This window comes from Cetorhinus maximus, chromosome 16 (assembly GCF_964194155.1).
Source record: "Cetorhinus maximus chromosome 16, sCetMax3.hap1.1, whole genome shotgun sequence".
Taxonomy (NCBI): Eukaryota; Metazoa; Chordata; class Chondrichthyes; order Lamniformes; family Cetorhinidae; genus Cetorhinus; species Cetorhinus maximus.
In genome coordinates this window covers 22,807,347-22,879,435 of record NC_135894.1, presented here as the reverse complement: position 1 = coordinate 22,879,435, position 72,089 = coordinate 22,807,347, and the positions used below count along the sequence as shown (strand labels likewise).

Below are 72,089 nucleotides of genomic sequence, written 5' to 3'. Positions count from 1 at the left end.
ATCAAATTCAAAGAAGGAGAATAGTCACAAACCAAAACTTTGAAGGGAAATAAATTGACCACAGCAAACTAGGGTGAGCTGTTGATGGGTAAACCTGTGAACAAACTGTGGGAAGCCTTCAAAGATTTGGTACAATACAAAATTAGTATATTACTTCAAAGGCAAAAGCTCCTCATGTTTGTGGACCATAATTGCTTAACTGCATAAGGCTAAGACAGTATTAAACTAAAAGGAAAGACTGGGGCAACATAAGAAAAAAACATGGGATACAAGAAAATTAGATGCAAAAAGGGGGGTATGATCAGAAAAATGCAAGAGATATCAAAGCTAAGAGTAAAAGTTTTAATAAACATATGGAGGAAGAGCACCGAGGGAAAATGCAGACAAAGGCAAATGCAGGCAAGGCTATAGCTGGCTTTTCAGAAAATGGCACACTTGTTAGATGAATTTGCTTTCATGGTGGAGGAAGAGGACAGTAAAAAGGAACCTAAAAATAAGTCAAGGAGATTAACTTATTGGATTTAATGTTTAAAGAATGGTAATGGAGAAAATAATGGGTCTTATGGTAGACAAATCTCCTGAACCTGATAGTTTTCACTTTATGGTATAAAAAGAAACAGATGGGGAAATTGCAGGTTTGTTAATCATCATCTTTCATAACTAAAGTGGACATTTGTGCCTTGGATTGGAAATTTGCAAATGTCACTGTATTAAAAAAGAGGAAGAGGGGGTGGGGGGAAGAGAGTGAAAACAAGAAACTACAGACCTGTCAGATTAACGCTTGTTTTGGGGAAGTTGCTAAAATCTAGTCAAGACAGAGCACCAGAGCATTTTAACAAATATGAGCTGTTCAGGGGTAGTCATCGATGTAGTAAGGAGGTCATGCCTGACTATATTTTTTTAAATGCTCACTTCTAAGGTGGACAGAAAAGTTTCTATGGACGCTGTCTGTATAGATTTCCAGAAGGTATTTATTTGATAAGGCTCTGCACAAGAGATTAGCAAAAATACTAGTGTGAGGAATTGGAGGTAGCCTTGGGACATAATTAGATGGGAGGTAGGAGAAAGACTCGAGGGGTAAAGGAAATATATTCTGATTGGTGAAATTGGGCTAGTGATGTTCCTCCAGAATCTGTGCTGGCACCTCAGCTTTCCAACATATAATTCAATACATGTAAGAAGGAATAGAGAGTTGTATATGCAAGTTTACAAAACACACCAAGGGGAATAATAAATTGTGCAGATGCAAGTAGGACATCGACAGATTCAACGAATGGGCAAAACCGTAGCAGGTGGAGCTCAATGTCAGAAAGTGAGATATATTCACTTTGGATCTGAGAAAGATAAATCAAAATATTTTCTTTCAGAATTCCAGTGATTTTCAACAAGAGTTTGGACTATTTGATGTTTATTAAACACTTGAAAAAATCAATGAGATTCATTTTATTTTTGCAGGTGCAATACTTGATATTCACCGTCACCCACACTGAAATCACAGCTTGCTCTCGGACATCAGCTTCTTTTGTCCTACAAATTTCCTGCCTTTAAACTACAATAGTCAGAACAATACTGTCCTTGATTGCACATTGCTGAATATATTATGTAGATGCTACCAGATTACACTTAGCAAAAACAAATTGTAATCCAAAAGGAAAGCAATAATGCATGTTGTACAAGCTGCTATTTTAGTCTATTATAAAGTGTCCCCCACTCTCACAATGATGTGATGTTTTATAATGACAGGAACATGATGCTACGCAATACAAAATACATTATATTGCTGCTAGGATGCTGCAAGACCAAAGTCTTAATTATTGTAAATGCACAGGTCAATTAAATGCTAAATTACTGTTTGTAGAGCAGCATATGCTTGTAAATTTCTGGATCCTGGTCAGTAAAAACCAAGCACCAAATTATATAGAACGTACAGCAAAGGAAAATGCCATTCAGCCCAACTAGCCCATGCTGACATTTATGCACCACTCAAGCCTCCCCTCAGTCTTCCTCATCTAATGCGATCAGTATAACCCTCTCTTCTCTTCCCCTTCAAGTGCTTATCCAGCTTCCCCTTAAATACATATATCTTATTTTCCTCAACTACTCTTTTGTAGGGAGTTCCACATCCTCACTACCATCTGGATACAGCAGTTTCTTCCGAATTCCCTATTTGATTTCTTAGTGACCATCTGATATTGGTGGCATCTAATTTTGCTCTTCCTCAAGTGGAAACATGCTGGGTCTACACTTAATAAAGATCTAAATCATGAAAAGTTTTGATAAGTAATTTCTCAGTCTTCTCTTTTCAAGTGAAAAGCAACCCAGCCTGCTCATCCTTGCCTGCAAATATGATCCTGCAGTCCTTGAGATCCTTCCAGTAGATCTTTTTTGCACCCTCTAGTGCCTTTATAGCCTTTTTTTTTGATATAGTGACCAGAGCCCCACACACTACCTCCAAAGGTGGTCTAACCAAGGTTTGAAACCAACTTTAGCATAATTTTCCTTTACAATTATATCTCTCGAGAAATAAATCCTTGTGTCTGCTTTTGTTTTTCTTTTCTTTAACTGCCTTTCTAAAATAGAACGTCTCACTGATCATCTCAAGTGTGATGCATACACACTGCTCTGTCCGCCTGTTCTTGGGAAATTTCAAAGATCCCATGACACTATTCTCAGAACAGGAATTTTCCCAGCATTCTGGTCTACATTCCACCAAAATCAAATAAACTTGCCAATCACTGTTGGCCTACAATAGCTGCTGCATTTGACTGTGAGATGTTAGCCATTGGACTTCAAATTTCATTGTGTATGGAACAGGCTTTTTAAAAAATTATTTTATAGGATGAGGGTGCCGATGGCAAGGCCAGCATTTGTTGTCCATCCCTAATTACCCTTGAACTGAATGGTTTGTGGCGCCATTTCAGAGGGCACATTGCTGTGGGTCTGGGGTCAGGTGTAGACCAGGCCAGGTAAGGATGGCAGATTCCCTTCCCTAAAGGACATTAGCGAACCAGGTGGGTTTTTACAACAATCGATGATAGTTTCATGGTCACCATGACTGAGGCTACCTTTATATTCCAGATTTATAAAGAGATGAGTTACAAGCTGCAGAGTATCCAGTCTGACCTACTCTTGTAGCTACAGTTTACATATGGCTGGTTCAGTGAAGCTTCTGGTCAATGGTCACACGCAAGATGTTGATGGTGGTTGAGCCATGATAATGCCATAGAGTATCAAGGGGAGATGGTTCGATTCACTCTTGTTGGAGATGTTCATTGCCTAGGAATGGTTCCAGCAAGGAGCTTCTCTGATTCCCTATGACTTCAAATTTACCAGGGCCACACTTAATCAAATGCTGCCTCAAGAGCAGTCACTCTTACCTCGCCTCTGGAATTCAGCTCCTTTGTCCATGTTTGGACCAAGACTGTAATGAGGTCTGGAGTACAGTGAACCAGGCAGCACCTAAACTGAGCATTGGAGAGAAAGGTATTCGTGAGGAAGTGCCACTTAATAGCGACCTTCCATCACTTTGTTGATGATTGGGAGTCAACTGAAGGGGCAGTATTGGCTGAATTTCATTTGAGGGCAGGGTGTACTTGACAATTTTTCACTTTGACAGGTAGATACCAGTGTTGTAACTGTGTTGGAACAGCTTGGTTAGGAACATGGGTAGTTCTGCAGCACAAGCACAACATTGGCAGGGCCCAAAGACTTCACTATATCCAGTGCACTTGGACATTTCTTGATATCAGGTGGAGTGAATCAGTTGGGTTGAAGAATAGCATCTGTCATGGTAGGGATCTCGTGGCAGGGGGGGTGTGGGGAGGCAGAGATGGATCATTTACTCAGCCCTTCAGCCTTTTCTTTTGCATTAGTGTGCTAGGGTCATCATTGAAGATAGGGATGATCGTGGTGCCTCCTCCGCCCACTAGTTCTCCAATTGTCCACCACCATTCACAACTGGATTTGGCACAACTGCAGATCTTTGATATGACCTCTTGGTTGTGGAATCACTTTGCTTTGTCCAAAGAATGTAGCTTCAGCTGTTTAACATGCATTAGTCCTGTGCTGTAGCTTATGATTGTGCCTCATTTTTAAGTATGCCCGGTACTGCTCCTGGCATGCTCTCCTACATTCTTCATTGAGCCAGGATTGATCCCTGGCTTGATGATAATGGTAGAATGAGGGATATGCCAGGCCAACAGGTTACAGAATGCTGATTCAGCTGCTGCCAATGGCCCAGCTTTGAGCTGCTAGTGCCACACAACATGATGGAGTGTCCTCAGTGTGAAGATGTGATTTCATCTCCACAAGGACTGGGCGGCGGTCACTCCTACCATTAGACATGTACAGGACAATCTGGATAGATTGGCGAGAACGAGGTCATGTAGATTTTTTCCCTCCTGTTGGTTCCATCACCACCTGTCACAGGCCCAATCTGGCAGTTATGTCCTTATACGTCTTGGTGATGGACATTGAGATCTTTCACTGAGAGTACATTTTGTGCACTTGCTACCCTCAGTATTTTTTCCCAAGGTAGTGTTCAACATGGAATATTGATTTATCAGCTAAGGGAACACATTAAGCGGCGATGAGCAGAAGGTTTCCTTGCCCGTGTATGGCATGGCACTTCATGGGATCTCGAGTCAATGTTGAGGACTCCCAGGACTACTCCCACTGCTTATCAATATACTGGGTGGGAGCAGGTGGAGGAGGGGGGTGCTTGGAGGCTCCAGCAAGCACCATTCTGGGAAGAGAGACAGGAAATATACCTAGGGATGGCCTGGTAAAACCCAAAGACTGGGAATCAAGGGAAATTCCCACTTCATGCTCCAGAAATGGGCAAGCTTATGCGCAGGAAAATTATTACAGGAATTTCAAATGGTGGAAGCTTCATGAGGTTTTGCTTTCTCTGGAAATTATAGCAAACAAAATATAATTTCTAATGTGCAAAAATACAACTTCAGTTTTTATAAAATGCTCAAAAGGCAACTTAAAAAGTTGGAACAAGCTGTTTTCATTGATTTGACTGGTAATTCTTATGGTTCTTGCTTGTTGGTGAATTGCCTCTTTTTCGACAAACGAACTGGATTTAGGTTAGTTTATATTTAGTCACTGGATGTCTGAGCAAATCAACATAGTTAACTTAAAAACAGTGGTTATTTTAGCCAACCATAATTCTTTACCCTATGGGCATATGACATCTTTGAAGCGCCACACCTTTGAGAGGTGCCACAATAGAAGAATGCAAATGAAAAAACACAAAGCAATATACACGTTCACATCCCTGCTACTCCGACCTCAGTTGCCCTTTACACACACATTGCCTGCACTGCCTGCAGCAGCACTCCAACATAACCCAGTTTAATTTTCAGTCATCTCCAATGCCAATTTATTCAAAGCTTTTACTTTTAATTAAATTGCTGCATACAAGAACAGATGAACCAAAGTGTCAGACCACCCTCTCAAAAGAAGTTTTTTTCTTTCTCTGCACCTGAATATATGCCGATATGACTGAATTAAATTTCTATTTTCCTTTCACAAATGACATTAAATGAATTGAAATAAAGTACAAGACCAAAAGCACATGCAGATATAGGGAATCCCCATAGGTGTTTCTGCCCCCATTATCCAGAAGTCTATTCCAATTCATTGTGGAACAGGCCTTCCTAATATTGGTTTCAAATTTGACAAATTAAAATCTAGGCCCCATTTACTCCGTTACCAATCACCTTGAACAGTGCTTCCAATTTACATTTTCCCACTGATTTTACTATATACTCAGATGAGTTCCCCAGTTTGATCATATTAAGACTGAATAGCCTCAGTTTCTACAATGTTTGCCTCCAGTGCTATAAATCAACCTCATGGCTCAGCACTCTCTTTTAAGAGCACTGTGATAAACATATGAACTGCTATACAAAAATATCTATGTACTTTCTGGTTTTCAATATGTACAACAACATACATGATCCTGACACACATTTGGTTATCTGTCTATTAAGCACATTAGATATTCTATGCCACAAATATTGAGGCGAAGCAATGAACTAAGCCAGATAAGGTACATTCTGAATTATGGTTTAACATTACATACACTGTGTACTGCTACAGGATTTTTCTTTCATGTTTAATTTCTGACAGCTAAATAAAGTGAGAACAGAAACTAAAAATCACTTCCCGATTAAAGCCATTGCCTGTGGCTGGGACTGTTGCTAAATCCTGGTGCGAATGATAGTCACTCTGCACAAGGAAGCAGGCGCTCTGGCCGGGAAAGGAAGAAGCAGGACTCAGGGTCAGGCTGGGCCAAGAACTCAGTTTGGCTTGTTAGCTCAAGAGCGGCTACTGCTTCTATTTAGACAGCCACTACCCAACTCTCTCAGCCAGAGGACACCGTCAGCATGGGGCTCTTCAAAAAAATATCTATTTGGTACTATTTCCAAGTACATTAACAAATGGAATTTTCTAATGAGCAATACAACTAGAGATTGCTAGTTTATTCATGCCCTCCTTTCTTACAGTTATTGAAATAACACTTCCATCAGTGGCTTCCCTCACTAACAGCTGGACTAAAAGTCAGATATGGGACAAAACACTGACCATTTGTCCCAATCATAAAATGTAAATTATAACACCAATGGTGGTCTAAAAGATCCACTATGCCAATTAGCTCCACAATGCTTCATATTCTCATGAAAATGAGCATATTGGCTTGTTCCACACTGAATTGCACAGTACTTGAAGCACATGGTTTATGTACCCAATAGATCTCCGATCATTAACATTTTTTTGTTTATTCATTCACGGGATGTGGGCTTCACTGGCTGGGTCAGCATTTATTGCCCATCCCTAGCAACCTTGAGAAAGCAGTGGTGAGCTGCTGCCCTGAACTACTGCAGTCCATGTGGTGTAGGTACACCCACAGTGCTATTAGGAAGGCAGCTCCAGGATTTTGATCCAGCAAGTGAAGGAACAGTGATATATAATGACTTGGAGGGGAACTTCCAGGTGGTGGTGGTCCCCTCTGTTTGCTACCCTTGTCCTTCTAGATGGTAGTGATCGTGGGTTTGGAAGATGCTGTCAAAGAAGCCTTGAAGAATTCCTGCAGTGCATCTTGTAGATGGTACAACACTGCTGCCGCTGTACGTCAGTGGTGAAGGGGGTGAATGTTTGTGGATGTGGTGCCAATCAAGTGGGCTGCTTTATCCTGGAGGAGTCGAGCTTCTTGAGTGTTGTGGGAGCTGTTCTCATCCAGGCAAGTGGGGAAAACTCCATCATACTTCCGGCTTGTGCCTTGCAGATGGTGGACAGGCTTTGGGGAGTCAGGAGGTGAGTTACTTGTCGTAGGATTACTAGCCTCTGACCTGCTCATGGCCACAGTATTTATAGGGCTAGTCCAGTTCAGTTTCTAGTCAATGATAAGCCCCAAGATGTTGATAGTGGGGGATTCCGTGATGGTAATGCCTTTGAAAATCATGGGGCAATGGTTGGATTCTCTCTTGTTGGAGGCTTGTGTGGCACTAATGTTACTTGCCACTTCTCAGCCCAAGCCTGGATATTGTCCAGGTCTTGCTGCATTTGGACATCGACTGCTTCAGTATCTGAGTCGTCATGAATGGTGCTGAACATTGTGCAATCATCAGCGAACATCCCCGCTTCTGACCTTATGATGGAAGCAAGGTCATTGATGAAGCAGCTGAAGATGGTTGGGCTGAAGACACTACCCTGAGGAACTCCTGTAGTGATGTCCTGGAGCTGAGATGACTGATCTCCAATGACCATAACCATCTTCCTTTGTGCTAGGTATGACTCCAACCAGGGGAGAGTTTTCCCCGATTCCCATTGACTCCAGTTTTGCTCAGGCTCCTTGATGCCACACACGGTCAAATGCAGCCTTGATGTCAAGGGCAGTCACTCTCACCTCACCTCGGGGGTTGAGCTCTTTTGCCTATGTTTGAAACAAAGCTGTAATGAGGTCAGGAGCCGAGTGGACCTGGCGGAACCCAAACTGGGCGTCAGTGAGCAGGTTATTGCTAAGCAAGTGCCACTCGATAGTACTGTTGATGATCCCTTCCATTACTTTACTGATGATCAAGAGTAGACTGATGGGGCGGCAATTGGCTGGGTCGGATTTGTCCTGCTGTGTGTACACAGGACGTACCTGGGCAATTTTCCACATAGTCGGGCAGATGTCAGTTTTGTAGCTGTACTGGAACAGCTTGGCTAGGGGTGCAGCAAGTTCTGGAGCACATGCCTTCAGTACTATTGCCAGAATATTGTCAGGGCCCATAGCCTTTGCAGTATCCAATGACTTCAGCCGTTTCTTGATATCATGTGGAGGGAATCAAATTGGCTGAAGACTTGCATCCGAGATGCTGGGGATCTCTGGAGGAGGCCGAGATGGATCATTGGAAGAACATAACAAGGTGATATTTTCCCTGACATTTAAACTCTGCATATCCAAAAGGTTTTAATTCAGAGAAAACCACCCCCCATTCCAGAATTATGTATATAATTAAAAGCCTTGCATCTACCAGATTACAATGTGCATTGCACTTTGAAGGCCAATTCCTTTTGATGGCTTGGTTCCTCTGCATTGGTTACAATTCATGTTAAGCGCTGCCTCAACCATTTCCATTCTGGCATGCCTCAGGATGATCAGTGAAAGTCTATTTTAGCAGACCCTCATTGCATTGCCAGATCCCAAGCAGAATCTATTTTCCCTGAACAGCTGTGTCACCAAGACCCAGTTTAAACTGATAACATCATCCACCTCCACTCATGCCTAGAGCTTCAGTTTTACCAATGGTCGCCATGCTTCTACCTGTCATAAACTGCACTTCATTCAGATTGCTGCTGCACCATCCTTGCTGCCTTAAAGCAGAAAACTCCATCAGTTTGATTCTCATTTTAGGCATCATTCATTCACTCTCTGCACCCCTGGTAAACCAATTTAATAATCCCTGCCCTCAACTTAACATGACTCCAATAATCTTGCACTGCCCAACCTCTGTTATAAACCTCCAACTCCCACACCCCGGGTTGGTCTCCTTATTTCCTGGCTTCCTCGCTCTTCAGCCAGCAGAGCCCTGAAAAGTTCCCATCACCTTCCCTCACCCTTTCCCACTTTCAAAAGTCTACTGAAGATTTTTCTATGCAGCCACTCCATCAACCATCCCAAACTCCATTCTACTTCTTTCCAACAGATTCCTTATCCATTCTCTGTTCTTTCCCTTACACAAGATGCCCATTGCCTTCTCCCCTGTTGCCAGCCAGCATTTATTGCCCATCCCTAATTGCCCTTTAGAAAATGGCGGTGAGCCACCTTCATGAACCACTGTAGTGCATGTTGTGTGGGTAATATACATACAAAGAGCTGTTAGGGAGTTCCAAAATTTTGACCCAGCAACAGTGAAGGAATGACAATATAGTTCTAAGTCTGGATATTGTGACATGGAGGAGAATTTGCAAGTGGTGGTGTTCCAATGTGTCTGCAGTCCTTGTCCCTCTAGTCGGTAGAGGTCATAGGTTTGAGCCCTTATCTTGCGTCTCAAGCATGGGTTAGCACCTTATTAAATACCTTTTGGAAATGCAGGTACACAACATCTCCTGGTTCCCCTTTGTTTACCCTACTAGTTACATCCTTTAAAAAGTGATAAATTTGTCAAACACTAACCAATTTCATTTAACCATATTGACTATCTGATCATACTATGATTTTTCAAGTGAATTTTTAAGGCTTCCTTAATAATATATTCCAGCATTCATTTTCTTGATGACTGATGTCAGGAAACCTGACCAACTGGCCTGGCATTCCAGTTTTCTTTCTTCCCTCCTTTCTTGTATTGTGATGTTACATTTCTTAACTGCCAATCCACTGGGACTATGCAAAATTTCCCACATTCTAGACAAGTTATAACTGCCGCATCTACTATCTCTACAGCTAACTCTTTTGGAGTTTGATCACAGATCAGCCATATCATCACTGAATGGATGAACTAGTGCAAGCGGCTAGTTGGCCCAATCCCATTCCCGTGCACCTTCATTTATACCTACCCTGAATGCTCACCAATCTGCCTTTTTATTCATCTAGCCTGGAGGCATCCTGGCCTTTGTGCTCATTTCCCCAGTTATTTTTAGGCAAAATAAGAAAGCAAAACCAAGAGAGAAAGAACACATGGAGACAACAGTCAAAGAAACTGGGCATGGAGCAAGTGTGAAGAACCAGTTTTTGAAAAATTTGAAGGACGTTGAACGTTGGACATTCCCCACTGGAGTCATTTTTTAAAAAATTTGCAATATTAATTCAGGCTGTGAACATGCCATTCTTCAAAAAATCACAGGTCAAAATAGATGTCAACAGGGAACACCTGGAAGGGCAAGAGATACTTTATATATCTAAGTTAACAAAGAACTGCTGTTGCCAGGCCAAAGGCTGTTGCTGATTGGTTAAAAACACCTGACCTAAGTATTCTTTAAACATCTGTCTTTAAAATTCTCAGCGAGAGTGTGTGCATGCGCCTTTGAAGCAGGCTGCAAGAAAAGGCTCTTTCACTCTCTCTCCTACCTGTGTCCTCAGAAACATCTCACCAGGATAACTCATCGTTTTTTTTGAGAGTTCGCAAAGTTGTGCTAAGTAAGAGACATCAAGGAGAGTTTTACCAAAGAAGGAACTTCCAGACCTGTTGTGACTAGAATTCCGTTAGATCAACAGCCTCAATTCTGATCTTTGTAAAAGAAACGCTCCCATACTCCAGCCTCTGCAGGGGACTATGTTTGTTTTGTCCTGTTTGTCTTTGTCTGAGAGTGTATGGGGTTCGAATATCTTTTTTTCAAGAGGGGAAAATTGTTCACTTCTAAACTACAACTTGTATGTTAACCAGTTTATTAACTTGTTTTAAAAAGTTTATTTTATAATAAATCAATATATCTTTATGTTTACTGAAATAAGGCTGGTTAGAGTCTTTTTATGCTGGAAATAACTGTATCAAAGTTAAACAATCAGCCAGTTGTTTGGGTGAATTAGGCATTTAAACTATTGTTACGACCTGTGGAGAAGCGGGGCTAGAATTAACTGCGCACTCCTCCCATCAATGTCTGTAACACAGGGGAGAGAGAGAGAAAGCACATGTAAAGAAAAGAGCAGGGTCAAGGATGGCACAGAATAAGATCAAAGTGTTCTTCAATTTCCTATAAATTATATACAATTTGAACTTCAGTTCAAGTTCTGCAGTATTACGGTAATTGACTATGCCTTACATATTATCATCATGCAGCATGTAAATGAATGGTATCTAACACTGATCATGCTTTAATTTTTTTCTCATTACTGGCAAGGTATTTGAATTAAGTGCAGTTTCAGCCATGTTATTTTCAAGCCAACTTGTGAAGGCAGGCTTCAAATTTTACATGTGCAAAATGTTTTTGCATGGCCAAAAAAAATGGATTTACTCAAAGGAAATAATCAGCAACAGCGCTTCAGCAAGCTACTTAATTCACAAATAGTCAATGTTAATGCTTTGTCTTAAGTTCAACTGACAAACACAGAAGTGTCAATAAGCAATTCATTTTATTATTTGACTAGAATTTCATTTCAACAGATAAGATAATAAAGCTTGCCATTCTACAGCAGATCAGGTGGTATGATTTTGCACATCAATGAAACTTTATGTTTTTGTTGAAAAAAGCTGGGTTGAAAACCCTAACTAAAGGTTCAATTGTTCTATTGAACAAGCAATTTCATTTACTATAGACAGAAAAGTAGCTTTCACGTTGATTATCAACAAGGTGCAAGTAAAGTTTTTGCATACTGTGCAGCTCAAAGTCTCAGTTTTTAGAAATAAATCTTGTTCCTATTCAGCTTGCGGTCACACATATCCCTGCTCCAAGAAAGCTGGCCATGTACAAAGTAACCCTGCAATTCTACTTGATGATGGCTTCTTTTTATTAAAATTACATGGCAACAATTTTGAAAAAATAATTGGTTGGCTAATTAGTGTCCAAACATTTACCTTTGTGGGCCATAGTTGTGCACCAATGGAGCAACACATAAAAACACTGAATTTGTGCTACTGTTCGTTTGTACACATATAGGTTTGCTGATACAAATGGAATCCCTGTGCTGTGATTTAGAATTATTCACCCAGAGTGAACAGTGGTAATACAACCCTTTTCAAAGATCCAGTTAAGGCTCCAAATCAAAAAACCTGTGTGAGATGCTAATTGGGAAGGCCCAGGACAGAATAAGGTATTATTCTAGAGAGGCTTCTTTCTCTCACTGCGACTGACCCAAGCTTTTTGAATCATAAGTAATTAAAACAAGATTGGCGTGGACCATTTATTTTATCATCAGATTGAAGGCAATTACGATCTGGTTTTATCTGCCCTAGAGATGCATTCTTTACACAGAATCCATCTAAATCTATGTGCACCAACTATTTTTTAATCCAATGCATCCCCAATTTTCATTGCTCCATCACTGGCAGCCACAACTGCAGCTGCCTCAGGCCTGCACTCTGGAGTTCACCACCTAACTTCTCTTATCTCCCTCCTCCATCAAGAAGCTCATTAAAAATCATTTGAACAATCTTTAAGTTAAATGACCCGATAGCCCCTTACGTGGCAATGGTGACAAATTTTGTCTGGTAACTCTCCTCTGAAGCAGCTTGGAAACATTTTACTATGTTAACTGCCTTATATAAATGCAAGTTGCTGGAACTGCATGGGTTGTGTGTGCTTCCTGTAATTAGAAAGCCTTGCAATCTTTTTTAAAAATACAATCAAAAGGAAAATACTGCTCTAAAATTAGCAGCAACACACTATTACAAAAAAAAAAATCACTGAATTCAGAGTCAAGAATTTTGTTAAACGCCCACCTCTGCTGTCAGTGTACACCTTATGGCAATATGAGAACCCTAATCATCAGGTGGGACACTACATTTCTGAAAGATAACATTGTCGTTTATACTTTATGTTTGCGTGTGTGTATGTACAGGTATGTTTAAATAATGTCTCATTTCTACAGAGCTTACGGCATACTGCATTTTTCATATACTTCTGAAATAAGCTGAATTACTGCAGTCACTACTACATCAATAATACCAAACAAATGCAATCATCAAAATTCCAGGAAAAATATTTCAGGTCATCAAAATAAAATCACATGGGTTAACAAGAATAAAGCCCTTCACCCTGACCAAACCAGTCTGTTCTTGCAAACCTTCTGCTCAAAACTAATAAGTGTAACAGATTTGCAATTGTCAAAACCCAAGTCCAGGCCCAAAGATGTAGGTGCAGTGAGTCTAAAATTAAAGCAGAAAATATTACAAATGCAGCCATGGTTGTTCTTGATTCAAATAATCTGAACACTTTCTCAGCACTAAATTCCTACTATTCTTATTTACATTACTTCATTTGAATTACTCGATATCCTTTCAGCACAAAACTTTTTTGAAATATGAGACAACTGTGTACAGCAGCTCCATCAGCATCTGAACAGAATTGTTAAACAATGCTTTGAAAGCATTTTCTTCCTTATTTAAGACACAAATACGAGACAACTTTGAGGACCGAAAAGAGTTTAAGCTTGGCTACAACAGAATCTATACAAGAACTTGGAATTGCAATTGACTTTCAGGCTTGTGAAGAGGACCCGGAAAACCTGACCACCCAGCGTAACCATGTGACCTAAACCAAGTAGCATCCAAACCCAAAAACACTATTTAAGCTCACCTTCAAGTATAGCGTCTGTTCTGTAAGAGTTTTATCCACATCCAAAACTGCTGCTTAAAATTGCATCAGTTTTCCATACTCATTGTAGTCAATGCCGTACAAGTACAGACTATATATAAACAGTTAATTCAAGTCCTACCAACTTCATATAAGACCATCTCAGCTGCTAATACCCTTTGGGGCCAAATCCTGCATCACTGGCTCATCCACTGAGCCACTCTCTTTTGCTGCTACGAATTTACAAGCCAAAAACTGTTCTCAGAGGAACTGCTTTTACCCAGTCTAATTTCACACATGCAATTAATCTTCATTGTGCTCAATCCTGTAATACGCAGATGGGTCTCCTTATGTAAAGTACACTAGAAAAATGTGGATTAACATTCATTTGAAAATAATTTCTGCAGTGAGTTATGTCTACAAGTCCCTTCCTGCTGACATATTACTGAAGGGTTCTTGGTAGTGCAGATTATTTAGCATTCAGATTTATGAATTCCCTGATTTCTATGAGATACTAAATATAGTTTACTTATTCTATCATTTACCTTCCACATTACTGAAAGCATTTTAAAAGCTTTAAAAAGAGTGCAGACGAATACTGAAAATTAATTCCAAGTTAAAAAACAGGGATTCTCCCTTGTCCTATAGATCATGAGAGAAGTGGTCACAGTGGCCTCCTCATAGACCAACATCCAAGAATGCCCCTTCTAGTCAACAAAAAACAGAAGATACAGCAAACAAAAATTTACATGCATTTGACATGTATGGGGAGATGGTGGCATACTGGTAATATCCTTTAGGGAACAGTGACCATAACATGATAGAATTCTTCCTTAGATTGGAAAGTGAAGTAGTCCAATCCGAAACTAGGGTCCTAAATCTAAACAAAGGGAACTACGAAGGTATGAGGCATGAGTTGGCGAAGATAGATTGAGGAACTTCATTAAATCCATTACGGTGAATAGGCAATGGCTAATACCTAAGGAACGAATGTATGCATTGCAACAGTTATATATTCCTTTCTGGCGTGAAAACAGAACAGGAAAAGCAGCTCAACCATGGCTAACAAAATAAATTAAGGATAGTATTAGATACAAAAGAGAGTCATATAAAGTTGCTAGAAAAAGTAGCAAGCCTGAGGGTTGGGAAATTTAGTTTAGAATTCAGCAAAGGAAAACCAAAAGATTGGTTAAGAGGGGAAAAATACAGTATGAGAGTAAACGTGCAAGGAACTTAAATGAGGACTGTAAAAGCTTCTACAAGTATGTAAGAAGAAAAACATTAGTGAAAACAACTATAGGTCCCCTACAGTCCGAAACAGGAGAATTTATAATAGAGAACAAGGATATGGCAGAGCAATTAAACAACTACTTTAGTTCTGTCTTCAGAGAGGAAGACACAAATAACTTCCCAGAAATACTAGGGAACTGAATGTCTAGTGAGAAGGAGAAATTGAAGGAAATTAATATTACTAAGAGTGCTGGAGAAATTAATGGAATTGAAAGCCGATAAATTCCCAGGGCCTAATAATCTACATCCCAGGGTACTAAAGGCGGAGGCCATGGAAATAGTGGATGCGCTGATTGTCATCTTCCAAAATTCTGTAGATTCTGGAACAGATTGGAGGTGGCAAATGTGACCCCACTATTTAAAAAAAGGAGGAAAAATGGAATTACAGACTAGTTAACTTAACATCAGTGGCAGGGAAAATGCTAGAGTCTATTTTAAAGGATGTGATAACAGGACAAAAAATATCAACACGATTAGACAAAGTCAGTGTGGATTTATGAAAGGGAAATCATGTTTGACAAACCTACTGGAGTTTTTTGAGGACATAACTAGCAGGATAAATAAAGGAGAGCCAGTAGACGTGGTGTATTTGGATTTTCAGAAAGCTCTTGATAAAGTCCCACATAAGGGGTTAGTGTGCAAAATTAATGCACATGGGATTGTGGATAATATATTGGCATGGGTTGAGAATTGGTTGGCAGACAGGAAACAGAGTAGGAATAAATGGGTCTTTTTCAGAATGGCAGTGGGGTACCGCAGTGATCAGTGCCTGGGTCACAGCTATTCACAATATATTCAATGATTTGGATGAGGGAACCAAATGTAATATTTCCAAGTTTGCTGATGACAAAACTTGGTGGGAATGTGAGTGGTGAGGAGGATGTTAAGAGGCTTCAAGGCAATTTAGACAAGTTGAGCAATTGGGCAAACACATGGCAGATACAGTATGACATGGATAAGTGTGAAGTTATCCACTTCGGTAGGAAAAACAGAATGGTAGAGTATTATTTGAATGGTGATAGATTGGGAAATGTTGATGTAAAAGGGACCTGGGTGTCCTTGTACCTCAATCACAGAAAGCAAGCATACAGATGCAGCAAACAGTTAAGGCAGCAAATAGTATGTTGGTCTTCATTGCGAGAGGACTAGAGTACAGGAACAAGGACGTCTTACTATAGCTGTACAGGGCCTTGCTGAGACCACACGGAGCATCATGTGCAGTTTTAGTCTCCTTACCTAAGAAAGGATATGTGTGCCATAGGGTTACTGCAGTGAAGATCATCAGACCGATTCCTGGGATGGCAGGATTGTCATACGAGGAGAGATTGGGCTGACTAGGCCTGCATTCATTGGAGTTCAGAAGAATGAGAGGGGATCTCATTGAAACGTACAAAATTCTGGCAGGTTTGGACAGACTGGATGCAAGGATGATGTTTCCTCTGGCTGGTGGGAGGGTCTAGAACAAAGGATCACAATCTCAGGACACAAGGTAGGCCATTTAGGGCTGAGATGAGGAGAAACTTCTTCACTCAGAGGGTGGTGAATCTGTGAAATTCTCTACCACAGAGGGCTGTGCAGGCCAAGTTACTGAATATATTTAAGAAGGAAATAGATAGATTTCAAGACTCTAAAGGCGTCAAGGTGTATGGGGAGAGAGCGGGAGTATAGTGTTGAGAAGAATCAACCATGATCATACTGAATGGCAGAGCAGGCTCAAATAACCTATTCCTGCTTCTATTTTTCTATGTTTCTAATCCAGAGGCCCAGGCTAATGCACTGGGGGCATTAGTTCAAATCCCACCATGACAGCTGGTGGAATTTAAATTCAATTAATTAATCTGGAATACAAAGATAGTCTCAGTAATGGTGATCATAACTGTCGATTGTCGTAAAAATCCATCTGGTTCACTAATGCCCTTTAGGGGAGGAAAGTTGCCATCCTTACCTGGTCTGGCCTACCAGTGACCCCAGACCCACAGTGGTTGACTCTTATTACCCTCCGAAATGGCCTAGCGAGCCATTCAGTTCAAAGGCAATTAGGAATAAGCAAAAAGTGCCAGCCTTGCCAGCGGCACTCACATCCCCTCAAAGAATAAAAGTTATGCCCCTTTTAAGAATCATAAAATGATACAGCGCAAATGGAGGCCATTCAGGCTATCATGTCTACTCTTATCTACTCAATTAATCCCATTCCTCTGCCCTTTTAACCACAGCCCTGAAATTTAGCCTGTCAAGTATTTATCCCCAATTCCCTTTTAAAAATTGAGTCTGCTTCCACCACTCTTTTAGGAGTATATTCAAGATCACAATAACTCCCTGCTTAAAAGACTATCTCATTTCACCTTAGATTTTAGTTGGTAAAGGAATCAATGTCGTCTGGTTACAAACGCTTCCATCACTGGACAAAACTCTGAATGATTTTGAACACCTTTATTAAGTCGTCCCTTAACTTTCCCTATCCAAGAAGAACCCTGTTCTATAGTCTTTCCACATCAATGAAGTCTTTCACCAATCTAGTAAATCTCCTCTGCATCCTCGCTAAGGATATGATATTATTCTTAAAGTGTGGTGCCCAGAATTGGACATAATATTCCAGCTGAGGCCTAATCAGTGTTCTATGAAGTTTTAGCATAACTTCCTTGCTTTATACCTCTGTTTATAAAGCCAAGGAAGAGGGAAAAAAAGGGGGATTATGTCTGAACATAGCATCAGGCCTGAGCCAATGGAGGGTTTTGGGTAATCATCTTTGAAGGATCACTGAGTAGTTGAGAGTAGGACAGTCCATGAAACAGGAAACAGTACAACCAGAAGTGTGCTTGTGGGGTTAAATTAACCTCATCTCATGCCATTCTCTTTCATGCTCTAACAGCAAAGAACGAGCTCAAAAGACAGGTTAAGTCAATCAAGGAACTGTACAAATAAAATTCCAGTATTGGGAATGCTAAACCAATTCTGTAAAAATCACACCAATAACTCTCCAACTTACATTGAACTTTTCCAATTGCTGATGTGAAAGACTGAGCTTCACAGTTGTGTAGACATTCCCTCCAAAATCTCAGAATCTATGCATACTGGTCAGCCGTCCATGTTGTTACTCAATGGCAGGAATGGAAGCTACTCAATGGCAGGAATGGAAGATATTAGTATCTGCCCATATCAGAAAGCAAGTTCTAACATTTACAGCAATGCTTAAATCCACTTACTAACTTCTACATAAGATTGCACACCATAATAATGAAACGAATATTGAAACTCTTATCAATGAGACACTGGGGAAAGATCTCTTTCTCAATGGCTCAAGAGGAAAGTGAAAGTCATTTGGACAACATCTGACATTATGTAAAGCAAGGCAGTTTAAATAACTTAATCACAATTTTCCCTATTCATAAACTAACTTTACTCCTAATCACATGCAGAGGGTGTCTATATAAAGAATAGAAACAACTGATGGTGTTAAATGTTGGTCGATTAAAAAGGAGACTCTTCTTTACCTCGGGTACATAATTTACCTGCTATCTATCAAGACAATGTTTTCATTTTTCTGTGCAAACTGCTTTTCTTGTAGATTCCTTTCAACATTCAACAGGCTTTTCAATATCCATTGCCCTATGAGATCCAATTCTTTAAGCAAGACAGATACCTTGCTTTGTTCCTTCAGGATGAGCCATCACATTAAAATGAAGTTATCGGACTACAGAAGGGAAACAAGTCGATGAAGGGCGTAGTTGCTGGGGTTAATATTCTCAACTGTCTCTCAGTAGAAGCTTTCACGACATGAATTGTCATTATCAAATGATTTCAGATATTTTGTAAGTTCTCCTTTCCACTTAAGCATACTTAGAAGTCCATAAACATTTTCAAACAGTTATAAGAAATTGCTGTACTAGTCTTCTCCTTTTCTTTACCCACCCACAACCCCCTCACACTGACACCAATTGATGAATAGTACTCAGTTGAAGATTCAGCAGCAATTGCCCTACCCCAATGCCCCATTATCTTCTTCAAATTGCCATTTATGTGCAAACTTTAAACAACAAAATCCTGAAAGACTGTTCAACCACATAGCTCAGCATAGCTGAAGCCTGACCCTGTCTAAATCCAGGACCCTATCCGAAAGATACACTTGATACAGTATTCATCTAGATCAAGAATCTTGGATGGGTATTCCCCTCTTTAAACAAGGAATGCTGACATCAAGCTGCAATCATTCCTCACTACCCACCTCGCTAAAATCAGATCTATATATTTTCATGACAATACTGAATTATAATAATTTTCATAATAGAGATTTATTGTAAAGGTAGGTTAATAGTGGGGTTTGGATCAGTTTTTCTATGTGGATGTGTGTTTGGGAGTTTTAATTGAATTGCAGACAGCTAGTCTGGAGCTTTTGAGTTATCAAAAGAGAAGCTAGGTTTGAAATGCTAAATACGTAATCATTGCTGAAGTTTTAGAATGTGAGGTGTGAGGGACATTTGCATTTTAAATAAACCAGGGTAGTTTGAATATCAGAGATAATGGGATGTTACACCTAGCCAACAGAGGCTAAGCCAAACAGTGTGTTTATTTTTCCCAAAGATTACTGATAATACGAGTACTATGGAAGATTTATATTATGGAAAAAGTAAAGCTGCAAAGACATATTGGAACAATGGGATTTACAGTAAAAAGGGAGAAACATGTATAAAGGGGATGAGGTTATGTGTAAGGGAGAAGAAGTTCTAAGATCTAACAAGTGTGAAAAGCCTCCAGCCTGTATGTATCAAGCTGCTTTCCACAGGAACCGACACTAAGAAAACTCACTGTAAATATCCCTGTCCAAGGTATTGTGTGCTTTGCCTGGGTCTGTTGAAATCTCTTGTTTTACTGTTGCCTTAATGGAGGTATAACTGGGAGTCAAATTAATTAGGGGGTCTAGGAGTTATTATAGTAGTAATTGTAGACCGATGTATGTGCTTAAAATCTTTTTTTATTAATAAATATTTAATTTAGCTTTGTAAAAACCCTCTAGGACTTGGTGGACTTATTAGTACTGAATTCAAGGCACGCATCTCGAAATAAAAATACAAATTGCAAAACAGTTGTGGCAGCTGTTTCAAGTTTCCCTCAGGGATTTGAGCAGCTCAGCATTTACCATCCGCTGTGCTGTAACGGTATCACATGCTATGGTGCACCGATTCACCAGTTCATGAGAAATGCTCAGAAACAAACAATCCTGTTAAGAGATTTGTTCTCAGGGAGAGGGGAGCATCTATTCATGTAACATTTTTGGACAAGCAAGAATGTTCTTAAAAATTCCAACTACTCCATGGCACATAATATGAAAATAATTTGAAAATTACAATCATACTTCCTGTAGCACTGTTCACGGCAAGTCAGAAGATAAGCTGCTTTTTAAGGACAGTTTGGGATACTGGTGCCATTTAAAACATTGGCATCAGGGCCAAACATTTACAATAACTAAACTTGACAAATTAAATCGCATTCAGGGATTTTGAGGATCGAATTCCAAACAGTCCACAATTTTTCAAAATAGAAGACACCTGTATACTAAAAGATCGTCCGTGGTTTCATACAGATGACAGATGCAATATTCAGGTGATGCAGTGCAGATATTTGGACCTGATATAGTTCAGTCACCTTTTTCAAGTCACATTCAATTATTTTTCATAGAATAATTTAAACTGATATTCATAAAGAGAAAAACTCACAACAATGCACGAAGATATAGAATTAGTTGGAGCATTGGCATTTCAACACACAGATCTAGAAGTTTCAATATATTGTGGATATTAAATATAACTGGGTAGCATTACCAGCGACAGAGTAATATTTTACAAGTATACAAAAATGACTTATAAAAGATCAGCTGGTACACCAAGCCAATCCTATACAATCACAAAGCTACTAAATATAACCTCAATGTTCCTCACCCACCAGCCATGTTATCTCCTGTGAGGTATAAATCAGATCAAAAGATCCAGAGGCCAATTAGTGTTATTTGTGATCAAAAACAAAAATACATCCTGGAATAACATTGCTTTGTATACTCTTTCACTACAAGATAATGCAAAGTTTTTGAAACCAAAAAAAAAAATACTATAAAATACCTTTCATTGGCAACTTTTTAAATCCTTTCCTCATGTACATAGCATGTACCAATACTTCAGTTAAATATACTAGTTTTCCTGACAACGTTCAATATTTACATTGTACAAAACAAAATACTGAAGCTTGGAAATATATCTTTGAGGTTACATATAGGCAACATCATATTTGCAAAAAATGAACTATTTCTACAGAAATAAGTTCACAACCACTTTCAAGTAGGTACTCCTTTTTGAGGACTGTAGTTGTCACTCTTGTATCCAATTTTACTGGAGTGCCTATGTCACAGAAAGGTGATAATACTTAAATATTTTCCCTTCAATATTTATCCTTCTTTAGAAACTCATTCCAGATGAAAATAGAGACAAAAACTTTAATCCATTAGTTATCAAGAACACTGCAGAAAAGACTAGCCAAAGCATTATCAAAGAAGGCTGTGCAAACAGCATGTAATGCATCATATGTATATTTGATAGTCATTGAGATCTTGTTCTACTTAAGACTGCTGACAGTTTCAAAAACAGAATGCTGTACTGAAATGCAGTTTTAGTCTACTAAGTGGACACTATTTGACTTCAAAGTAAGGTCAGCTTATTAACAGCATCTAGATTGAAATGCTTTTAGTGTTTACTGAGTAATCAATCAGGAATGTGATACCATTTCTACAACTGTTCTAGGATCAAAATTCTTTTTTCCAAAGAAGATACACAATTACAAAATTTTTAATGAACTATTGATTAGAAATGTTTTTGGCAATTCTGTTCCAATTGGTATTAAAGCTCCAAATTGTTAAAGCTTCAATCTGAATATTTGATCATTCACTGTTCCTTTCAACAGTACTTTTGAAGACAATATATGCAATAACAGGGATTCCCTTCCTAGTTTTCCCTTTCTAACAGCAATGTGTGTGTACCTAGCATGGGCTGGAGCAGTTCTTGAAGGCATCTTCTCAAGGACAATTAGGGATGGGTAATAAATGCTGGCTCAGCCAGCAACATCCACATCCCATGAATGAATAAATACAAAGTTAATTATAATTTTCAGATTAATTTAACTTTCTACAAAACTGATGCATAAATCAGATTAAAAACTGCAGAAACACAGTAAAGACATTTTCTCCCACTATGCTTGTGCAACATAACTTAATTTGGTATGGTTAACAAAGAGGCCATGGCAATATTCCTACTTCCCGGAGCAACATCAGTTGTGAATCTTGTTTTTTGGAATTTCATACTTGGTTGGGCAAATCTGACCTTGATCCTAGCTCTTTGCTCCTCTATACATAAGCCCCATCTTTAACCCTTCGGCAAGGCTGAATTTTAATATCAGATTCACTCTACCACTGACGGCCATGCTTTCAGTTACTGAAGTCCAATGCTCTGGAATTCCCACACTAAAGTGCTCAGTCTCCCTAGCTATCTTTCCTCCTTTAAGACTCTCCTCAAAATTTACCTCTTTGACCAAGCTTTCGGTCATCTCCCCTAATGTCAGTTTATAGGGCTTGCTGTCAAATTTTGTTTGACAATCCTTCCGAGAAGCACCTTGGGACATTTCACTTCATTAAAGATGCTATATAAATACAAGCTGCTGTGGAAAAGCACAAATTCTGTTCACTTCGCCTATCAATAAATACAAGTTGCCTAAATGTACCAGAATGCAAAAGTCAAAACTATCAAAATGGTTCTCTACGTTCCAACAGCACATAATGAGAAAAAAAAGGATTTAAAAAATACCATACTCTTTTCCTGTTCAATGTACATGGTTATTGGCAATAGAGTGATTTTTCCTTCTCTCTCTAGTCAGCCAGGACTTTGACACAATATGAATCTTGGCACCATTACCAAATGACATTTAGCTCAAGTGGTACAATCTTTCCTCTTGGTCAGAAGGTCATGGGTTCAATGCTCAATCCAGGTTTGAGCGTAACATTTAGGCTAGTGCAATACCGAGAAAGTGCTGCCTTTTGGAAGTGACATTTACAAATGCCTATTCAGATGGGCCAAAAGGATCCCAAGATCTTGATGTGCAGGGGAATTCTTCCAATTCCTAGCCAGCATTTACCCCATAAACACCAAAAACAGGTTTGCTGTTCATTTATCATCTCATTGTTGGTTGTGGGTCCTTGCTGTGCATGAACTGGCTACACAGTTTGCCTACAATTTCAAAATAATTGACTGGCCATGTCACATTTTGGAATTCTCTAATGAAATGGAAGGTGCTAGATAAATGCATGGTCTATCTTTCTAAGAGTTATCAAACCAAGCTGAGGGTTTCACAGTTGGAGTTTCTATTTACCAGTTATGGAGTATATGTTTTCATACCACAGGAACTCATACTTGCCCAAATCTGAAGAGTCAAGTCAATGACCAATAATACCTGGATTTCAAGGGATCTATCTGACACACAGAAGATTACCAAGTCTACCACAGAGAACTGACTCAATAATAACCTTTTATACCTGGCACGGTAACTTGAAGTCAGCTCAGCCCTATTTTCCACTAGTCCTAACGATAGCAGTCATTTGTTGGTCAACAACTTGCATTTGTATACTGCCTTTATAGGAGCGTTATCAAAGTTTGACACAGAGCAACACACCTTAAAGGGAGAGAGAGAAAGAGAGACGGAGATGTTTAGGGAAGGAATTTCAGAATTTAGAGTCCAGACAGCTGAAGCCATAGCAACCTATGTTGAAACAACTAAAATTGAGTTTTTCCACAAGTGGGCAGAATTGGAGGAATACAGAGACTTTAGAGGGTTCTAAGAGGTTACAAAATAGGGAGGAACAAAACCATTGAAGGATTTGAAAAGCAGCTTGAGAATTTTAAAATCAAGGTTTTGCTGGACCAGACACCAATGTAGGTCAGCAAGCACAGAGGTGATGGGTGAACAGGACTTGGTGCAAATTGGGATATGGGCAGAGTTTTGGAGGAGTTCAGGTTTATGGAATGTAGAAGAAAGGAGGTCATCCAAAGGGCATGGAACAGTCAAGTCTAGAGAGATAATAAAAGTATGGATGAGGTTTTTAGCATATAAACTAAGGCATGTGCTAAAACAGGTGATGTAACAGAGGTAGAAGTAGATCTTCTTGGTGATGGAGCAGCTATTTGGTTAGAAGCTCATCTCAGAGTCAAATAGAATGCCAAGGTTGCAAATGGTCCAGTTCACCCTCAGTCGTAACCAGGAAGAGGATGGAATCGATAGCTAGGAAATGGAATTTGAGCCAAATACAATGGCTTTGGCCTTCCCAGTAGTCAGTTGGAAGAAGTTTCTACTCATCCAGGACTGGATGTCAGATTGCAGCCTAACAATTTACAGGCAGTGGAGGAGCTGAGAGAAGTGGTGATGAGCTAGTTCTGGATGTTCTCAATTTATGTATGGAACATGATGCGTGTTATGTGGATGATATCACCATCATGAAATGGGAGTAATTGTGAATTCCTTTATTCTTCCATCCACAGCATGAATAAATGCAACAATCCAGTTAGTGTGTGGCACCAGAGCAGTAACTGCTTCCCATTCCACAATCTAATCGAGGCATGCACAAAACCTCTGATACAATGACCCTAGCCCCAACCTCCAGCTAACATTTTTTCAGAAACTGGTGGCACAAACTTCAGAAATATTAAAATATGACATATTTCCATAAAACAATGTACTTGAAACTTGCAACCAGTATATGGATTCACATTCAAATCATTGTTTAAAAAACGTGGTCATTTTGTTCAAAGTAGCCTATTTTTGAAAGTATGTTGCTGTTCTAACTTCCTTCTGCCTTTTTGTGAAAGAATGCAAACCTACTTAAAAAGGTTACTGATGCCATGCTCATGTTACCCAACAAGCCAAAGGCAACATAGTTGTCACAAATATGGAGATAACACAGGATCTTCGAATAGTATCATTAGTTAACTTTGCAAAATGAATGTCAACATAACTGGCATTAGCAACATTGTTCAACTTTGCTCAAATTTTAACCAAAATTCAAGGCATGCACAGGGTCACTGGCATCACACTGTCCACAAATTCCACACACTCCACAAATTCCACATCAGGAAGGAAAGTAGGTAAGCAGGAGTTGCATATTTTACTGGTGCATCTACGTTGATACCAGTAGCTGGATCTAGTTTGTGTCACCAATTTCAGAACCCATAATTAAGTTGAGTTATTACGAAAAACTGAGTTAATATCTTGGGATTGAACCCAGTAAATGTGGTGTTGGTCTCTTCCACCTCAAAGAGTCTAGTGCGAAAAACCACTAAAGCAATCGCAATGCATTTCCTGATGAGTTCAGGGTCCCAACAGAAAACTGGCACTAAAAACCAACCTAGGTCAGCATAACTTAATGGCACAGGGATAAAGTCTATTCTACATTTGGCCCTTGCTAGATCTGACATGAAAATGCTTGATGCTCACAGTGCATGTCCAAAGCCCAAAGTGAAAGTGCTCCTTTCCCCTGGGCTGAAAACCTCTCAATTTTAACAACAATCACAATCTGACAATCAAGGGGGCAAAGAGGCCACCCATATTCAGGCAATATTTACAGAATACTCAAAGTCTCTGTTTGAATAAGTTGCAATAGCCGGATCCCCATTCCTCTCTGGGCTATTTCTTCAGTTAATGTCAGTACAGTGTACACATTCAATATATATTCCTTGGTTTCAAGCTGTGAAATGCACACAAAGCCTTTGAAGCCTAAATAACAATTGCACATAAAAATATATTTAGTAGGTCCGCCAGACAAAATGATTTATAGAATAAAGCAGTAAACCAATCACAAGCAACCACTAACATGTACTTGCACTATAGATTATAAACAGATTACCTCTTCTATCCAAATCAATACATATCCAGAACTTCTTACAAAAAACAGTGGCAATTTGTAAGATTATATTTATTGTGGAGAATTGTATTTAGCAATTGACTAAAATTGATTTTACAGAAAATTAATCCAAAAATGAATGAAGTCAAATTCAAGCCTAACATAGATAATGAAAGGTAAAGTGCATTCAGTTTTTATATGAAAATAATCCAAAATTCAGAACTACTTACTTTTAATTAAGTTCCAAATCTACTTAGGAGTACAAAGGATATTGAAATACTCTGTTCAATTAAATTTAATAGTCTCAATGGTGTACTGTCACCCATGCATTCATTCCTGTCTTGGATACTCATGTTTCTGACTACACACAAATGCCTTCCCACATTTCAGTGCTGTCAACCTAAACTGGCAACTGGCAGCATCTTTCAACAGCTATTAATCTCTAGATAAAAAATTGTGCAAAGTATCTGATCCTCCCATACTTCTCCTGCCCCCCTCCCCCATCAAAAAAACACCAGAATGGATTCAAGTAACTGGAATAATGATACTTGCACCAAGAAGCACAATGTCAATACTTCCTGAAGCGGCAAGCACATGATCTTGACTGTCTATTTACTCAAGGCCACAAGAATAGCCTTTTGTATGTGCACACTAGACCTTTGCAGCTTTGGTGTTGAGTTGGACCCAAAGATTAGCTGCCAGCCTCATATCTACTCCATCACCAAGGATGTTAACTTCCATCTCTGCAACAGTGTCCAACTCTGCCTCAGTTCGTCTGCTGCTGAAATTCTCATCCAAGCCTTTGTTATTTTTAAAATTTATCCATGGGGCGTGGCTATTGCTGGTAAGGTCAGAATTTGCTGTCCATCACTAATCGCCCTTGAGAAAGTGGTGGCGAGCAACTGCCTTGTACCACTGCAGTTCCTGCGTTGCAGGTACACCCACAGTACTGTTAGGCAGGAAGTTCCAGGGTTTTGCACCAGTGATTAAAAAGTGAAATTTTTCGAAGTCAAGATGTGTGATGGACAGAACTTGCAGGTGTTGGTGTTCCCATGTGCCCTTGTAGTTCTAGGTGGTTTGGAAGGTGCTGTCAAAGAATCCTTGACAAGCTGTTACAGTGCATCTTGTAGATGTACACACCGCAACTATGGTACACTGGTGTTGGGAGCAGTAAATGTTTAAACTGGCGGATGGGGTGCCAGTCAAGCAGGCTTGTCCTGGATGGCGTTGAGCTTGAGTGCTGTTGGAGCTGTTCTCAACCAGGCAAGTGGAGAGTATTCCATCACACCTCTGACTTTTGCTGAGTAAATGGTGGAAATGTCATTGATATCAAGAGGTGGTGGTTAGACTCTCACTTGTTGGAGGTGGTTATTGCCTGCACTTACCAACACTTCTAATGTAGCCTCCCAACTTCCACTCCATAAGAACCTGTGCTCATCCAAAAGTCGGGAGCATAGATTTCTACCCCAGGTAATAAGATGAGGGCTTAACCATAATATGCTAACCATAATAATATGGTTAGCATATTACCACTAACCCCCACTGATACTTCAATATTTTCCCTGGTGGGGTCAAAACCTAGTGTGAATAGCAGAGCCAACGGAGGATACTCTGTGCTGATATCCAAGGCAATTTGGCACTGAAATTTCAAACAAGAAGCCTTACTGACATTTCAGTTTTAGACAAGAAGGCTGAAATGTTGAGCACAAGTTTGATCTGCTTCAGTGTGTTTCCCAAAACCAGCTTCACTAGAAAAGACAACAGATTACCCATACATCACTTATAAACAAGCACTCCATCACTGGAAGCTCCAAATTGACTCCTAACCACAGTCAAAGAAAAACTGAGGCACATGATACACTGCAGTGGATTAGATCAAGTTGCTGATCACGTTTGTTAAAATGCCAACTAAAATCGATGGTTATCCACTAAGCCTTCCAATCAGCTACCTCAAGGTCAGTTACAAGAAAATTAAACATAACTTAAGAATTAGTAGCTTCCAGGGTTCATTCACTTGGATTGCTCCTCGTAATTTTGCTAAAATGGGACAAAGCTTAGAGCAGGAAAGGATAAAAATTGGAGGGTGGCAACTACCAAAGTCAAAGATCACAGAAAAGAGTAAATGCCAAACTTATGCCAGATCAGAATCATAACCTGAGTAAAACTCTCTGTTGCATAGTATTGTCTTCTACACTGTCAGACTAATTGTCCGACATTTAGTGCTGGTTAAGCAGAAATTTCCACCAAGCATTGGGAAGACCGAAGCCATTGCCTTCATCCTCTGCCACAAGTTCCATTCCTTATCCACCAATTTCAACCCTCTTGCTGTCTAAGGGTAAGCCAGATTGTTCACAACCTTGGTGTTACATTTGACCTGGAGTGAGCTTCCAACCTATAACTGCATCGACACCAAGATCATCTTGACTCACCTGACTCCACTCCTGCATTAGCTCATCTGCACTGAGTCCTGCACCTATGCTTTTGTTACCTCTCGGCTTAACCATTCCAACTCACCAGGTTCTACCCTCCATAATCTTGAAAGTCATTCAAAACTCTGCTGCCAGTGTCTTTACTTGCGCCAAATTCAGTTCACCCTCATTCTTGTGCTTACTGACCTACTTTGACTACTGGTTAAGTGACATCTTTATTTTAAATTTATCATCCTGGTTTTCAAATCCCTCCATGATCTCACCCTTAATCTCTGTAGTTTCAAGTACCACAACGCTCCAAGATATCTGTGCTCATCCAATTCAGGTCTCTTGAGCATTCCTGATTTTAATTGCTCCACTACTGATGGCCATGCCTTCAGCTGCCTAAACCCTAAGCTGTGGAAGTTCCTCCCTAACCCTCTCTTTCCTCCTTCAGAATACTCCTTAAAACCTGCGCTTTGGTCAAACTTTTGGTCTAATACTTCATGTTGTTCAGTATCAAATTTTGTTTTATAAATGTTATGGCACAGCCAATGGTAAATGCTGAGCTGTTCAAGTCCCAAAGTGAAACTTGAAACAATGGCCACAACTTTTGCAATTTGTATAAATTGAGATGTGCGCCCTGAATTCAGCAGTAATAAGACCACCAAGTCTTATAGGTTTCTCCAAAACTAGATTAAACATTTATTAATAAATGATTTTAAACACATACATAGATCTACAAATTACTATGATAACTTCTAAACCCCTAGTTACACTTTGGTTAAGGCAACAGTAAGACACAGAGATTTTAAAAGACCCAGGCAAGGTGACACACAATAACCTGAACCAGTCGAATTCAAAGTGAGTTTTCTTAGCTTCGGTTCTTTGAAAACAGCAGCTTGAGGCCTTTCACACTTGTTAGATCTTAAAAATGCCTACTCTTACACACAGCCTTCGCTCCTTTATACATATTTTCCCCATTGAATGCAAATTCCCATTGTTTCACTAAGTCTTTGGACTTTACCTCTTTGATAATAAAAATCTCTCATAGCACTAAGTTTTACCAGTAATCTTTGTGAAAAATAAAGTTTCTAAACTTCACCTGACTAGGTGACACATTTTACTCCTCTGAAAACAATCTAGTCTGCTTTATTTAAAAATGCAAATGTCCTTTCACACTTTATGTTCTAAACTTCGCCCATGTTTACATCAAAGCCTTCAGACTTCAAGCTGCCTTTAATCCAATCAAGCCACTCACACACACACAGATACCACTATTTTACATAAAATTCCAATAACATTATGAGAATATCTTCCTGACAATAATGCTGCCATGAAGCACGCTGGAATGTTTTATGTTAAGGTGCTATGTAAATGCAAGTTGATGATGTGGGTACATGAGATTTGAGAAACTGAAGACAGTCACTCAAGCCATGTTGAGAAGCTGCCCATTTAAGGCACACCAAAATAATTTTTGACCCAAGTATACATCTTTCTTAGATGAAAAAATATCATGTCATAGACATTCACTTTTACAACACTTGCTCAGGTTAAGTGTGTTTGCCTTTTAACATCCCTTGAGCTTAATGAATAACCTAAGGGATGTTGTTAAAAGTAATTCAACTCTTTTTGCTGATTATACTACTGTGTCTGTCCTTTTGTATAAAGATAAGCAGTTAAGTAAAAGCTAACACCTCACCATTCTGAAACAAGGCCAATCAAGAGTTTTAGCTTATGCCCCCAGCTTCTCCATAAACTGAACTCCCACATTCCTGGTACCATTCCCGTAAATCTCTTTTGCTCTCTAAGGCCTTGGCATCCTTCCAAAAGTGTGACATCCAAAACGAACACCATGCAATACACAAGCTGAGGCCTAAGCAGCATTTCATAAAAGTTCAGAATAGCCTCGTTCCTTCTGTACTCAATGCCTCTATTAAAAGCAAAGGATAAGAATATTAGGGCATTCGGCCCCTCAAGCCAGCTCCGCCATTCAGTACAACCATGGCTGAACTAATCATGGCATCAATTCCACTTTCCTGCCTGCCCCCATACCCTTGACCCCCTTATAGATCAAGAATCTGTCTTGACTCGACCTTGAATATATTCAATGACCAAACGTCCACTGCTCTGAGGTAGAAAATTCCAAAGATTAATGACTCTCAGAAGAAATTTCTCCTCATCTCCATCTTAAAATGGGAGAACCCTTATTTCAAAACTGAGCCCCCAAGTTCTAGATTCCCCATAAGGGGAAACATCTTATCAGTATCTACCCTGTGAAGATCCCTCAGAATATGTTTCAATGAGATCACCCCTCATTCTCCTAAACTCCAATGGGTATAAGCCCAACCTGTTCAACCTTCATCCCAGGAATCAACGCGTGAACCTTCTCTGAACTACCTCCAATGCAAGTAAATCCCCCCTCTTAAATAAGGATCCCATACTGATTTAACAGCCTTCTCAAACCTTCAAGGATTATTTTACATACGTCCCCATTTTCCTGCACTCTATTCTACCATTTAGTTTACACTGCTTCTACTCATGCTTCCTACCAAAATATCTTTACACTAAATATTAAATTTCATTTGCACATGTCTGCCCATTATACCAATCTGTCCATGTCCTCCTGAAGTCTGTTGTTAGCCTCCTCATTGTTTACTACATTCCTTCGGAGTTTCATATCATCAGCAAACTTTGAAATTATGCCCTGTAAAGTCTAGGTCATTAACATGTGTCAAGAAGAGCAGCGGTCCCAATATTGACCAATGGGGAAGGAACACCACTATACACTTCCCTCCAGCATGACAAGTAGCCATCCACCACTAGTCCAACACAAAAACAAAATACTTCATACTTTGGAAATCTGAAAAACAAAAAATACTTGGAAGGTTATCTACCTGAAATGCTAACTCGGTTTCTCTTTCCACAGATACTATCTGACTACGTACTTCAAGCATTTTGCATTTCTAATTCACCACTACTCCCTACTTTATCAACTTAATAAAGGACATAGTTCCCAATTAGGGATGTGGAGATTCAAATCTTGATTTCCGTTTAGTGTACAGAGCTTTAAAGCTCTGCCCAAGACAATACATACTTTTCCCTAAACAACACACTCCCCCAAACTCAACTTTACTTTTCCTTAAAACAAAGAAGTTACTGCAGCAAGACAACATTTGTAACTAGCCTACATGGACAAAACTGGAAAAACAAGCTTCCATCACACCCCAATTATTGAACCATCTCTCATGCTTAACTGCACTTCCGAGTGACTATCTCCTTAATTTAAGTTGAATTAGGAAAGTAAAAGTTATTTGGCAGTACAGCATACTAATTACCCATTGCACTTTGCAAGACAGACACACACACTAAAAAGACAGACATGAGACAGAGAAAATGAGGAAGGTGCATCTTAATCACATCCTCAGGACATCTCAGCTATTAAGCTGCTTGTTTTGTCGGCAAACATAGTAGCCAGTTTGGACAAACAGCAGTGAGATGAATGACCAGCTAATGTATTTTGTTGCCGTTTGAGGGGGGAGTGCTGCCCAGAGAAATCCATTGACTTCTTCCAATGATTCCCATGGGATCCTTTACATCCACCTGAGTTGTAGAAAAGGCTTTGATTTGATATGCATTCCAAAAGATGGCATCTCAGTCAATGCAACACTCCCATGGCACTGCAATGAAGTCTCAGCGTGGATGATGTGCTCAAGTCCTGGAGATGGGCTTGAATCAAAGAGCAAATGTTTAAGTCAAGCCAATGCAGAACATGTAAAATATCAAGTTACCATGAATCACCCAAGACTTTCACTAGGAAGCACAGGAGAACATCAGTGAGCATCAAATCTCCTTCCCACCTTCTCTGATAATTATGTGGCATGGATAAGAAAAACTCCACTACATTTAAGAACAGGGTGACAGCTGGGCAGTAGAATTTAACTGCCAATTTGTGCAAAGCTACTGCACAAGAGTTAATAGAGGTTGTTGAAAAAATTCAAAGAGTCCATACAATGGGAATATCGACAACAAACAATTCTTTGTGACTTATTCACTGAAAGAGCCAATAAATTCAGCTTGCACCCAGTGTCAGCTTTCAAATCATAAATGTTAAATATATACTTTCTTTTACACTTTGATAAAAAAAAGATTTATTTTACACAGATTATAGCTTGAGCAAAAGCTATATAATATTCACCTTCAGTCAACAGAGGTCGCAAAATCAGATGATCAAACAGCTGACCTGGTAACTGGTGAACGTGTCTATTTAAAAATAATGATTGCAATAAAGTACCTTTCAAAGGACCACTACAATTTACATGTATAGAAGAGCATTTTATTTTACGAACATTACTCATTTTACAGCAATTACATGGTCTTCTGTTATCCACAGGTATTCAAAGGATCGAGCACAAAACACAGCCCAAGACTATTATTTTTAAATATGCATTTTGTGCACAGATTTAATTCAATGTTTCGAGACTGAAGCAGCTGTTTCCAACTTCTGCAGTGATGAGCAGAAGCAGCTTTGTTTTATTTGAAGGGGAGGAGTTAGAATAAAATGCAGGAAGCGTCAAACAACTGATTAATGTACTAACTTTTGTCTAGCAGCAAACTAGGAGGAGATATGGCACAATATGTACAGTTGCATCACTTCCCTATTCTGCGTCTGGCTGGAATACACAAAATTATGCTGACGAGTGCTTTAAGTATACAAAATATAGGCACAATTCAAAAGGAGAGCAGAGAAGTTCACCGAGTTCACTGGCCAACATTTAACCCTCAACTAACAGGGAATACAGCTGCTCATTTATTTGATTGCCATTTGTGGGGGCTTGTTTTGTATAGGTTGGCCACCACATTTTCTACATTACAACAGTGACTGCACTTCAAAACAAAATGCTTTGGAACATTCTGAAGGGCGCTTTACAAATGTAAGTCTTTCTTTTTAGTCTCACACTAAGCAACTCAGCAATGCAGGCCACACCAGGTTCCATCCACAGACTGTGCGGAGTTAGTTCTTCTTGGATCGAGTAGCAGCACTGCTACTAGGTAAGGGAGAGGAGGAAAAAAATACTCACTCCTAATCAACACCTAGCCATCCATGTGCAGGAAATATGCATTTAGGCATCAATTGAGAACAGAAGTTGGCTTAGCTGCAACACCAATATTTACCAGTAAGGTTCACACACTAAAAAAGGTCACAGCTAAGACAGATTAGCACCCACGAAGCTAGACTCAAACAAGTCCAAAGCTTTCAAGTTGTCCGGAAAAACTGTAGAGAAAAAAAAGGAAAATTCCTTAAAACGGGCCAACTTTGGGCAGAACTGTTGGCCATAGCTAAATACCTTTAACTCATGTCTGTGCACAAAAGGGTGAATTGTGGGTTCAGTGGGTTAATCAAATTTTAACTGGAATAACTAAAATGGCTGGGAATGGGATTATACCCAAGTTTCCCTCAGAGGTTCCTAAAGTTAGAGATAAGACTGTAAATTGCTTTAGCACCTTGACGCTTCCTTGCCTTTGCACAGGCAGAATTTAATCATTTCTCTAGATTGATGGGCAGCATCAAGCATTCACCTAATTACTTACCAACTTCCATGGGGAGTAGGGGTGGAAAAGTGGTAATATGCAGTTTATGAGGTACCTCCACTACTTTTTGGCACTGCATTTGTGAAGACGGTTGTGTTCATTAAACTATTTACTTGCACTTTCCAAAACACTTGCTATTTAGCGGTTTATCCACTTCATTTTGACCCAAGAAAACTATTTTGTTGACCCTTTATTTCACCAGATCTTGTGACCATCCCCCCAGTTTAAAAAAATTCAGATTATTTATTTTAGACACCAGAGAGTCAAACTTAGCAACCAGAGTTTAAACAAATTACTCCACACCAAAACCCTGACAGGAAATAAGAGTGACATGTTTCAGTATGTATGCTTACCTATGTCAGACAAAAATAAAACCACAGATGAGGTTTATAAAATACCAAAAAGTGGTTACAAGCTTTGCCCAGAAGGAAGCTACCTTTAAGCTTAAAACTCAAACATGCCACAGGCAATTGCACATGTACCCTCTTAATAACATAAACACCTACTTCAAAAAAAATCTGATATCTGAAAAAGCTGAATGTCTCTTTCTCTTTACTGTCAGGTGCTCTACTGAAATATTGCAGGGTGGGACGAATTGTGAACTGAAAAATCTTGATCCTCAGCAGGTACACAGTACTAAGGAAGCACAGCTATGCCAAAGGAATCTACTCAATCAATGCACACTTCTGAAACCACAACACTGCATGAGCAGAAAGTGCAATTTTTCAACCAAAATTCAATTTTATTGAATTCTTAGCACTAACAGAAATCGTAGCTAAGGCCTAATGCGGAAGGTGCAATATACTTTGATTTCCAAAAGGCCCTTGATAAAGTATGACATAATAGACTCATGACTATACAGCATGTGGAATCAGGTGACCAGTAAAAAAATAATAAGGTGCCCAGCCTGGAGAAGGTGCAATAAAGAATTACTAGAATTATACTAGGACTGAGAGATTATGCCGATCAGTCAAAATTGAACAGGTAGGGGGATGTTTCCCTAGACTAGAGATGACCTGATAGAGGGCTCGGATAGGGTGGATGTGGAGAAGGTATTTCCACTTGTGGGGAGAGCAAAATTAGGGACCATAAATATACATGATAATCACTAATAAATTCAGGAGAATCTTCCTTACTCAGAGTGATAAGAACTGGGACTTACTACCACAAGTAATAAGGCAACGAGCATAGATGCATTTAAAGGAATTTGGACAAACACAAAAGGGGAAAAGGTGGTTATGGTGAAAGGTCTAGATGAAGGGTGGGAAGAGACTTGGGTGGGCGGAGCATAAACACCAGCATGGACCTGTTGGACCAAATGGCCTGTTCCTGTACTGTAAGGACTATGTATTAAGTCAATGTCAATTTATTTTCATAGGAAAAAGAGAAGTTTCACAAGGTTTTCAACAGAAAGTCACATGTCATTGATCTCCATTTTAACTGTATAAAATGCCTCATCAATAAACAAACTTTCATGTCAATGCCACATTCAACGAGAGAAACAAAATCAGGTGTAGACTCAAGATTACCAAATACTGAAAGCACTTTCGATTAGGCCTCCAAGGACAGGCAGATACAATAGTTCTGGCAACAGCCAGAACTCATGAGTTTCACTTATACCAGCAAAGCAAAAGTATTGCTATAATTGAAGCAATTTCAGTTAAATCCCCCAAAAAGTACCAACTGGCACTGTAACACTACTGCTGGGAGCCAATGGGAAAGAGCTATCTATCTTGTGTCTCTCTTTGAACCTCATTCTCAACATATTCAGAGCATGGAGTTTACCTATGTTATATAACTTACAGCTGACTGAACACAATCAAATGTAAAAGCAAAAGGCAGCTGGAGAAATTAGAGGATTATAATTATAGCCATAGAACCAATAGCAAATAGGTTATGGCTATCCTGTAGTAAAATCCACTGGTCTCTCAACAAAAGGTGGTTTCTGGGATGCGGTATACAAAAACAAACCTCACAAGCAGTTGCTATAACATGATAGCACATTAAAGAACAGGCCTTAGTTTGCAACATGCTTACATTTGACCATCAGTAGCCCACTTTTAAATAAACGGCTTTGTTTTTAGCAGCCTATTATTGTCAAGCTTGGGACATTAATTCATTTTTGAGCATTTTGACAAAGCAAAGCATTACCACATTCTGTAAATGCTACATCCAGAGTCAACTTCAGATAGCGAGCGTGCAAACATGTGCACACGCAGAAACTAAGTATTGAAAGTGCAGTGAGCAGGCTCAACATGATGAATGGTTACTTGGAAGTCAAGTAGCCACAGCACCTTCAGAAAATGGAGAAAAAAAAATGAAGTGGGGGTAAACAAAGTAAGGGGCAGAGCTCAGTGTTAAGGATATCTTAGTGTTCAAGCGATTATTCAGCTCCTGAATCGGCTAACATAACACCAGGTGTCAGCCTCTGCAACACAGTCACAACTTTGATACTGACAGCTTATAATTTCAGAAACAACTGGTAATTTCAGAGACAAGTTAACCAACAAACTGTTGTAACCAAACTAATTTAGGAACTGAACTCAGTAACAGTGGAAATCCAACAGAAACATTGCTAGAACATTAACCTTCAGAAGGCTGAATTATATTCCAACATAACATTAAACAGCCCCAGAGAACAAGTGCAATGTCTGGTTGGTGCTGAAGCAAGCTACAGTGGTAGCAGCAGTACAATTGACAAGTGGCCTCAGCACCCCTAGTTGGAAGTATCAACCTGGGTTCTTGTTCCTGACATACAATAAACATGGCCACAAAGTACAAAAGCAAGGACAGGGCATGCAATCCACCGACTTAAGTTTGTCAGTTTGTGCCAACTCAGGCTTGACTATTCCATACATTCCTGACCAGCGCCCCGCCCCCACCCCCACCCACCCCTCCCCTACTATTCACTACCCACCCTGCCAAATTTCAGTTCCTCCAAAACTCTACTGCTTGCTTCTCAGCCTGCACAAAAATTCCACCTACCCATCTGTGCTGACTGACCCAAAATAATTCCCAGTCTGCCAACTGAAATTTCTCACCCTAGTGTTCAAATTCCTTCATGACCCTCACCCATACCTATGCAACCTTCTTCAGCCTCCCTTAACTCAAGAGTTCCTCTAATTCTGGTCTCTTGTGCATCCCCAACTTCCTTCAAACCACCAGCTGCGCGATAAACCATCTTAAGGCCAGAGCTCTTGAATTCCTTTCCTAAAGCCTTTTCTCTCTTATTTACAATCTCTCACCCCCACCCCCTTTAAACCCTATTTCCCTGATCAAGATTTTATTCACTCCCAAGTGTCATCTTCTTTGGTTCAGGCTGATTTTGTTTCCCTGACAAGTTTAACACTTCCCTAATGCACCTGGAGATATCTTCCCAAGTTAAAAAGTGCTGATAAATGCAAGTGGTTGATGTTGGTCAACATCACCCTGTGGATTCACAATATTTCCTTAACTTGCAAGTACCTTTCCAGCTTCTACTCCCAAACCTTTGTAGCACTTGAATGTGTTGGTATATAACTGCATGTGAAAGCTTACAGCCACTGAGCCTCCAGTGACGAGTACTTGGGAGTGTGGTCCAGGACTGTTGGCTCTGGTCAACATATCCAAGCTCATCATTAAAGTGTGCAAAAGATTACTCTGCCATGCTAGCACAAATATCAGCGAAGCAAAGGGGAAGAAAGAAAGAACTCTCATCTCAGTCTGAAGTTTTACTTAATGGTTTACTGTACTGAATTCTTCATTTATGGTGTCTCTTGATCCACCAGTACTTACACTGACATGTAAGACACTGACTTAAAATTCCAGCACCCAGGATAATGTATTTCAGTGGAAATAAGGTGGGAACCACAACTCCCATAACATTTCTCAGAGAATGTATCAAAGAGCTTCAAAATCTCAACCCCTCCAGAGTCAAGTGAAACTTCAATTTTTGGACTAAAACACAACTCAATTTGAGGGGTAGGCCTTCAGAAACAAACTAACAGGGACCAATGGTTATAAAAGATTACAGGAACATAATTGTTGACGTAGGTGATAAATATTGTACTGAATAAAATAGCCATGATGTAAAGCAAATTTGATTATCTTCAAGATCAGGATCAAAACAGTTCTGTTCCCTCTGAAGTTTTAACTTGCATACCCAACTCCTTTCACACCAAATTGTGCAGTGTCCCCAACAGTATTGAAATTACACAAGCTGTTGGAAGGAGCAAGTTTGATGAGTCAAATGTCCTTTTTGTTGTTTGAGATTCATGCTGCAATATTAGAAGTACACAAACAATGTTGAGTGAATCCAATAGAAATTCTCCTCTCAGCTTCCAATAGGTTAAAAAGGACTTTTTCCAAAATACTGCTTCACCCTCCCCACCACCACCACCCCGCCTCGATATTCCCTGCAGGAAGTAACTAGCATGAAAAAGCATCAAGATTTGGACAACACAACACTGGCTGTGTTGATGGACTGTCTGACATCCGACCTTGTACAAGCTGCATCAGAGAAACCACCTTCTGCCTCCTCTCCTTACCCTTGTCACAGATTCAAGCTCCCATGCTGGCCATTGTATCAGATTAAATGCGGTTCACAACTTTGGCACCTTATTTGATCCCAAGCTGAGTTTCTGGTCCCATCTCCTCCAATGTCCAGCTCTGTGCCTTTGCCTGCCTCAGCACATCGCCTGCAGAAACCTTCACCTGTGCCTTTATCACCCCTAGACTTGACTATTCCTATGCCTTCCTCCATACTCTAGAAATTTCAGCCCATCCAAAACTCCGCTGCAGGTATCCTAAACCACACCACATCCACCCACCCAATTCTCTCCTTGGTGGCTAATATTGGCTCCATGTCCTCCAATTTAAAATTTTCAATTATGCATAAAACCCTTCTTGGCCTCACTCATACCAAGTTAGTTATTTCTAACTTCCCCAGAAATATCTGTGCACCAACTCTGACCTTGAGACCCTCCAAAACCCTTCTGCCTCACTCTTCTCAAACGTCCTTAAATTCCTCTTTGTTGACCTAACCCTTCCCAAAGTGATCAAGTTCCACATTTTCAGCTTGGTTAAACCTGCAGACCAATGATCTGCCACCAAATCCCATCTAAGTCCTCTGAACTGCTCCTGAACCAAATTGTTAGTCCCTCCTCGATAGCCAGAAACAGCATCTGTGAATCTTTGTGGGCAGACATGGGGAAAGGAGACAGTGATAAGGAAAGAAAGAGAAAAAGCACAAACATACACACAGGGGAGAGGAAATCTGGTTGGAGGGGATGCATGCTAAAAAAACGGCTAAAAAATTAAACTAATACAGAGGCAAGATAAACTGAGGTTCAAAATAGAGAGACAAAGTGGAAGGTGAAGAGAAAGCGAATCAGACACTTAAGAGTTATAGGTAAAGCATTTTATTTTGCTCGTGAACACTAGGAAATATCAAGAATTTAAAAACAAATCATTGGCTCAAGGCAAATAGCAAATTTGCAAGCAATATCTTTACAGGTCAATATCTATACAAAGGAGTTCTGCATTATGCCAAATTGGACTCATCATCTGCTTCTGTTTTATGAGCCATTTTACTAAAAATACAAAACTCAATTTCATGTATCTAGATATTTGCAAAACTTGACATTTTCTAGCTGCATTCCCAAATTCCATTGATGGTCTCATCAGGTTCCAACGCTTCATTAACGATTTAATCTCCTAAAATCTCTCATTCAAGCACCCCATCACTGCTTAACTGTTAGAAATACTGTTATACAAGGTTTTACCACCCTAATTTTCACTTTCATTAGCTGCAATGCACAGATTTTTAAAGTTTAGATACCTATCAGGAATTAATAGCATGAGAAACACAATGTTCATTTCTTCATCAGTTACTAGTAACACCAAGGATTTTCTTCAGGAGTTGTGAATTAAATGCAGCCCTCCACGTTATTTCAAGCAGCATCTTGAAATGCCTAGAACAATAACAAATATCTAGACACATTAAGATTTAGGTGGAACAATTCTAAGAGTTTAACAAAAAAAATGGCTCCCTCTTCCCAAGGACATTCAAAGGAAACAAGTACCTATCAAAATAAAAGATTGATCTTTTGAAATATAGTATCATTCCAAACTATCCTCTAGGAGCAAAAGGAGAAAAAGCAATAATAAATTTACATGCATCCGCTCCGATGTTACAATGTTTTAAAGCTTGTGCCTATGTCAGGCCTTTAAGTCTAGGAGTGAACTAAAGATAAAATAACATTGTAGAAGTGAGAGAGGGGGGCTGGGGGGGGTGGTGTTGGGGGAAGAAAAGGAAGTGAGATGCTGATCATGTTAATCACTTAGATTTAACAGACAGCCACAGGCTCACCATAAATAGCTCACAGCATATCACTGTTGAACGGATATAAACTTTGACATCAGAACACAGCAGAGTGGATTTAATGCTTTTTGCAGAGACCCCATTATTACCAGCTTCCAATAAGTGAAGCAATACATCTTTATGATGCTTGAAAACTTTGCATCACACAACATTCCCTGACACTTCCCTCCTGATCTCACAGATTTTCCCCTCTTCTGAAGGGCAGTGATATATGCCGAAGTGGAGTTTTGCAGACACAGGATGCCTTCAAATAGATTCACTGCCAGCATGGGTGGCAGACCAGGAGAAACATCATAACCCTGGTGTCTCCTGCATCTATTACACACACCCCAGTATAGATGACTAAACAGAAATAGAAGATAGAACCCTGGGTGATTCTCCCATTCTCTCCAGCCCAGTGACACCAAAGTCAACAGTGCCTTAAACCACTGCCCAGTTAAGATCCATTGACTCAATGTTAACTAGAGATCAATAATGCTGGCTCAGTACTACACCCCACAGCACATATACCTGGTGAACAGAAGGGATGGGGGCTTCCAACAACCGTTAAATTTGAAAGTCAATCTGCAGTCTTTTTGCAACAAAGCCTTAAGATTTCCCACCAACAAGATGCACACTTATATAACGTCCATATTTTATAAAGCCAAACAAAAGTGTCTTTATGCAAATATGTGCATGCTTTCATGTCACATTAAACTTACTTTGACATAAAACTCTTTTGGTGGATGGAATTACAGTAAACATTGCAATGCTTTGGTTTTTAATTCAGACTGATACATGGACTTTTATTTTACATACATTGATCAAAATCTGCATTTTCTGTAACTTAAAACATGCAAAATAGAACCGATACTGCTAATTCATAAAAACAAAGGAAAATATTTTATTCATATTCTCGGAGCTTTCAGTTCACACTATCTTTGGCAGTCATCTTTTTTATCTGAATCTATCAACCATCTGTTAAGCATTTGTATAAACTTTGGCACAAGGCATCAGTTTGGCAGCAGCTCCATGCCAATCACCAATGAAAGGGAGGTAGAACCAAGTCCCCTGTTCAGAATGCTATAGCATTACACTATTCCATAGCAATGCAGGGCAGACAAGCCAAACAACTGGCTGATTCAGTGTGCAGCGCTCAGCTCATATTTTACATGGGGTCAAATGTCACTTTCTAAACTATTTTGATGAGTGCTGTGTCTGCAAGGCAATGCTTTCCTTTTTAATCCCAATTTTATGAAAAAAATTCTTCACAAACTGGCAACTAAAAATACAAAAATTACTGTGTCCTTCCATGGCAATGCTCCATGTAATTCAAATTGATATGACAGCAACAAGCACTGGTCATCATTCAGTGGCGCATGTGCAAAGATCAACATCGCTCACTGAACAAGATTAAATTATATCTTTAAGAGCTTAATTATTCCTAAATAAGAGGAATTCAATTATGCATGATCTCTCCCTATTCTCTGCTATTTTCCAGCTAATTTTCTCCCTTTTTCTATCCCCACCATCAACCGCAATGGGGCTGCGCCTCTGACAAGCACTGATTGTTACAACAAAATCTGCAGGATGAAGGAAAAATTTACAAGCGTTTCTTCAGGTTGTTTAAATTCTTACTGATGTAATTTTAAATGCCCATGTTTTGACTATGCTGTAGGATAAGGCCATAAAATCTTCTCTCTTTTGCAGTCTACAGACAGTTCTTGTCTTACTTAATTGCAGTATTTTGGAGGTTACCTTTAACTAGTGGCAGCTAATTTAAGAATTAAAAGAAAAGTTATGTCTACAGAAGAGTGGGAGAAGTCATTTTGACTTGTGATAGTGTCCAATGTGCAGTTAAATACCTTTGAAGAAAATTGCGTTTAAAATAAAAACAAATTATGTTGGATTTATCAATGTAAAAACATAACTGTCTGGAACATGTAAACAGCAGTCACAGTTCAAAGAATTAAATTGCAAAATGCAACAAATGCAAAACCACAGTAGTTTCCTGTAAAAGACGTTGATATGCAAACATGGAGTTAACATTTTTTTTAAAAAATACACAATGGACTTTGCCAAAACCTACTCTTACCTGTCATCTTCACCATCCACAGGTTGCATGGATAGTGGCAAGGTCTTTAAAGGAAGTAGCGATGCAGAAGCAGGCAGATGGGCACTGCTGGCAATTTCCTGGACCAGAGCAGAAGCTGCACTTAGTACGCTTTCTCCAATAGCCACCTGTTGTACATTCAGCGCTGGCTGGTCTGCCGGTCGCTGTGAATCTTCCACTGCATTCAAAAGTGACTGGATGGGAGCAAAGTACTGGGCAGAGCCAGGCACCATTTTCTGTGGTCCTCCCTGCACCACAGGGAGGCTTGCATTCGTTGGTATGGAAGGCTGGCTGGCATTCTGGATCAGACTGCCATTCTGCACAGAGGTCTGCGTAGTGGTTTGCTGTGGAATAGCGTTTGCAGATGCAGTAGGTATACTGGTAGATACATTAGATCCAACACTGGGTAGGTTGGCATTGACAGTAGATGGTGTAGAACTTATTCCAGTTATCGGCTGATTGTTCACACTTTGAATGATACACTCAACCCCTTGACCCTGTGGTTGTGATGACAACTGCTGTTTTGATGGTGCCACAGTTACCTGCTGCACCAGCCCTGATGCGCTGGCCTGTGGTTGTACCATCCCGCTCTGCAGAGGCTGTGCTGGGGCAGGTTGAGGAGCACTTGGCTGCAAGCCGATCGGTGTCGACTTGTTAATTGGTGGTGAGCAAGACTGCTTTAACAAAGAGATTGTATTCCCTTGTTGACCAGTTACCAACTGCCCATTGGCACCACCAGTAGGTGGCATCATTGCTGAAACATGTCCCACAGGCTGACCTGGTGTCTGTCCAGATTGTGCTTGTGCTAATACAGATTGTGCTTGGCCTTGAACGAGTTGTGGCTGGCCCGATGGTACTGCTGCTGATCCGACCCCGCCACTGCTCTGCTGCATGGCTTGTGCAGAGGGCTGCATTTGTGGGTGCTGCACATATTCTGTAATGACAGCACTTGTATTTGATGACATAATATGCTGTGTTGTCATCTGTGAAGCTGGCTGTTGCTGAGGATACGATAGTTGCTGTGGCTGGGACACAGCTGACATGGTTTGCGAAGGTTGTTGTTGTTGCTGGGAATATGGTAGCTGCTGCTGGATTGGGGCTTGTTGAACACTCGTTATGTTACTGAGACTTGTTCGACCAGACAGGGGAGCACTTGGCCTCTGCTGCGAATGCATAACATCTTGTGAATGCAGCTGGACTTGTGTAAGCTGTGGCTGGGAAACACTCTGTGCCAGAGGGCCACCGCTGCTAAAATCCAACTGCTGATTACACAGTGCTTGAAAGGCCTGTTGCTGAGGTGCAGAAATCAATCCCGGCTCCCCATTGCCAGCAGTTTCGATGTAATAACCTACTGCACTCAATGTGCTGCTCACCGAACTCCCTCCACTTGTACTTTCCCGTTCCAGATTTGCATCAGTGGCAGCAGCTTGCTTTACACTTTCCATCGTCTTGTTCACAGGGGTGCCTTCAGTGAGAACAGTGACATTTTCCTTGTCATAAAATTCGGTGCAAACCCAGCGGCCCTTCTTGTATGGTTCAGTACTAGAATCCAGTTTCACAACTCTGAACCTGGAGCTGCCAGCTGCAGGCTGCTGGCTTACTGCAGGCACTTGGCCTCCTGCAGCACTCGTGGAGATTGCAGTATTAGAAGGAGCCCCAATAGCATTGGTACTACTACCAACAGCATTAGCGCCAACATTTGCCCCACCAACGTTGATGTTTACATTGCTACTAACACCGCTCAATCCACTTACAGTTCTGGCATTACCTGGGGTACTGATGTTGGAAGTCAGTGGTGTAGGTGTACCAACTGAGCTGCTCACTAATCCAGACATTGATGCACTGGTGCCATTTTTTTCAGTACAAGTGGTAACGCTACCAGGAGGAATTATTCCTCCTCCTGAAGGTACAGTGGCAGCACTGACCATGGCGGGCCCTGCCACCATGGCAGGGTGGTGATGGTGGTGATGATGATGGTGGTGATGGAGAGGATGAGGGTGATGGTGTGGATGGAGGCTGTGGATGCTCCCGTTGAATAAAGCTGGCTGGTGCTGAGGCAGGCGAGGCTGATTGGGAGACAGGGCGCTGGGGGTCTCCGCGTCCCCCACGTTGTTCAGAGTCTCCTCGGAGGAGCTCCGCTCCGGCTCGTAGTCGGTGGCCCGGGAGACATCCAGGATCTCGGAAGACGACAGGTCCTCGGTGTGAGACTCATCCATGTCGTCGTAGCTCTCGGTGTCCTCGGCGATGCTGTTGTTGGAGCCGGCGTTGTTTTGCGCCGGGGTCACGCTGGTGATCTGAAAGCCGCTCTTCTTCTTCATCTGCGCCCCAGCCATGGAGCCGGCGGTGGGAGCAGGAGGAGGAGCGGCGGCGGCGGCGGCAGGAGCATGGAGGCTGAGGCTCTGCGGCGGATGAGGCCCGGCCGGAGGCGGCATCGAGCCGGGGTTGCTGGGGCAAGGGCCCGGCGCAAGGGCCGGCGAGCGAAGGCTGGCCGGCGGCCCGTCGTCCTGGTGCGGGCGGCCGCCGGGGAGGGAGCCCATCAGGCTGGAGAGCGAGGCCGAGGAGGAGGCCGCCGAGGTGGAGGAAGCCGCACCGGCCGGGGGGTTGTTGCTGCTCCGCCGGGGGTAGAGCGGGTGCGCCATCTTCCTGTCCGCCGCGCTTTCCGACTGGTGCATCATCGCATTGGGGGGGGGGGGGGAGAGAGAGAGACACAATCCCTAAAAAAAAAATACCCCCCCCACACACACAAAAAAAATAAACCCCCTTCACCCCAAACCCAAAAAAAAACCTAAGACTGCGGCAAACCAACCGGGATAAGGTTGGGATGGGGGGAGGGGGAATGTGAGGAGCGCTGTACCGAGGGAAGCAGGCAGCCGGCCGGCCGGTGTCTGCTCGGAGCCCACCCAGCCACCCCCCTCCTCACACTGAGCGAATGAGACACCGCCTCCTCCTCCTCTTCTCCACCACCACCCGCCGCCTCATCTCAAAGCTTCACTCAAAAGGAACAGGGGTCCGGCTCCCACCCAACCACCCTCAGCCCTCTCTCTCCCTCTTTAACCCCAGAGCGAGCGAGCGAGCGAGCGCCCGGCAGCAGCACCGCAAGGCCCAGCTCTCACTCTCTCTCTCACTCCACGGAGCTGACTGAGGGGGAGCCGTTTCACCGCATCATTCAAAAATTAATATCTAATCTTGATATGGAATTATAAACAGGAGGGGTGGGGGAATGCCGTCTCCCGCTCAGGGTTGATCCCGGTTGCTAAGGGGGTTGTGGAGGCGCGGGGGGGGCAGAGTTTGGAGTCTCGCCGGCTCCCGCTCCTCTTATTTGTGACCGGGGCAGCTTTTCACTCACTACCGCTTGTCACTGGAGAAGTGAGCGCCAGCAAGATGGCGACCGCGCAGGCGCAGTAGCCTCCTCTCCTCCCCCCCCTCACCCCCTAGCACTAGACATAAAGCCCGTCTGGAACCCAGTGTGACGGAAACTGCCGAACCGGGCGCGCTGGCCGTCCTCGGGAGTGACGGAAACAGCCGAACCGGCCCCGCTCGCCGCAGCCCGGAGGGACGGAAACTGCCGAGCTACTGCCCCTTCGCCGCCACAATGAGCGAAGGAAACGGCCGAGTGGCCGCCACCTTGTGTGACGGAGATTGCCGAGCTACCGCCACCTTGTGTGACGGAGATTCCCGAACCTTCCCCCACTCGCCGCCGCCGCCGCTGCTGCCGCCATGACTGACGGAAAGCGCCGAATCACCCTCCCCCCCCCCCTTTCGGCCGCCAGCAGGGGTGACGGAAATTGCCGAACCCAACTTCGGGCGGGAGCCGCCTTATATTGTCGGAGCAGCTTCGGCACAGCTGTCGGAAATGACCGAGAAGCCAGGTGCCGGAGGATTGCGGACCTGCCAACCTTTCCGATGCGGAAGGGATGGAGTTTCGGTCATTTCTTTTTTTCTAATCTGACCCATGCCCTTCGAAAGTAAAGGCGGCTCCCGATGGTTATAAAATGAGTTTTCCATCCCTGTCGTGTTCGCTAATCATACATTTTAGGCGTGTCGGTCTTCACATTTCCATATGTTATAAATGGGTTGTCACTAATTACATAAATCTTACACCTAGTATGATGTTGGCAGTTTTATGGGGTGTGATAGATGGTGCTTAAAAAGGCTCGCAGATTTGATAACTGCGCTATACCGAACATTTTCTCATTTAAAACACAGCAAATTATCTTCTGATAGTGAAATACTGGCATTGATAAAAACCCCTTTTCACCAACACTCCTCTCTCAAAGCTCTTTACAGCCAATTAAGTATTTTTGAAGTGTTGTAATGTAGGAAATGCCACAGCCAATTTGCACACAGCAAACTCCCATAGGATAGCAGTGTGATAACGACCAATGGGAAGAGAAGCACTGGAAGAGTCGGGAGTTGAGAAAAAGCTAGAGAGGGGTCGGGAGTTGAGCAGAAGCGCGAGAGGAGTCGGGAGTTGCAAAGGAGCGTATGGGGGAGGTCGGGAGGTGAAGAGAAGCTGGGAGAGCAGGGGTGACTGAGGGAGTTCAGTGAGGAAGGAAGGAGGTGATCCTTTGAGTACCGTGAGTACGGCCAGGTAAGCATTTACTACTTTTATTGCTTATAGCTTTTGAGGTCTTATTTTGTGGTTCATCGTTTGTAAGGGCTATATTCTGTAACAACGAGGAGCAGGGAAGAAGGGCCCGAGAGTAATTGATATTATTTGACATTAGATATCTTTCAAAAAGTTTAATTTAATTTAAAGGGGTAAGTCATGGCAGGAGAGCTCAAGGCCGTGGTGTGCTCATCCTGCTCTATGTGGGAAGCCGGGAACATTTCCAGTGCCCGGGGCCAGCATGCTTGTGGGAAGTGTCTCCAGCTGCAGCTCCTGGAAGCCTGGGTTTTGGAGTTGGAGTGGCGGCTGGGGACACTGTGGAGCATCTGCAAGGCGGAGAGTATCGTGGATAGCACATATAGAGAGGTAGTCACACCGCAGGCTAAGAGTCCACAGGCAGGAAGGGAATGGGTGACCACCAGGCAGAGCAAGGGGACTAGGCGGGCAGTGCAGGAACCTCCTGTGGCTATTCCCCTGCAAAACAGATATACCACTTTGGATACTGTTGAAGGGAATGGCTTCTCAGGGGAAAGTAGCAACAGCCACTGCACTGCGGTTGGCTCTGCTGCTCAGGAGAGGGAATGCGATAGCTATAGGGGATTCAATTGTAAGGGGAATAAATAGGTGTTTCTGTGGCCACAACGAGACTCCAGGGTGGTATGTTGCCTCTCTGGTGCTAGGGTCAAGGATGTCTCAGAGCAGCTACAGGACATTCTGAAGGGGGAGGTTGAACAGCCAGTGGTCGTGGTACACATTGGTACAAACGACATAGGTAAAAAAGGGATGAGGTCGTAAAAGCAGAATATAAGGAATTAGGAAGTAAGTTGAAAAGTAGGACCTCAAAGTTAGTGATCTCAGGATTACTACCAGTGCCACGTGCTAGTCAGAGTAGAAATAGCAGGATATATCAGATGAATACATGGCTGAATAGATGGTGTGAGGGGGAGGGTTTCAGATTCCTGGGACATTGGGATCGGTTCTGGGGGAGGTGGGACCAGTACAAACTAGACGGGTTACACCTGGGCAGGACTGGGACTGATATCCTAGGGGGAACATTTGCTAGAATGGTTGGGGAGGGTTAAAATTAAAATGGCAGGGGGATGGGAACCTATGCAAGGAGTCAGAGGAAGGGGAACCATAGACAAGAACAAAAGACAGTAAGCGGAATAAGAAAAGTGATAGGCAAGAGAAATCAAGGGCAAGAATCAAACAGGGCCTCAGTGAAAAATAGTGGGAACAGGACAAGTAATGTTAAAAAGACAAGCCTTAAGGCTTTGTGCCTTAACGCGAGGAGCATTCACAATAAAGTGGATGAATTAACCGCGCAAATAGATGTAAACGGGTCTGATATAGTTGGGATTACGGAGACATGGCTGCAGGATGACCAGGGATGGGAACTGAACATCCAGAGGTATTCAGTATTTATGAAGGACAGACAAAAAGGCAAAGGCGGTGGAGTTACATTGCTCGTTAAGGAGGAAATTAACGTAATAGTGAGGAAAGATATTAGCTCTGACGATGTGGAATCTGTATGGGTAGAGCTGAGAAACACTAAGGGGCAAAAACCATTAGTGGGGATTATATAGGGACCCCCAAACTGTAATGGTGATGTTGGGAATGGCATTAAACAGGGAAATTAGAGATGCATGTAATAAAGGAACATCTGTAATTAGGGGTGACTTTGATATGCATGTAGATTGGGCAAATCAAATTGGTAACAATACAATTGGGAACAATTTCTGGACCAATACGTTGAGGAACCGACTAGAGAACAGGCCACCCTAGACCAAGTATTGTGTAATGAGAAAGGAATAATTGGCATTCTAGTTGTACGAGGCCCCTTGGGGATGAGCGACCATAATATGATAGAATTCTTCATCAAGATGGAGAGTGACCAAGTTGATTCTGAGACTTGGGTCCTGAATCTTAATAAAGGAAACTACGATGGTATGAGGGGCGAGTTGGCTCTGATGGATTGGGAAACGTTACTTAAAGGGATGACGGTGGATGGCTAATGGCAAACATTCAAAGAGTGCATGGGTGAACTGCAACAATTGTTTATTCCTGTCTGGTGCAAAAGTAAAACAGGAGAGGTGGCCAAACCAAGGGAAATTAGAGATAGTATTAGATGCAAGGAAGAGGCACACAAATTGGCCAGAAAAAACAACAGACCTGAGGATTGGGAGCAGTTTAGAATTCAGCAAAGGAGGACCAAGGGATTAATTAAGAAGAGGAAAATAGAGTACGAGAGTAAGCTTGCAGGGAACATAAAAACTGACTGTAAAAGTTTCTATAGGTATGTGAAGGGAAAAAGATTGGTGAAGACAAATTTAGGTCCCTTACGGTCAGAAACAGGGGAATTTATAATGGGGAACAAGGAAATGGCTGACCAACTAAATACATACTTTGGTTCTGTCTTCACAAAGGAGGACACTAATAACATACCAGAAATGTTGGGAAGCACAAGGTTTAGTGAGAGGGAGGAACTGAAAGAAATCAGTATTAGTAGGGAAATGGTGTTGGGGAAATTGATGGGATTGAAGGCTGATAAATCCCCAGGGCCTGATAATCTACATCCCATAGTACTTAAGGAAGTGGCCCTAGAAATAGTGGATGCATTGGTGGTCATCTTCTGAGATTCTATGGACTCTGGAACAGTTCCTACAGATTGGAGGGTAGCTAATGTAACCCCACTATTTAAAAAGGGAGGTAGAGAGAAAACAGGGAATTATAGACCAGTCAGCCTGATGTCAGTAGTGGGGAAAATTCTAGAGTCCATTATAAAAGATTTGATAGCTGAGCATGTGAAAAACAGTGGCAGAATCGGATAGAGTCAGCATGGATTTATGAAAGGGAAATGATGCTTGACAAATCTACTGGAATTTTTCGAGGATGTAATGAGTAGAATTGATGAGGGGGAGCCAGTGAATGTGGTTTATTTGGACTTTCAGAAAGCTTTCGACAAAGACCCACATAAGAGATTGGAGTGTAAAATTAAAGCGCATGGGATTGGGGGTAGTGTATTGAGATGGATAGAAAACTGGTTGGCGGACAGAAAGCAAAGAGAAGGAATAAACGAGTCTTTTTCCGAATGACAGGCAGTGACTAATGGGGTACCACAGGGATCGGTGCTGGGACCCCAGCTATTTACAATATATATTAATGATTTAGATGAGGGAACTAAATGTAATGTCTCCAAATTTGCAGATGACACAAAGTTGGGTGGGAGGGTGAGCTGTGAGGAGGATGCAGAGATGCTTCAGTGTGATTTGGACAAGCTGAGTGGGTGGGCAAATGCATGGCAGATGCAGTATAATGTGGATAAATGTGAGGTTATCCACTTTGGTAGCAAAAACAGGAAGGCAGATTATTATCTGAATGGCTATAAATTGAGAGAGAGGAATGTGCAACGAGACCTGGGTATCCTTGTACACCAGTCGCTGAAGGTAAGCATGCAGGTGCAGCAGGCGGTAAAGAAGGCAAATGGTATGTTGGCCTTCATAGCCAGAGGATTCGAGTACAGGAACAAGGATGTCTTGCTGCAGTTGTACAGGGCCTTGGTGAGACCGCAACTGGAATATTATGTGCGGTTTTGGTCTCCTTACCTGAGGAAGGATGTTCTTGCTATAGCAGGAGAGCAGCAAAGGTTTACCCGGCTGATTCCTGGGATGGCGGGACTGACATATGAGGAGAGATTGAGTCGGTTAGGATTATATTCTCTGGAGTTCAGAAGAATGAGGGGGGATCTCATAGAAACCTATAAAATTCTAACAGGACTAGACAGGGTAGATGCAGGAAGGATGTTCCCAATGATGGGGGAGTCCAGAACCAGGGGTCACAATCTGAGGATACGGGGTTGACCATTTAGGACTGAGATGAGGAGAAATTTCCCTCACCCAGAGAGTGGTGAGCCTGTGGAATTCGTTACCACAGAAAGTAGTTGAGGCCAAAACATTGTATGTTTTCAAGAAGGAGTTAGATTTAGCTCTTGGGGCGAAAGGGATCAAAGGATATGGGGAGAAAGCAGGAGCAGGCTATTGAGTTGGATGATCAGCCATGATCATAATGAACGGCAGAGCAGGCTCGAAGGGCCGAATGGCCTACTCCTGCTCTTAGTTTCTATGTTTCTATGACCAGAGAGTCTGCTCTTAACAATGAAAGCAAAATACTGCAGATGCTGGAAACCTGAAATAAAAACAAAATTACTGGAAAAACTCAGCAGGTCTGGCAACAACTGTGGAGGGAGAAACAGAGTTAAACTTTCAAGTCCGTATGACTCTTCTTCAGAGCTAAAGAGTAGAAATGTGATGGATTTAATGTTTTTAATGATGTTGATTGAGGGATAAAACACCAAGGATAGCTCCAATACTCTTTGTAAAAATTCCATGAGATTTTTTTTACATCCACCCTCACCTCAGTCTAACATCTCATCTGAAAGACAGCACCTCTTGCACTGGAGTATGAAACTTGATTTTTGTACTTAAACCCTGGTGTATGACTTGAACCCAAAACCTTGTGCCTCAGAGATGAGTGCTACTAATTGAGCCAGAGCTGACACTCTGCTATTGATTCTTTTTCTGACTCATTGCCCTTTAGAAGTATTTCCTTGGATGTAAACAACAATGTGTACTTGTAAAACAAAAATAAAAATACCTGGAAAACCTCAGCAGGTCTGACAGCATCTGCGGAGAGGAACACAGTTAACATTTCGAGTCCGTATGACTCTTCAACAGAACTAAGGGAAAATATAAAAAAGGTGAAATATAAGCTGGTTTAAGGGGGGGGTGGTGGGACAGGTAGAGCTGGATAGAGGGCCAGTGATAGGTGGAGATTGCCAAAAGATGTCATAGGCAAAAGGACAAAGAGGTGTTGATGGCGGTGATATTATCTAAGTAATATGCTAATAGGTGACATTAAGGGTAGAAAGCAGGATGAGCAAGGTACAGATAGCCCTAGTGGGGGTGAGGTGGGGGGAAGGGATCGAAATAGGCTAAAAGGTAGAGATAAAACAATGGATGGAAATACATTTAAAAATAATAGGTGGGAAAAGAAAAAATCTATATAAATTATTGGAAAAAAGGGGGATCGGAAAGTGGGTGGGGATGGAGGAGAGAGTTCATGATCTAAAATTGTTGAACTCAATATTCAGTCCGGAAGGCTGTAAAGTGCCTAGTCGGAAGATAAGGTGCTGTTCCTCCAGTTTGCGTTGAGCTTCACTGGAACAATGCAGCAAGCCAAGGATTGACTTGTGGGCATGAGAGCAGGGTAGAGTGTTGAAATGGCAAGCGACAGGGAGGTCTGGGCCATGCTTGCGGACAGACCGAAGATATTCCGCAAAGCGGTCACCCAGTCTGCGTTTGGTCTCTCCAATGTAGAGGAGACCGCATTGGGAGCAGCGAATGCAGTAGACTAAATTGAGGGAAGTGCAAGTGAAATGCTGCTTCACTTTAAAGGAGTGTTTGGGCCCTTGGATGGTGAGGAGAGGGGAAGTAAAGGGGCAGGTGTTGCACCTTCTGCGGTTGCATGGGAAGGTGCAGTGGGAGGGGGTTGAGGTGTAGGGGGTGATGGAGGAGTGGACCAGGGTGTCCCAGAGGGAACGATCCCTGCAGAATGCTGCTGTTGGGATGAAGGGAAGATGTGTTTGGTGGTGGCATCATGCTGGAGTTGGCGGAAATGGCGGAGGATGATCCTTTGAATGCAGAGGCTGGTGAGGTGATAAGTGAGGACAAGGGGGACCCTATCATGGGTTCTGGGAGGGAGAGGAAGGTGTGAGGGCGGATGCGCGGGAGATGGGCCGGACACGGTTTCTTATTTAACCGAGGTTTTCCACCCACGGTGGTTGACAGGGCCCTCAACCGTGTCCGGCCCATCTCCCGCGCATCCGCCCTCACACCTTCCTCTCCCTCCCAGAACCATGATAGTTTTATCTCTACCTTTTAGCCTATTTCGATCCCTTCCCCCCACCTCACCCCCACTAGGGCTATCTGTACCTTGCTCATCCTGCTTTCCACCCTTAATGTCACCTATTAGCACATTCCTTAGATAATATCATCACCTTCAACACCTCTTTGTCCTTTTATCTGTGACATCTTTTGGCAATCTCCACTTATCAATGGCCCTCTATCCAGCTATACCTGTCCCACCCCCCCTTAAACCAGCTTATATTTCACCTCTTTTCTATTTTTCCTTAGTTCTGTTGAAGAGTCATACGGACTCAAAATGTTAACTGTGTTCCTCTCCGCAGATGCTGTCAGACCTGCTGAGTTTTTCCAGGTATTTTTATTTTTATTTTTGTTTTGGATTTCCAGCATCCACAATTTTTTGCTTTTATATCAATATGTACTTGTATATCCTTTAAGGTAATAAAACATCCCAAGGTGCTTCACAGAAGCATTATAAAGCAAAATTGGGCACCGAGCCATGTAAGGAGATATTAGGGCAGATGGCTAAAATATTGGGTAAAAAGGTAGATTAAATGATTTGTTATCTCCTGAGGTCAAAAGTCACTATATAAATCCAAGTTTTAAAAAAAATATACTCGTCACTATTCTCTGTCACAGGTCACAACACATTGTATTCTCAAAATTATGGTTACAACATTATTAATGCTTGTACTCGGTGTCACACATTAGGATAGCTATTAAATTGTATTATATGTACAATTGTATTGATTTTAATGTGTTAAAAAGGAACTCCCAATCTTAAAAAAACAATGAAATAAATATGAGAGATTGGCATGACTAAATCGCCATGGTCAATGTACATATAGGGAGCACTGCTTGTTAGCAAAACATGAACCTGTTTTGAAGAATTATCAGGTGAGCATTATAAACAAGTTGTATAGAACTATTTCCTGAGTAAACAATTCTCTGTTTACCATCCACAACCTAATAGACTTAATTCTGTGTAACATGAATGAAATTCATTCTTACCTTTAGCAACTCTAAACAATTATAGCCATTAATCAAACGTTGCTGCTGAAGCTGGTAGGAGTTGGCTTATCTTCAATGTCCAAATAAACACGGTGCTGGCTGTATCCCAATCTCAGGAAACAAGAATAATGCCCTATGTCCTCATACTTCAAACGCCTTAGAAGGCAGATTGAAATGCACTGATATCTATCAAGATAATTCTGAACGGGTCTCATGGGGGAAACCCTTCAAACTGATGGTTTCCGATGGGAGGGTAGGGGGAAAAAAGTGTTTTAATGCAGAAGGCATTGCTTTCGCTCCAATAAGCAAAGTCCCTGCCATGGAGAAATTAATAAGGTCCACAGAATTGGCTCCAACTGCATCACCCTTCCAAATATCCAGGAATTCTGGATGCATTATAAAGAGAAAGAATGCACATTGAGATGGATTGAGAAATAGCACTGCTATGGCCACTCAATCATTCATCAATTCATTCTTTTCTACAGAATGTCAGAGGCAGTGTCTTTGCTGGTCAATGGCCCAGTGACTGAAGAAATGGCACCACCCTGAGGCACTGCAACAGGTACATCTGGAGCATGGAAGACACTAAAGCACTGGCCATAGCTGCATATTTGTCATCATTCGTCCTTCGATATTGAAGAAGACTGCCAGAATATCATCTCATTTTCTACAATGAGTTCTCTGATGAGGGATGAGACCAGTTTGCGATGGAATGAGTGTCCACAGATTGAACAGTGGATCCCAAATTCTGAAGAGGGACTTCCTCGACTGGCATTTACTTTCAGAATCAACAATACAACAGACCTCACAGCAGGAAGTGCCTTCATGCATAGTGTATCACCATGTTTTCTTGTGGAAGTTGGTCCCACTTATGACTTAGCCCTGATTCAGACCTGCTTTTAAGTAGCCTTCATATCTCTTTACTTAATCACATAAAATCGCTTCCATAATTCTTCCTGCAGCATAAAAAATCTTCCTTGGCTCCTGTTCATCAGCACCACATGATCTGACCATCAAAAGTGTGCCTTCATGATTGGAGAATCAAAGCTCATCATGTCAGCTTTTTTTAAGGAATTCGGTATCAGGGATCTAGTCTTCACAGCTGATCTTCATTAGTCACCTCAGGCGATTTTGGCGAAAGTGATCCAGTCCCTTTATGTGGCATGACTATGTTTTGAACTGAGAATGACAAGAAAGGTTAGAGTCATAGAGGTCTACAGCACAGAAAAAGGCCATTCAGCCCATCGAGTCTGCGCCAGTCAGACAAGTACCTAACTATTCTAATCCCATTTTCCAGCACTAGGCCCATAGCCTTGTATGCCATGGCATCGCAAGTGCACATCCAAATACTTCTTAAATATTATGAGGGCTTCTGCCTCTACCACCCTTTCAGGCAGTGAGTTCCAGATTCCCACCACCCTCTGGGTGAAAAAATTCTTCCTCACATCCCTTCTAAACCTCCTGCCTCTTACCTTAAATCTATGCCCCCTGGTTATTGATCCCTCCACCAAGGGGAAAAGTTCCTTCCTGTCTACCCTATCTATGCCCCTCATAACTTTTGTCCCCCCTCAATCTCCTCTGCTCCAGGGAAAATAACCCCAGTCTATCCAATCTCTCCTCATAACTAAAACTCTCCAGCCCAGGCAACATCCTGGTAAATCTCCTCTACACTCTCTCTAGTGCAATCACATCTATCCTATAATGCGGATTCCAGAACTGCAAGCAATACTCTAGCTGTGGCCTAATCAGCATTTTATACAGTTCTAGCATAACCTCCCTGCTCCTATATTCTCTGCCTCGGCTAATAAAAGCAAATGTCCCATATGTCTTCTTAACCACCTTATCTACCTGTCCTGCTACCTTAAGGGACTGGTGGACATACACACCAAGGTCCCACAGATCCTTGGTACTTCCCAGGGTCTTACCATTCATCGTGTATTCCCATGCCTTGTTTGTCCTGCCCAAGTGCATCACCTCACACTTATCCGGATTAAATTCTATTTGCCACTGTTCAGTCTATCTGACCAGCCCGTCTATATCCTCCTGTGATCTAAGGCTATCCTCGTCACTATTTACCACCCCACCAATTTTCATGTCATCCGCGAACTTACTGATCAACCCTCCTACATTCAAGTCTAAATCATTTATATATACCACAAACAACAAGGGACCCAACACCGATCCCTGTGGGACCCCACTGGACACAGGCATCCAGTCACAAAAACACCCCTCGACCATCACCCTCTGCTTCCTGCCGCTCAGCTAATTCTGGATCTAATTTGCCAAATTGCCTTGGATCCCATGGGCTCTTACCTTCATTATCAGTCTCTCATTCGGGACCTTAACAAAAGCTTTGCTGAAGTCCAAGTAGACTACATCAAATGCATTGTCCTCATCTACACACATAGTCATCTCTTTGAAAAATTCAATCAAATTAGTCAGACATGACCTCCCCTTAACAAAACCATGTTGACTGTCCTTGATTAATCCCTGCCTCTCCAAGTGTAGATTAATTCTGTCCCTCAGAATTGCTTCCAATAGTTTCCCCACCACTGAGGTTAGACTGACTGGCCTGTAGTTCCCTCATTTATCCCTTCCTCCCTTCTTGAATAACGGTACCACATTGGCTGTCCTCCAGTCCTCTGGCACCTCTCCTGTGGCCAGAAAGATATTGAAAATTATTGCCAGTGCCCCTGCTATCTGCTCCCTTGCCTCACTCAGCAGCCTGGGATACTATTGTGGAAGGGAAAGAGAGGTTTGGAGCTAGAGGTGAGAGAGGAACCATATGTTAGACCATATCATTGTCATCAATACCTATCATTGTCATCGCTGACAGAACTCATTCTTCCCGCCTCCACATAACAGACAATTCCTTCTTTTCAGTACCCATCCTAGAACATCACAACGCATCAGACCTCTTTGGCCCAACATGACAATGCAAGCCCACATAACATGAATGAATAACTGTGCATAATATAAGTAATCCTTCCCTATATAACTATAATCTCTAAAATAGCACAAATTCCCCTTTATTACAAGCAACTCAAAAGTAAAATAAACCATTCAACTCTTTTCTCAAAGCTGCATCCTTTATTACCATGGAAACTATTTAATCTATCAATATTACTGACTAAAGTCTCCAAACAAATTATACAGGAAGATTTGCATGTTGAAGAGTACGTTCATCTGAGGGTGGTTAGATAGCGGCTACAGGCTATTAGTCTGAAGGAGACTGAAGCAATGCATCAGCAAGTTGCTGGCAGTCCATCAGTTAGACCATTGATCACCATTGGTGAAACTGGGTTGAATGTAGTCAAGGACTTCACTTATCTTGGAAGTGTCCCATTTGATGATGCAAGGGCTGATAAGGGAGCAATGGCTCACATACATAGAATGAGCACAGCCTTTTGTAGACCATCCAAGTGTGTTTGGAATCAGTATCAAAGTTGTCACTAAATTGTAGGGTTACATGGCCATTGTCCTTATCAATCTCCCATATGGATGCAAAGTATGGACACTCTATATTTACTAATCTGTCACCTGCAATATCCCACTGATCTCAGCATCACCCATGACTTGAGCAGAGTGATTCTCTAGTAGCTCCATATCATTCAGTGAATGCAAGGTGGAATCATCAAGAAAAGAGTATACAGGATTAATGGTAGGAGGTGACACAGAATATATGGCACAGAAATAGACATTTCAGCCCAATCAGTCCATGCTGGTGTTTATCCTCCTCCCACCTTTCTTCATCTAAATCTACCAATGTAGCCCTCTATTCCCTTCTCCCTCATATGCTTGTCTAATTTTCTCTCAAATGCTTATGATAACTGCTTCAACCACTCCCTGTGGGACCGAGTTCCACATTCTTACTTTGTGATCCTATGAAGAAGAAACTAAGGAATCCTTGAGCGAATGGAAAAGCATAAGTAGAGCACTTTTGAGTGGAAGCTAGGCAACCGGGAGGGAGTTACCCTGGGAGTCCACAACATTGACTCTGGACCCCATGAAGTCTCATAGCACAAGGTCAAACATGGGCAACGAAACCTCCTGCTGATTACCACGTACCGCCCTCCCTCAGCTGATCAATCAATGCTTCTCCATGTTCAACGTCACTTGGGGGAAGCACTGAGAGTGGCAAGGGCACAGAATGTACTCTGGGTGGGGGACTTCAATGTCCATCACCAAGAGTGGCTTGGTAGCACCACTACTGGCCCAGATGGCCAAGTCCTAAAGGACATTGCTGCTAGCCTGGAGCTGCGGCAGGTGGTGAGGGAACCAACGAGGGGGAGAAACATACTTGACCTCATCCTCACCAACCTGCCTGCCCCATAACAGTATCGGTAGGAGTGACCAGCGCATAGACAATGTGGAGACAAAATCCTGCCTTCACATTGAGGATACCCCCCATCATGTTGTAGAAACATAGAAACTAGGAGCAGGAGTAGGCCATTCGGCCCTTCGAGCCTGCAGCGCCATTCATTATGATCATGGCTGATCATCCAACTCAATAGCCTGCTTCCGCTTTCTCCCCACACCCTTTGATCCCTTTTGCCCCAAGAGCTATATCGAACTCCTTCTTGAAAGCATACAATGTTTTGGTCTCAACTACTTTCTGTGGTAACGAATTCCACAGGCTCACCACTCTCTGGGTGAAGAAATTTCTCTTCATCTCAGTCCTAAATGGTCAACCCCATATCCTCAGATTGTGACCCCTGGTTCTGGACTCCCCCTTCATCGGGAACATCCTTCCTGCATCTACCCTGTCTAGTCCTGTTAGAATTTTATAGGTTTCTATGAGATCCCCCCTCATTCTTCTGAACTCCAGAGAATATAATCCTAATCGACTCAATCTCTCCTCATATGTCACTCCCAACATCCCAGGAATCAGTTGGGTAAACCTTTGCTGCACTCCCTCTACAGCACGTACATCCTTCCTCAGGTAAGGAGACCAAAACCGCACACAATATTCCAGGTGTGGTCTCACCAAGGCCCTGTACAATTGCAGCAAGACGTCCTTGTTCCTGTACTCGAATCCTCTGGCTATGAAGGCCAACATACCATTTGCCTTCTTTACCGCCTGCTGCACCTGCATGCTTACCTTCAGCGACTGGTGTACAAGGATACCCAGGTCTCGTTGCACATTCCTCTCTCTCAATTTATAGCCATTCAGATAATAATCTGCCTTCCTGTTTTTGCTACCGAAGTGGATATTTATCACATTTATCCACATTATATTGCATCTGCCATGCATTTGCCCACTCACTCAGCTTGTCTAAATCACACTGAAGCATCTCTGCATCCTCCTCACAGCTCACCCTCCCACCCAGCTTTGTATCATCTGCAAATTTGGAGATATTACATTTAGTTCCCTCAGCTAAATCATTAATATATATTGTGAATAACTGGCGTCCCAGCACCGATCCCTGCAGTATCCCATTAGTCACTGCCTGCCATTCGGAAAAAGACACATTTATTCCTATCTCTTTGTTTCCTGTCTGCCAACCAGTTTTCTATCCATCTCAATATGCAACCCCCAATCCCATGCGCTTTAATTTTACACGCCAATCTCTTACATGGGACTTTGTCGAAAGCCTTCAGAAAGTCCAAATAAACCACATCCACTGGCTCCCCCTCATCAACTCTACTCATTACATCCTCGAAAAATTCCAGTAGATTTGTCAAGCATCATTTCCCTTTCATAAATCCATGCTGACTCTGTCTGATTCTGCCACTTTTTTCCACCTGCTCAGCTATTAAATCTTTTATAATGGACTCTAGAATTTTCCCCACTACCGACATCAGGCTGACTGGTCTATAATTCCCTGTTTTCTCTCTGCCTCCCTTTTTAAATAGTGGGGTTACATTAGCTACCCTCCAATCTGTAGGAACTGTTCCAGAGTCCATAGAATCTCGGAAGATGACCACCAATGCATCCACTATTTCTAGGACCACTTCCTTAAGTACTATGGGATGTAGATTATCAGGCCCCGGGGATTTATTGGCCTTCAATCCCATCAATTTCCCTAACACCATTTCCCTACTAATATTGATTTCATTCAGTTCTTCCCTCTCCCTGTGTTCCCCAACATCTCTGGTATGTTATTAGTGTCCTCCTTTGTGAAGAACCAAAGTACGTATTTAGTTGGTCAGCCATTTCTTTGTTCCCCATTATAAATTCCCCTGTTTCTGACTGTAAGGGACCTACATTTGTCTTCACCAATCTTTTTCTCTTCACATACCTATAGAAACTTTTACAGTCAGTTTTTATGTTCCCTGCAATCTTACTCTCGTACTCTATTTTCCCCTTCTTAATCAATCCCTTGGTCCTCCTTTGCTAAATTCTAAACTGCTCCAAATCCTCAGGTCTGTTGTTTTTTCTGGCCAATTTGTATGCCTCTTCCTTGCATCTAATACTATCTCTAATTTTCCTTGTAAGCCAAAGTTTGGCCACCTTTACTGTTTTACTTTTGCGCCAGACAGGAATAAACAATTGTTGCAGTTCACCCATGCGCTCTTTGAATGTTTGCATTGCCTATCCATTGTCATCCCTTTAAGTAATGTTTCCCAATCCATCATAGCCAACTCGCACCTCATACCATCGAAGTTTCCTTTATTAAGATTCAGGACCCAAGTCTCAGAATCAATTACGTCACTCTCCATCTTGATGAAGAATTCTATCATATTATGGTCACTCATCCCCAAGGGGACTCACACAACTAGATTGCCAATTATTCCTTTCTCATTACACAATACCCAGTTGAGTATGGCCTGTTTTCTCATTGATTCCTCAATGTATTGGTCCAGAAAAACATCCCGTATACACTCCAGGAATTCCTCCTCTACGGTATTGTTACTAATTTGATTTGCCTAATCTATATGCATATTAAAGTCACCCATAATTACAGATGGTCCTTTACTACATGCGTCTCTAATTTCCTGTTTAATGCCATTCCCAACATCACCGCTACAGTTTGCTGGTCTATATACAACCCCCACTAATGTTTTTTGCCGCTTAGTGTTTCTCAGCTCTACCCATACAGATTCCACATTGTCAGAGCTAATATCTTTCCTCACTATTGTGTTCATTTCTTCTTTAACGAGCAATGCATCTCCACTGCCTTTTCCTTTTTGTCTGTCCTTCCTAAATACTGAATACCCCTGGATGCTCAGTTCCCATCCCTGGTCACCCTGCAGCCATGTCTCCATAATCCTGACTATATCATACCTGTTTACATCTATTTGCGGGGTTAATTCATCCACTTTATTGCGAATGATCCTCGCGTTAAGGCACAAAGCCTTAAGGCTTGTCTTTTTAACATTACTTGTCCCGTTCCCACTATTTTTCACTGAGGCCCTGTTTGATTCTTGCCCTTGATTTCTCTATCGCTTTTCTTATTGCGCTTTCTGTCTTCTGTTGTGTGGCACTGCCATTGTGCTAAACGGGATAGATTTCAAACAGATCAAGACTTGGGCATCCATGAGGCACTGTGGGCCAGCAGCAGCAGCAGAATTGTACTTGAACACAATCTGTAACCTCGTGGCCCAGCATATCCCCCACTCTACCATTACCATCAAGCCAGGGGATCAACCCTGGTTCAATGAAGATTGCAGGAGGGCATGCCAGGAGCAGCACCAAGCATACCCTAAAATGAGGTGTCGACCTGGTGAAGCTATAACACAGGACTACTTGCATGCCAAACAGCATAAGCAGCAAGTGATAGACAGGCATAAGCGATCCCACATCCAACGGATAAGATCTAAGCTCTGCAGTTCTGCCACATCCAGTTGTGAATGGCGGTGGACAATTAAACCACTCACTGGAGGAGGAAGCTCCACAAATATCCCCATCCTCAATGATGGAGGAGCCCAGCACATCAGTGCAAAGATAAGGCTAAAGCATTCGCAACAATCTTCAGCCAGAAGTGCTGAGTGGATGATTCATCTCGGCCTCCTCCAGAGGTCCCCAGCATCATAGATGCCAGTCTTAAGCCAATTCAATTCACTCCACATGGTATCAAGAAATGGCTGAAGGCGCTGGATACTGCAAAGGCTATGGGCCCTGACAATATTCCTGCAATAACACTGAAGACTTGTGTTCTAGAACTTGCCACGCCCATAGCCAAGCTGTTCCAGCACAGCTACAACACTGACATCTACCCGGCTATGTGGAAAATTGCCCAGTTATGTCCTGTACACAAAAAGTAGGACAAATCCAACCAGGCTAATTACCGCCCCATCAGTCTACTCTCAATCATCAGTAAAGTAATGGAAAGGGTCATCAACAGTGCTACCAAGTGGCACTTGCTTAGCAATAACCTGCTCACTGAGGCCCAGTTTGAGTTCCGCCAGGGCCACACAGCTCCTTTGTTCAAACATGGACAAAAGAGCTGAACTCCAGAGGTGAGGTGAGAGTGACTGCCCTTGACATCAAGGCTGCATTTGACCGAGTGTGGCATCAAGGAGCCTTAGCAAAACTGGAGTCAATGGGAATCAGGGGGAAAACTCTCCACTGGTTGGAGTGATACCTAGCACAAAGGAAGATGGTTGTGGTTGTTGGAGGTCAGTCTTCTCAGCTCCAGGACATCACTACAGTAGTTTCTCAGGATAGTGCCCTCGGCCCAGCCATCTTTCAGCTACTTCATCAATGACATTCCTTCCATCATAAGGTCAGAAGTGGGGATGTTCACTGATGATTGCACAATGTTCAGCACATTCGCGACTCCTCAGATACTGAAGCAATCCATGTCCAAATGCAGCAAGACCTGGACAAAATCCAGGCTTGGGCTGACGTGGCAAGTAACATTGGTGCCACACAAGTGTCAGGCAATGACCATCTCCTACAAGAGAGAATCCAACCATCACCCCTTGATGTTCAATGGCATTATCATCACTGAATCCCCCACTATCAACATCCTGGGAGTTACCATTGACCAGAAACTGAATTGGACTAGCCATATAAATACTGTGGCTACAAGAGCAGGTTAGAGGCTAGTAATCCTGCAATGAGTAACCCACCTCCTGACTCCCCAAAGCCTGTCCACCATCTACAAGGCACAAGTCAGGAGTGTGATGGAATACTCCCCACTTGCCTGGATGAGTGCAGCTCCCACAGCACTCAAAAAACTTGACACCATCCAGGACAAAGCAGCCTGCTTGACTGGCACCACATCCACAAACATTCACTTCCTCCACCACCAATGCATAGTAGCAGCAGTGTGTACCATCTACAAGATGCACCGGAGGAATTCACCAAGGCTTCTTCGACAGCACCTTCCAAACCCATGACCACTACCATCTAGAAGGACAAGGGCAGCAGGTACATGGGAACCTCACCTCCTGGAAGTTCCCCTCCAAGCCAATCACCATCCTGACTTGGAAATATATCGCCGTTCCTTCACTGTCACTGGGTCAAAATCCTGGGACTCCCTTCCTAACAGCACTGTGGGTGTACCTACACCATCATGGACTGCAGCGGTTCAAGAAGGCAGCTCACCACCACCTTCTCAAGGGCAACTAGGGATGGGCAATAAATGCTGACCCAGCCAGCGAAGCCCAGATCCTGCGAATGAATTTTATAAAAAGCCACAAGTAAAACTTTGATGGGGAGCCATAATTCATTGACAAATGCATAGCATCAATCCTAAACAAACGATTTAGAGATCACAGGGTAAATCTGGATAAAGAAAGCTCTTTGGACATTTTGTGCCATCCTTCAGAATTTCAACCTATTAAACCACCTTATTGTTTTTTAAATGAGTCATTGTCCTGGCCTCGAGCTTTATTCCTGGCAACCAATTCTGGCTTTTGATCATTTTCTACCTCAGTACATATTTATTTGCATTTGTCTTTTAATTGATTGCCCTTCAGAAGTTTGAACCTACAGACGGCCTCTAGCTTCTGAATGGTCCCAATGTGTCATGTTGACCAGAATTATACACCAGAAGAGATGTGCAAGCTACCGACTAATCACTTACCGAAGTGACAATACAGCAGTCAGGCATAAATAGATCACAGAATGGTTACAGCACAGAAGGAGGCCATTCAGCCTGTCATTTCTTAGCTGGCTCTCTGAAGGAGCAATTTACCTAGTTCCACTCCTCAGCCTTCTCCCAATAGCCCTTCACATTCTTCCTTTTCAGATAACGACCCAATTCCCTCTTAAATGCCTTGATTGAATTTCCCTCCACCACACACTCAAGTAGTGCATTCCTGACCCTAACCACTCACTGCGTGAAAGGGTTTTCCTCATGTCAACATTGCTTCTTTAGCTAATTACCTTAAATCTATGCCCTCTGGTTCCCAATCCATCCACCAATGGGAACAGTTCCTCTCTATCTACCCTGTCCAGACCCCTCATGATTTTGAATACCTCTATCAAAACTCCTCTCAGCCTTCTCTTCTCCAAGGAAAACAACCCCAGCTTCTCTAATCTATCTATGTAACTGAAGTTCACCAGCCATGGAACCATTTTCGTGAATCATTTCTGCACTCTCTCCAATATCTTCACATCTACTGTTGTGAGGCACTCTGTCAAATGTCTTTTGGAAGTTCATGCACACCACATCAACAGCATTGCCCTCATCTACCCCACTCAGTTACCTCATCAAAAAACTCTAACAAGTTAGTTAAACATGATTCTCCCTTAATAAATCCATGCTGGTTTTCCTTAATTAACCCACTTTTGTCCACGTGACTATTAATTTTGTCCTGAATTATCATTTCTAGAAGCTTCTCCACCACTGATGTTAAACTGACCAGCCTGTAGTTGCTGGGCTTATCTTTACACCCTTTTTTTGAACAAGGGTGTAACACTTGCAATTCTCCAGTCCTCTGGCACTGCCTCCGCCCACCTCCCTCCCCCACCATCTACTTCAACCCCACCGAGTCCAAGGAAGACTAGAAAATTATGACCAGTGCCTCTGCAATTTCCACTCTCACTTCCCTCGGTTTCCTTGGGTGCATCTCATATGGTCCTGGTGCCTTATTCACTTTAAGTATGCACAGCCTATCTAGTACCTCCTCCTTATCAATTTCAAGCCCTTCAGGTCTCTGAACTACCTCCTCTTTCACCATCGCCTGTGCAGCGTCTTCTTCCTTGCTAAAGACAGATGCAAACCATTCATTTAAAACCTCAGCTATCCCCTCTGCTCCCATGAGTATAGTAATTATGGTTTTATTTAGTGTGCAATGTACCTCTAGAATAATACTTGTAAGGCAAGATCACATGATCTTTAGTAACCAATAGGAGAGTAGCTCAGGCTTCCTCAGCAGTCAGTGTAGAGATGGAGTTGGAGTTGAAAGCACACGTGTAGCTGCTGTTGAGTATATTGTACTTGAGCATATTATACTTAAAGTTTCCACCCAAGAAATGTCTGCAGATCAACTCTATCATTAATAGCACAACTCGGCCACTCTACAACAAACTGGCGATGAGGATAAAACAGGATTGAACAGTAGAAATCTAGTTAAAAGAGAAATCAGCACTGTACCTCACCCAGTGATTCTAAGTAGCAAGCTCCCTTAGAATTGAAGAAGCTATACCCTCTCAAAATGCCACAATTTGGGAGAATTGATCCTTTTGAACGTGCCACAGATGATTGGACTCAATACATAGAATGCCTCACATTCTTTTTTCAAGTGAATGAGATTGCAGGGGAAGAGAAGATGTGAGTGATTCTTTTGAGTACTTGTGGGAGCAAAAACTACAATCTGAATCAAAGTTTGATGACACCCAGTGCCCCAGATTTGAAGAATTTGATGAATTGGTGGACCTCGTGAAGGGTCACTTTCAACCCAAGCTCTAAGTCGCGATCCAGAGGTTCAGGTTTAATGCACAAAACAGAGCCCCAGATGAGACAATTGCATGTTACATGGCAAATTTGAAGGAGCTAATGGAATATTGTGAGTTTGGTACAACTCTGAACGACATGCTCAGAAATTGTTTAGTGTGTGACACTATTCAGAAAAGATTATTGTCTGAAGTTAATTGGATTTCAAGAAGGCGCTAGAGATAGCGCTGGCCACAGGAAACACTGTTAGAGATGCAAAAACAATACAGGGTGAGCAATATGGCACCGTCCTCCACATCGGGTGGGAAACCTCAGCCAAATGTGGCGCGACAAAGCAAGATTCTGCTGAGAAGCAGGAAACAGCCCGCACTAGTCGAAAAATAACTTAGCAGTGAAATCAAAGAATAATTTTAATAGAGGTGGAAACAATCAGTCTTTTAGCGATTGGCAGTTTAAAAAAATCAAATGCTATTATTGTCATAGAAATGGACATATGGTGAGGCAGTACAAGGAAAGATTCAAGCAGGCTTGTAAACAAAAGAAGAAACCCAATGAAATCTACAATGTAGAAGAACCTGGAACAACAAATTCAGACATTTACTCATTGTTTAATCTGAAAGTTGGAAAGACAGAACCAATATTTGTCACAGTGAAAGTAAATGGCAAACCTGTTAAAATGGAAGTGGACACGGGAGCTTCCACTACAGTAATTGGGTAACATACCTTCAGATATTTGAATAATGGTGAACATCAATTAAGTTTAGAAGAAACAGCCGCCAAACTAAAAACATATACGGGTGAAGACATTCAAGTAAAAGGCATAAGCAGAGTAACTGTCCATTATGGAAGCCAATCGGCAAAGCTACTCTTGATGGTGGTAGTAGGTGAAGAGGTGAAGGACCAAGCCTCCTGGGGTGAAATTGGTTAAAGGAGATTAAGTTAGAACGGGCTGAAATTTTCCAGTTGAGAGCAAGTGGGCTACCGGAGCTACTTACAAAGTATGCCACCATCTTCAAGGCTGAACTTTGGAGAATCCAGGGCCTGCAAGCCAGGATTCATGTGGATCCGGAAGCAACCCCTTGCTTCATGAAGGCAAGGCCAGTGCCATATGCCCTGCGAAAAAAAGTCGACATTGAACTGAACAGACTAGAGAAACTGGGCGTTATATAACCTGTTCAGTTCTCAGAATAGGCAGCACTCATAGGCCCTGTCCTTAAGCCTGACCAAAGCGTCCGAATTTGTAGAGACTACAAACTGACGGATAATAAAGTAGCTAAACTAGACAGGTACCACATTCCAAAATTTGAAGACCTGTATGCCAAGCTGGCAGGAGGGATAACGTACACAAAGCTTGACATAAGTCATGCTTATCAACAACTGGAGATGGATAATGCCTCCAGGGAATTTGGCACAATTAATACCCATAAAGGGTTGTACCAGTATACACGATTGCCTGTTAGTGTCTCCTCCACTTGTGCCATTTTTCAGAGAACAATGGAAAGCTTACTGCAGGAACTGCCCCAGGTTGTAGTTTATTTAGATGATGTTCTGGAGACAGGATTCACTGAAAAAGAGCATTTGGAAAGCTTAGAAGAAGTCTTAAAACTTTTCTTGCAAGCTGGAGTGCATTTAAAAAAAGAAAAGTGCACATTCCAAGCGAGGGAGGTAATCTATTTGGGTCACCGGGTAGATTCACAGGGCCTCCACCCAGTTGAGGAGAAAGTGAGAGCCATAAGAGAGGCACCTGCACCAAAGAACGCCTCAGAGCTCAAACCATTCCTAGGAATGATCAACTATTATGAGTGGTTCTTACCCAATTTGTCTACAGTGCTGGCCCCCCTGCATTCTCCACTCAAAAAGAACCAACGCTAGTCTTGGGAGGCGCCCCAGAAAGAAGCTTTCATAAAGGTAGAACAATTGTTGCACTCATCCAATCTATTAGTGCATTACGACCACACGAAAGAATTGGTGCTGACATGTGGCGCATCTCCCTATGGAGTTGGAGCAGTGCTCTCTCATTGGATGGACGATGGCACAGAACATCCAGCAGCTAAAATATCAAGAACGCTCACCACAGTAGAAAAGGGATACTCACAGATAGAAAAGAAAGGCCTATCCAGTATGTACACGGCCACCATTTTTTTTACAATCGTTTCAGACCACAAACCATTGATAGGATTGTTTAGTGAGGACAAAGCTAAACCATCCATACCCTCAGTAAGAATAAAACAATGGGCTTTAATTCTGGCAGCTTACGAATACACTTTCGTACATAGGCCTGGCAATCAAATCACAAACGTTGATGCCCTTAGTCATTTGCCTTTACAAGAAAATGATGAGCACATCCCAGTTCCACAGGAACTTGTTTTACTGTTAAATTTCTTAGATTCCTCGCCGGTATGTGCTCGACAGGTCAGAGACTGGACAAGCCAGGATCTAGTCCTATCTCAGGTACAAGAACAAGTGCTACATGGTTGGTTACAGGAGCTGTATCTGACTAAATGAAACTGCACTTCAACAGATGACATGAAATAACCAACCAGGATGGCATCTTATTGTGGGGAGCATGAGTGATAGTTCCTCCAAAGGGAAGGAAGCCACTTTTAATTGAACCACACAGAGCCTATCCAGGAATTTCCTAAATGAAGACCATAGCACGCAGCTATCTATGGTGGCCTGGGATGGATGGTGAAATAGAGAGTTTAGTAAAGCACTGTGTGCAATGTCAGTAACGTCAAAAGTTGCCAGTGACAGCTCCATTACACCCATGGGAATGGCCAGGTAGACCCTGGGTGCGGTTACACATCGACTATGCTGGATCTTTCCTAGGAACAATGTTTCTGCTCATTGTCGATGCCCATTCAAAATGGTTGGACGTATATGAGGTGAAGTCATCAACGTCGGCTGCTACAATTGAGAAAATAAGTCAGAGTTTTGCCATTCATGGACTACCAGAAGTAGTCGTTTCCAATAACTCCACGGCATTTACGAGTGTTGAGTTTCAACAGTTTATCAGCCTCAGCAGTATCACTCATGTGAAAACTGCACCGTACCACCCTTCCTCAAAAGGACTGGCTTAAAGGGAGGCTCAAATGTTCAAGGCAGGCATGAGAAAGCTAACTGGAGATTCCTTGGCAACCAAGCTAGCACGCTTTTTCTTTTTCATTACAGGACTATCCCTAACACAACAACAGGTGTCACACATGCGGAGTTATTGTTGAAACCCCGACTCAGGACGAGATTGAGCTTAATAATACTGAATTTAGAGGGGAAGGTGGAAAGGAGTCAGGGAAGCCAGAAAACTAGATAAGACTGGCATAGTCGTGAGAGGAACTTTACTGTGGGAGAGCTGGTATACATGAAAAATTTCGGGGAAAACCCGGGTGAAATAAGTGCAGTGACTGGACCTCTATCTTACCATATGGAGGTGGAAGGCCAGACTATTTAAGGAAGAGAGAGACAAATCACCAAGATTTGGTTCCACCAGAGATCATGACCGGGCCTGAGGTTCCTGTTGAGGATACTCAACCTAGGTCTGACATGTCTGATATTCCCATAAGAGTTGAGGATACAGAACCCCAAGTGCCCATTGAAGTACTTGATGTTCAGGCAACTCTGGAAAAGGAGGTTCCTGGCAAAGAATCTGAAGTTGTGGAGCTGCGACGTTCCACACGTACCAGGAAACCACCTGAAAGACTAAAGACTAAATTCCTTACCCAGTGTAAATATTATGTTGTCTTGAAAAATGTATATGTGTAGCTGAGTTAAAGGGGGAGGAATATAGTAATTATGGTTTTATTTAGTGTGCAATGTATCTTTAAGAATAACTTGTAAGGCAAGATCACATGATCTGCAGTAACCAATAGCTCGGGCTACTTCAGCAGTCAGCGTGGAGGTAGAGTTGGAGTTGAAAGCACATGTGTGGTTGCTGCTAAGTATATTATAAATAAACTTAAAGTTTCCACCCAAGAAGTGTCTGCAGATCAACTCTATCATTAACAGCCCAACTCAGCCACCCTATAACAATGAGCAAATCTCCTTTTTGGTTCGCAATCGGCCCCTATCCTCCTTTTACTATCTGTATGCCTATAGAAGACTTTTGGATTCTCTTATGTTAGCTGCCAGTCTTTTTTCAAACTCTCTCTTGCTTTTTCACTTCTCCTCTGAACTTTCTATATTCAGCCTGTTGTGAAGGACAGGGGGTGGGGTGGGGGGAGGGGGGGGGGGTTGGGGGGGTGGTTAGTTCAGACAGCACTGTCTTCCTCTTACCACCTGTCCATAAACAGAGGGTGTTTTGAATCAGTCTGTTTTAAAAAATAAGCGGTGGCATTTTTTTCCCAACCCCTTGATTTTTGTGTGATCCAATTGTATTAATAATCCACAACAAACTCGAGTTAGGATTAACTCAGAAGGTTAGTTTATTCCATACATTAAAAATCCGCAAAAGGAGTGTCCGCAATGCCCCACTCCGCATTCACACAGTAAAGGAGGGATAAAGAAAAGGAAGTTAACAGTACAAGGATCACAGAAAAACTGAATATTGGTTCCACATGAGTTCCAGAGTCCCAAATTCAGAGTCAAGTGAGGAATTGTGTAACGTTTAGGGTTTGGCTGGCTGGAGACCGGTGGTGTAAGATTCACTTTTCAGCTGATGCTGATGTCACAAGATGAAGTAGGCATGCAGCGGTTGTGTTGGTTCTGTAGGCGATAGTACAAACTCTTCCAGCAGAGTCAGGTTAGATGAGCCAGTGTCCTGTCTGGACAGAGCCGGCTCCTTTGCAGCTTGCTGGTCAGATGGTAAAACAGCAAATTGGGTGAGCAGCTCAATGTAATATTAAACTGTTCAAAAGGCCAGAGTCTTGGGTCATGTAACCTTCCTTCTCCACAATGTCTTCAAAAAGGGGTGTTTATCCAACATCTGGGAACGGGCTTTGTTTTCAGGACTGATTATATTATAGGTTGAAAGGGGTGCCATTTATGTTAAGCGTCTGGTGTTTGGGAAGCCATTCTCAGTAGACCCACTGACTCTGCTAGCAAGATTGGTTTATCAAATGCAAATGAAATTCCTGTAGCTCCCTTTGAAATTGGTCTGAACAGTCCCGGGTTGTCTGTTCATAGCTCCCTAGGCATAACGAGGTGTGACATTCCCGAAACTGAGAAAAGAATTCTTTTACAAAAACAGAATTACCTGGAAAAACTCAGCAGGTCTGGCAGCATCGGTGGAGAAGAAATCAGTTAACGTTTCGAGTCTTCACGACCCTTCAGCAGAACTGAAGCATAGTTAGGAGAAAGGTGAAATATAAGCTGGTTTAAGGTGGGGGGTGGGGGGGGGCGGGGGGAGAGAGAAGTTGAGGGTGTGGTGATTGTGGAGATAAGCAAGCAGTGATAGGAGCAGGTAATCAAAAGATGTCACAGACAAAAGGATCAAAGAGGTGTTGAAGGTGGTGATATTTGTCTAAGAAAAGTGCTAATTAAGAATGGAAGACAGGACACTCAAGGTACAGCTCTAGTGGGGGTGGGGTGGAAAGACTAACAAAGTTTTAGTTTTAGATTTAAAAATAATGGAAGTAGGTGGGAAAAGAAGAATCTATATAAATTATTGAAAAAAAAGGGAGGGGGGAGAAACGGGGTGGGGATGGGGGGAGGAGGAGTTTAAGATCTAAAGTTGTTGAATTCAATATTCAGCCCGGAAGGCTGTAAAGTGCCTAGTCGGAAGATGAGGTGCTGTTCCTCCAGTTTGCGTTGGGCTTCACTGGAACAATGCAGCAAGCCAAGGACAGACATGTGGGCAAGAGAACAGGGTGGAGTGTTAAAATGGCAAGCGACAGGGAGGTTTGGGTCTTTCTTGCAGACAGACCGCAGGTGTTCTGCAAAGCGGTCGCCCAGTTTGCGTTTGGCCTCTCCAGTGTAGAGGAGACCGCATTGGGAGCAACGAATGCAGTAGACTAAGTTAGGGGAAATGCAAGTGAAATGCTGCTTCACTTGAAGGGAGTGATTATCTGCTCCTATCACTGCTTGCTTATCTCCACAATCACCACACCCTCAACTTCTCTCTCCGCCCGCCCCCCCCACCTTAAACCAGCTTATATTTCACCTTTCTCCTAACTATGCTTCAGTTCTGCCGAAGGGTCGTGAAGACTCGAAACGTTAACTGATTTCTTCTCCACCGATGCTGCCAGACCTGCTGAGTTTTTCCAGGTAATTCTGTTTTTGTTTTGGATTTCCAGCATCCGCAGTAGCTTTTAGCTTTTTGTTTTTATAAAAGAATTATTTTGTTCTGGAGACTGCTGTGGATAACTCCCAGACAGAGGGTCAACCATCTTAATTGTCTTTGTTCATCAGTTTAAAAATAAGAAACAGCAAT

The 72,089-nt window shown here is 42.1% G+C and overlaps 1 protein-coding gene across 1 annotated transcript; it reads right to left on the bottom strand.

Annotated features, from left to right (window-relative positions):
* Positions 1-33,044: 33,044 nt before the first annotated feature.
* Positions 33,045-45,066, bottom strand: LOC144691427 (TSC22 domain family protein 1-like). The gene is made up of 2 exons (XM_078559514.1): positions 42,375-45,066; positions 33,045-33,622 (listed from the first exon to the last, which is right to left on the bottom strand). The coding sequence occupies exons 1-2, from the start codon at positions 45,062-45,064 to the stop codon at positions 33,586-33,588; spliced, it is 2,727 nt and encodes a 908-aa protein (XP_078415640.1). The 5' UTR covers positions 45,065-45,066; the 3' UTR covers positions 33,045-33,585.
* Between the last annotated feature and the right edge of the window lie 27,023 nt (positions 45,067-72,089).

Excerpts from the sequence above, each read along its gene's own strand:
- LOC144691427 (XM_078559514.1), bottom strand. The coding sequence starts at position 45,064 with ATGCACCAGTCGGAAAGCGCGGCGGACAGGAAGATGGCGCACCCGCTC. Across the intron at positions 33,623-42,374 it reads GTGGATGGTGAAGATGACAG|TTTTTCCGGACAACTTGAAA; the intron begins GTAAGAGTAGGT and ends TTTTCTCTACAG.